The following is a 72,089-nucleotide window of genomic DNA, read 5'->3' on the forward strand; positions in this document are numbered from 1 at the left end:
GTTTGAAAAAGCAAAAAGCTTGCGCTCCCAGCCTAGAGCATGAATCAGAGCACGATTCGCGTCTAACACAAACTCACTGTTTTCACCGTCCTGTAACTCGGCACCTGAGAGGAGTAGACCGTGTTTGAAGAAGCAATAAGCTTTAGCTCCCAGCCTAGAGCATGAATCAGAGCACGATTCGCGTCTAACACAAACTCACTGTTTTCACCGTCCTGTAACTCGGCACCTGAGAGGTGTAGACCGTGTTTGAAAAAGCAATAAGCTTGCGCTCCCAGCCTAGAGCATGAATCAGAGCACGATTCGCGTCTAACACAAACTCACTGTTTTCACCGTCCTGTACCTCGGCACCTGAGAGGTGTAGACCGTGTTTGAAAAAGCAATAAGCTTGCGCTCCCAGCCTAGAGCATGAATCAGAGCACGATTCGCGTCTAACACAAACTCACTGTTTTCACCGTCCTGTAACTCGGCACCTGAGAGGAGTAGACCGTGTTTGAAAAACCAATAAGCTTTAGCTCCCAGCCTAGAGCATGAATCAGAGCACGATTCGCGTCTAACACAAACTCACTGTTTTCACCGTCCTGTAACTCGGCACCTGAGAGGTGTAGACCGTGTTTGAAAAAGCAATAAGCTTTAGCTCCCAGCCTAGAGCATGAATCAGAGCACGATTCGCGTCTAACACAAACTCACTGTTTTCACCGTCCTGTACCTCGGCACCTGAGAGGTGTAGACCGTGTTTGAAAAAGCAATAAGCTTGCGCTCCCAGCCTAGAGCATGAATCAGAGCACGATTCGCGTCTAACACAAACTCACTGTTTTCACCGTCCTGTAACTCGGCACCTGAGAGGTGTAGACCGTGTTTGAGAAAGCAATAAGCTTGCGCTCCCAGCCTAGAGCATGAATCAGAGCACGATTCGCGTCTAACACAAACTCACTGTTTTCACCGTCCTGTACCTCGGCACCTGAGAGGTGTAGACCGTGTTTGAAAAAGCAAAAAGCTTGCGCTCCCAGCCTAGAGCATGAATCAGAGCACGATTCGCGTCTAACACAAACTCACTGTTTTCACCGTCCTGTAACTCGGCACCTGAGAGGTGTAGACCGTGTTTGAGAAAGCAATAAGCTTGCGCTCCCAGCCTAGAGCATGAATCAGAGCACGATTCGCGTCTAACACAAACTCACTGTTTTCACCGTCCTGTACCTCGGCACCTGAGAGGTGTAGACCGTGTTTGAAAAAGCATTACGCTTGCGCTCCCAGCCTAGAGCAATAATACCAGCACGATTCGCGTCTAACACAAACTCACTGTTTTCACCGTCCTGTACCTCGGCACCTGAGAGGTGTAGACCGTGTTTGAAAAAGCAAAAAGCTTGCGCTCCCAGCCTAGAGCATGAATCAGAGCACGATTCGCTTCTAACACAAACTCACTGTTTTCACCGTCCTGTAACTCGGCACCTGAGAGATGTAGACCGTGTTTGAAAAAGCAATAAGCTTGCGCTCCCAGCCTAGAGCATGAATCATAGCACGATTCGCGTCTAACACAAACTCACTGTTTTCACCGTCCTGTAACTCGGCACCTGAGAGGTGTAGACCGTGTTTGAAAAAGCAATAAGCTTTAGCTCCCAGCCTAGAGCATGAATCAGAGCACGATTCGCCTCTAACACAAACTCACTGTTTTCACCGTCCTGTACCTCGGCACCTGAGAGGTGTAGACCGTGTTTGAAAAAGCATTACGCTTGCGCTCCCAGCCTAGAGCATGAATCAGAGCACGATTCGCGTCTAACACAAACTCACTGTTTTCACCGTCCTGTAACTCGGCACCTGAGAGATGTAGACCGTGTTTGAAAAAGCAATAAGCTTGCGCTCCCAGCCTAGAGCATGAATCAGAGCACGATTCGCGTCTAACACAAACTCACTGTTTTCACCGTCCTGTACCTCGGCACCTGAGAGGTGTAGACCGTGTTTGAAAAAGCAATAAGCTTGCGCTCCCAGCCTAGAGCATGAATCAGAGCACGATTCGCGTCTAACACAAACTCACTGTTTTCACCGTCCTGTACCTCGGCACCTGAGAGGTGTAGACCGTGTTTGAAAAAGCAATAAGCTTGCGCTCCCAGCCTAGAGCATGAATCAGAGCACGATTCGCGTCTAACACAAACTCACTGTTTTCACCGTCCTGTAACTCGGCACCTGAGAGATGTAGACCGTGTTTGAAAAAGCAATAAGCTTGCGCTCCCAGCCTAGAGCATGAATCAGAGCACGATTCGCGTCTAACACAAACTCACTGTTTTCACCGTCCTGTACCTCGGCACCTGAGAGGTGTAGACCGTGTTTGAAAAAGCATTACGCTTGCGCTCCCAGCCTAGAGCATGAATCAGAGCACGATTCGCGTCTAACACAAACTCACTGTTTTCACCGTTCTGTAACTCGGCACCAGAGAGATGTAGACCGTGTTTGAAAAAGCAAAAAGCTTGCGCTCCCAGCCTAGAGCATGAATCAGAGCACGATTCGCGTCTAACACAAACTCACTGTTTTCACCGTCCTGTAACTCGGCACCTGAGAGGAGTAGACCGTGTTTGAAGAAGCAATAAGCTTTAGCTCCCAGCCTAGAGCATGAATCAGAGCACGATTCGCGTCTAACACAAACTCACTGTTTTCACCGTCCTGTAACTCGGCACCTGAGAGGTGTAGACCGTGTTTGAAAAAGCATTACGCTTGCGCTCCCAGCCTAGAGCATGAATCAGAGCACGATTCGCGTCTAACACAAACTCACTGTTTTCACCGTCCTGTAACTCGGCACCTGAGAGGTGTAGACCGTGTTTGAAAAAGCAATAAGCTTGCGCTCCCAGCCTAGAGCATGAATCAGAGCACGATTCGCGTCTAACACAAACTCACTGTTTTCACCGTCCTGTACCTCGGCACCTGAGAGGTGTAGACCGTGTTTGAAAAAGCATTACGCTTGCGCTCCCAGCCTAGAGCATGAATCAGAGCACGATTCGCGTCTAACACAAACTCACTGTTTTCACCGTTCTGTAACTCTGAACCAGAGAGATGTAGACCGTGTTTGAAAAAGCAAAAAGCTTGCGCTCCCAGCCTAGAGCATGAATCAGAGCACGATTCGCGTCTAACACAAACTCACTGTTTTCACCGTCCTGTAACTCGGCACCTGAAAGATGTAGACCGTGTTTGAAAAAGCAATACGCTTGCGCTCCCAGCCTAGAGCATGAATCATAGCACGATTCGCGTCTAACACAAACTCACTGTATTCACCGTCCTGTACCTCGGCACCTGAGAGGTGTAGACCGTGTTTGAAAAAGCAATAAGCTTGCGCTCCCCGCCTAGAGCATGAATCAGAGCACGATTCGCGTCTAACACAAACTCACTGTTTTCACCGTCCTGTAACTCGGCACCTGAGAGGTGTAGACCGTGTTTGAATAAGCAATAAGCTTGCGCTCCCAGCCTAGAGCATGAATCAGAGCACGATTCGCGTCTAACACAAACTCACTGTTTTCACCGTCCTGTAACTCGGCACCTGAGAGGTGTAGACCGTGTTTGAAAAAGCAATAAGCTTGCGCTCCCAGCCTAGAGCATGAATCAGAGCACGATTCGCGTCTAACACAAACTCAGTTTTCACCGTCCTGTAACTCAGCACCTGAGAGGTGTAGACCGTGTTTGAAAAAGCAATAAGCTTGCGCTCCCAGCCTAGAGCATGAATCCCAGCACGATTCGCGTCTAACACAAACTCACTGTTTTCACCGTCCTGTAATTCGGCACCTGAGAGGTGTAGACCGTGTTTGAAAAAGTAATAAGCTTCCGCTCCCAGCCTAGAGCATGAATCAGAGCACGATTCGCGTCTAACACAAACTCGCTGTTTTCACCGTCCTGTAACTCGGCACCTGAGAGGTGTAGACCGTGTTTGAAAAAGCAATAAGCTTGAGCTCCCCGCCTAGAGCATGAATCAGAGCACGATTCGCGTCTAACACAAACTCACTGTTTTCACCGTCCTGTAACTCGGCACCTGAGAGGTGTAGACCGTGTTTGAAAAAGCAATAAGCTTGCGCTCCCCGCCTAGAGCATGAATCAGAGCACGATTCGCGTCTAACACAAACTCACTGTTTTCACCGTCCTGTAACTCGGCACCTGAGAGGTGTAGACCGTGTTTGAAAAAGCAATAAGCTTGCGCTCCCCGCCTAGAGCATGAATCAGAGCACGATTCGCGTCTAACACAAACTCACTGTTTTCACCGTCCTGTAACTCGGCACCTGAGAGGTGTAGACCGTGTTTGAATAAGCAATAAGCTTGCGCTCCCAGCCTAGAGCATGAATCAGAGCACGATTCGCGTCTAACACAAACTCACTGTTTTCACCGTCCTGTAACTCGGCACCTGAGAGGTGTAGACCGTGTTTGAGAAAGCAATAAGCTTGCGCTCCCAGCCTAGAGCATGAATCAGAGCACGATTCGCGTCTAACACAAACTCACTGTTTTCACCGTCCTGTACCTCGGCACCTGAGAGGTGTAGACCGTGTTTGAAAAAGCATTACGCTTGCGCTCCCAGCCTAGAGCATCAGTCCCAGCACGATTCGCGTCTAACACAAACTCACTGTTTTCACCGTCCTGTACCTCGGCACCTGAGAGGTGTAGACCGTGTTTGAAAAAGCAAAAAGCTTGCGCTCCCAGCCTAGAGCATGAATCAGAGCACGATTCGCGTCTAACACAAACTCACTGTTTTCACCGTCCTGTACCTCGGCACCTGAGAGGTGTAGACCGTGTTTGAAAAAGCAAAAAGCTTGCGCTCCCAGCCTAGAGCATGAATCAGAGCACGATTCGCGTCTAACACAAACTCACTGTTTTCACCGTCCTGTAACTCGGCACCTGAGAGATGTAGACCGTGTTTGAAAAAGCAATAAGCTTGCGCTCCCAGCCTAGAGCATGAATCATAGCACGATTCGCGTCTAACACAAACTCACTGTTTTCACCGTCCTGTAACTCGGCACCTGAGAGGTGTAGACCGTGTTTGAAAAAGCAATAAGCTTTAGCTCCCAGCCTAGAGCATGAATCAGAGCACGATTCGCCTCTAACACAAACTCACTGTTTTCACCGTCCTGTACCTCGGCACCTGAGAGGTGTAGACCGTGTTTGAAAAAGCATTACGCTTGCGCTCCCAGCCTAGAGCATGAATCAGAGCACGATTCGCGTCTAACACAAACTCACTGTTTTCACCGTCCTGTAACTCGGCACCTGAGAGGAGTAGACCGTGTTTGAAAAACCAATAAGCTTTAGCTCCCAGCCTAGAGCATGAATCAGAGCACGATTCGCGTCTAACACAAACTCACTGTTTTCACCGTTCTGTAACTCGGCACCAGAGAGATGTAGACCGTGTTTGAAAAAGCAAAAAGCTTGCGCTCCCAGCCTAGAGCATGAATCAGAGCACGATTCGCGTCTAACACAAACTCACTGTTTTCACCGTCCTGTAACTCGGCACCTGAGAGGAGTAGACCGTGTTTGAAGAAGCAATAAGCTTTAGCTCCCAGCCTAGAGCATGAATCAGAGCACGATTCGCGTCTAACACAAACTCACTGTTTTCACCGTCCTGTAACTCGGCACCTGAGAGGTGTAGACCGTGTTTGAAAAAGCAATAAGCTTGCGCTCCCAGCCTAGAGCATGAATCAGAGCACGATTCGCGTCTAACACAAACTCACTGTTTTCACCGTCCTGTACCTCGGCACCTGAGAGGTGTAGACCGTGTTTGAAAAAGCAATAAGCTTGCGCTCCCAGCCTAGAGCATGAATCAGAGCACGATTCGCGTCTAACACAAACTCACTGTTTTCACCGTCCTGTAACTCGGCACCTGAGAGGAGTAGACCGTGTTTGAAAAACCAATAAGCTTTAGCTCCCAGCCTAGAGCATGAATCAGAGCACGATTCGCGTCTAACACAAACTCACTGTTTTCACCGTCCTGTAACTCGGCACCTGAGAGGTGTAGACCGTGTTTGAAAAAGCAATAAGCTTTAGCTCCCAGCCTAGAGCATGAATCAGAGCACGATTCGCGTCTAACACAAACTCACTGTTTTCACCGTCCTGTACCTCGGCACCTGAGAGGTGTAGACCGTGTTTGAAAAAGCATTACGCTTGCGCTCCCAGCCTAGAGCATGAATCAGAGCACGATTCGCGTCTAACACAAACTCACTGTTTTCACCGTCCTGTAACTCGGCACCTGAGACGTGTACACCGTGTTTGAAGAAGCAATAAGCTTTAGCTCCCAGCCTAGAGCATGAGTCAGAGCACGATTCGCGTCTAACACAAACTCACTGTTTTCACCGTCCTGTAACTCGGCACCTGAGAGATGTAGACCGTGTTTGAAAAAACAATAAGCTTGATCTCCCAGCCTAGAGCATGAATCATAGCACGATTCGCGTCTAACACAAACTCACTGTTTTCACCGTCCTGTAACTCGGCACCTGAGAGGTGTAGACCGTGTTTGAAAAAGCAATAAGCTTGCGCTCCCAGCCTAGAGCATGAATCAGAGCACGATTCGCGTCTAACACAAACTCACTGTTTTCACCGTCCTGTACCTCGGCACCTGAGAGGTGTAGACCGTGTTTGAAAAAGCATTACGCTTGCGCTCCCAGCCTAGAGCATCAATCCCAGCACGATTCGCGTCTAACACAAACTCACTGTTTTCACCGTCCTGTACCTCGGCACCTGAGAGGTGTAGACCGTGTTTGAAAAAGCAAAAAGCTTGCGCTCCCAGCCTAGAGCATGAATCAGAGCACGATTCGCGTCTAACACAAACTCACTGTTTTCACCGTCCTGTACCTCGGCACCTGAGAGGTGTAGACCGTGTTTGAAAAAGCATTACGCTTGCGCTCCCAGCCTAGAGCATCAATCCCAGCACGATTCGCGTCTAACACAAACTCACTGTTTTCACCGTCCTGTACCTCGGCACCTGAGAGGTGTAGACCGTGTTTGAAAAAGCAAAAAGCTTGCGCTCCCAGCCTAGAGCATGAATCAGAGCACGATTCGCATCTAACACAAACTCACTGTTTTCACCGTCCTGTAACTCGGCACCTGAGAGGTGTAGACCGTGTTTGAAACAGCAATAAGCTTGCGCTCCCAGCCTAGAGCATGAATCAGAGCACGATTCGCGTCTAACACAAACTCACTGTTTTCACCGTCCTGTAACTCGGCACCTGAGAGATGTAGACCGTGTTTGAAAAAGCAATAAGCTTGCGCTCCCAGCCTAGAGCATGAATCAGAGCACGATTCGCGTCTAACACAAACTCACTGTTTTCACCGTCCTGTACCTCGGCACCTGAGAGGTGTAGACCGTGTTTGAAAAAGCATTACGCTTGCGCTCCCAGCCTAGAGCAATAATACCAGCACGATTCGCGTCTAACACAAACTCACTGTTTTCACCGTCCTGTACCTCGGCACCTGAGAGGTGTAGACCGTGTTTGAAAAAGCAAAAAGCTTGCGCTCCCAGCCTAGAGCATGAATCAGAGCACGATTCGCGTCTAACACAAACTCACTGTTTTCACCGTCCTGTAACTCGGCACCAGAGAGATGTAGACCGTGTTTGAAAAAGCATTACGCTTGCGCTCCCAGCCTAGAGCATGAATCAGAGCACGATTCGCGTCTAACACAAACTCACTGTTTTCACCGTCCTGTAACTCGGCACCTGAGAGGAGTAGACCGTGTTTGAAGAAGCAATAAGCTTTAGCTCCCAGCCTAGAGCATGAATCAGAGCACGATTCGCGTCTAACACAAACTCACTGTTTTCACCGTCCTGTAACTCGGCACCTGAGAGGTGTAGACCGTGTTTGAAAAAGCAATAAGCTTGCGCTCCCAGCCTAGAGCATGAATCAGAGCACGATTCGCGTCTAACACAAACTCACTGTTTTCACCGTCCTGTACCTCGGCACCTGAGAGGTGTAGACCGTGTTTGAAAAAGCAATAAGCTTGCGCTCCCAGCCTAGAGCATGAATCAGAGCACGATTCGCGTCTAACACAAACTCACTGTTTTCACCGTCCTGTAACTCGGCACCTGAGAGGAGTAGACCGTGTTTGAAAAACCAATAAGCTTTAGCTCCCAGCCTAGAGCATGAATCAGAGCACGATTCGCGTCTAACACAAACTCACTGTTTTCACCGTCCTGTAACTCGGCACCTGAGAGGTGTAGACCGTGTTTGAAAAAGCAATAAGCTTTAGCTCCCAGCCTAGAGCATGAATCAGAGCACGATTCGCGTCTAACACAAACTCACTGTTTTCACCGTCCTGTACCTCGGCACCTGAGAGGTGTAGACCGTGTTTGAAAAAGCAATAAGCTTGCGCTCCCAGCCTAGAGCATGAATCAGAGCACGATTCGCGTCTAACACAAACTCACTGTTTTCACCGTCCTGTAACTCGGCACCTGAGAGGTGTAGACCGTGTTTGAGAAAGCAATAAGCTTGCGCTCCCAGCCTAGAGCATGAATCAGAGCACGATTCGCGTCTAACACAAACTCACTGTTTTCACCGTCCTGTACCTCGGCACCTGAGAGGTGTAGACCGTGTTTGAAAAAGCAAAAAGCTTGCGCTCCCAGCCTAGAGCATGAATCAGAGCACGATTCGCGTCTAACACAAACTCACTGTTTTCACCGTCCTGTAACTCGGCACCTGAGAGGTGTAGACCGTGTTTGAGAAAGCAATAAGCTTGCGCTCCCAGCCTAGAGCATGAATCAGAGCACGATTCGCGTCTAACACAAACTCACTGTTTTCACCGTCCTGTACCTCGGCACCTGAGAGGTGTAGACCGTGTTTGAAAAAGCATTACGCTTGCGCTCCCAGCCTAGAGCAATAATACCAGCACGATTCGCGTCTAACACAAACTCACTGTTTTCACCGTCCTGTACCTCGGCACCTGAGAGGTGTAGACCGTGTTTGAAAAAGCAAAAAGCTTGCGCTCCCAGCCTAGAGCATGAATCAGAGCACGATTCGCTTCTAACACAAACTCACTGTTTTCACCGTCCTGTAACTCGGCACCTGAGAGATGTAGACCGTGTTTGAAAAAGCAATAAGCTTGCGCTCCCAGCCTAGAGCATGAATCATAGCACGATTCGCGTCTAACACAAACTCACTGTTTTCACCGTCCTGTAACTCGGCACCTGAGAGGTGTAGACCGTGTTTGAAAAAGCAATAAGCTTTAGCTCCCAGCCTAGAGCATGAATCAGAGCACGATTCGCCTCTAACACAAACTCACTGTTTTCACCGTCCTGTACCTCGGCACCTGAGAGGTGTAGACCGTGTTTGAAAAAGCATTACGCTTGCGCTCCCAGCCTAGAGCATGAATCAGAGCACGATTCGCGTCTAACACAAACTCACTGTTTTCACCGTCCTGTAACTCGGCACCTGAGAGATGTAGACCGTGTTTGAAAAAGCAATAAGCTTGCGCTCCCAGCCTAGAGCATGAATCAGAGCACGATTCGCGTCTAACACAAACTCACTGTTTTCACCGTCCTGTACCTCGGCACCTGAGAGGTGTAGACCGTGTTTGAAAAAGCAATAAGCTTGCGCTCCCAGCCTAGAGCATGAATCAGAGCACGATTCGCGTCTAACACAAACTCACTGTTTTCACCGTCCTGTACCTCGGCACCTGAGAGGTGTAGACCGTGTTTGAAAAAGCAATAAGCTTGCGCTCCCAGCCTAGAGCATGAATCAGAGCACGATTCGCGTCTAACACAAACTCACTGTTTTCACCGTCCTGTAACTCGGCACCTGAGAGATGTAGACCGTGTTTGAAAAAGCAATAAGCTTGCGCTCCCAGCCTAGAGCATGAATCAGAGCACGATTCGCGTCTAACACAAACTCACTGTTTTCACCGTCCTGTACCTCGGCACCTGAGAGGTGTAGACCGTGTTTGAAAAAGCATTACGCTTGCGCTCCCAGCCTAGAGCATGAATCAGAGCACGATTCGCGTCTAACACAAACTCACTGTTTTCACCGTTCTGTAACTCGGCACCAGAGAGATGTAGACCGTGTTTGAAAAAGCAAAAAGCTTGCGCTCCCAGCCTAGAGCATGAATCAGAGCACGATTCGCGTCTAACACAAACTCACTGTTTTCACCGTCCTGTAACTCGGCACCTGAGAGGAGTAGACCGTGTTTGAAGAAGCAATAAGCTTTAGCTCCCAGCCTAGAGCATGAATCAGAGCACGATTCGCGTCTAACACAAACTCACTGTTTTCACCGTCCTGTAACTCGGCACCTGAGAGGTGTAGACCGTGTTTGAAAAAGCATTACGCTTGCGCTCCCAGCCTAGAGCATGAATCAGAGCACGATTCGCGTCTAACACAAACTCACTGTTTTCACCGTCCTGTAACTCGGCACCTGAGAGGTGTAGACCGTGTTTGAAAAAGCAATAAGCTTGCGCTCCCAGCCTAGAGCATGAATCAGAGCACGATTCGCGTCTAACACAAACTCACTGTTTTCACCGTCCTGTACCTCGGCACCTGAGAGGTGTAGACCGTGTTTGAAAAAGCATTACGCTTGCGCTCCCAGCCTAGAGCATGAATCAGAGCACGATTCGCGTCTAACACAAACTCACTGTTTTCACCGTTCTGTAACTCTGAACCAGAGAGATGTAGACCGTGTTTGAAAAAGCAAAAAGCTTGCGCTCCCAGCCTAGAGCATGAATCAGAGCACGATTCGCGTCTAACACAAACTCACTGTTTTCACCGTCCTGTAACTCGGCACCTGAGAGGAGTAGACCGTGTTTGAAGAAGCAATAAGCTTTAGCTCCCAGCCTAGAGCATGAATCAGAGCACGATTCGCGTCTAACACAAACTCACTGTTTTCACCGTCCTGTAACTCGGCACCTGAGAGGTGTAGACCGTGTTTGAAAAAGCAATAAGCGTGCGCTCCCAGCCTAGAGCATGAATCAGAGCACGATTCGCGTCTAACACAAACTCACTGTTTTCACCGTCCTGTACCTCGGCACCTGAGAGGTGTAGACCGTGTTTGAAAAAGCAATAAGCTTGCGCTCCCAGCCTAGAGCATGAATCAGAGCACGATTCGCGTCTAACACAAACTCACTGTTTTCACCGTCCTGTAACTCGGCACCTGAGAGGAGTAGACCGTGTTTGAAAAACCAATAAGCTTTAGCTCCCAGCCTAGAGCATGAATCAGAGCACGATTCGCGTCTAACACAAACTCACTGTTTTCACCGTCCTGTAACTCGGCACCTGAGAGGTGTAGACCGTGTTTGAAAAAGCAATAAGCTTTAGCTCCCAGCCTAGAGCATGAATCAGAGCACGATTCGCGTCTAACACAAACTCACTGTTTTCACCGTCCTGTACCTCGGCACCTGAGAGGTGTAGACCGTGTTTGAAAAAGCAATAAGCTTGCGCTCCCAGCCTAGAGCATGAATCAGAGCACGATTCGCGTCTAACACAAACTCACTGTTTTCACCGTCCTGTAACTCGGCACCTGAGAGGTGTAGACCGTGTTTGAGAAAGCAATAAGCTTGCGCTCCCAGCCTAGAGCATGAATCAGAGCACGATTCGCGTCTAACACAAACTCACTGTTTTCACCGTCCTGTAACTCGGCACCTGAGAGATGTCGACCGTGTTTGAAAAAGCAATAAGCTTTAGCTCCCAGCCTAGAGCATGAATCATAGCACGATTCGCGTCTAACACAAACTCACTGTTTTCACCGTCCTGTAACTCGGCACCTGAAAGATGTAGACCGTGTTTGAAAAAGCAATACGCTTGCGCTCCCAGCCTAGAGCATGAATCATAGCACGATTCGCGTCTAACACAAACTCACTGTATTCACCGTCCTGTACCTCGGCACCTGAGAGGTGTAGACCGTGTTTGAAAAAGCAATAAGCTTGCGCTCCCCGCCTAGAGCATGAATCAGAGCACGATTCGCGTCTAACACAAACTCACTGTTTTCACCGTCCTGTAACTCGGCACCTGAGAGGTGTAGACCGTGTTTGAATAAGCAATAAGCTTGCGCTCCCAGCCTAGAGCATGAATCAGAGCACGATTCGCGTCTAACACAAACTCACTGTTTTCACCGTCCTGTAACTCGGCACCTGAGAGGTGTAGACCGTGTTTGAAAAAGCAATAAGCTTGCGCTCCCAGCCTAGAGCATGAATCAGAGCACGATTCGCGTCTAACACAAACTCAGTTTTCACCGTCCTGTAACTCAGCACCTGAGAGGTGTAGACCGTGTTTGAAAAAGCAATAAGCTTGCGCTCCCAGCCTAGAGCATGAATCCCAGCACGATTCGCGTCTAACACAAACTCACTGTTTTCACCGTCCTGTAATTCGGCACCTGAGAGGTGTAGACCGTGTTTGAAAAAGTAATAAGCTTCCGCTCCCAGCCTAGAGCATGAATCAGAGCACGATTCGCGTCTAACACAAACTCGCTGTTTTCACCGTCCTGTAACTCGGCACCTGAGAGGTGTAGACCGTGTTTGAAAAAGCAATAAGCTTGAGCTCCCCGCCTAGAGCATGAATCAGAGCACGATTCGCGTCTAACACAAACTCACTGTTTTCACCGTCCTGTAACTCGGCACCTGAGAGGTGTAGACCGTGTTTGAAAAAGCAATAAGCTTGCGCTCCCCGCCTAGAGCATGAATCAGAGCACGATTCGCGTCTAACACAAACTCACTGTTTTCACCGTCCTGTAACTCGGCACCTGAGAGGTGTAGACCGTGTTTGAAAAAGCAATAAGCTTGCGCTCCCCGCCTAGAGCATGAATCAGAGCACGATTCGCGTCTAACACAAACTCACTGTTTTCACCGTCCTGTAACTCGGCACCTGAGAGGTGTAGACCGTGTTTGAATAAGCAATAAGCTTGCGCTCCCAGCCTAGAGCATGAATCAGAGCACGATTCGCGTCTAACACAAACTCACTGTTTTCACCGTCCTGTAACTCGGCACCTGAGAGGTGTAGACCGTGTTTGAGAAAGCAATAAGCTTGCGCTCCCAGCCTAGAGCATGAATCAGAGCACGATTCGCGTCTAACACAAACTCACTGTTTTCACCGTCCTGTACCTCGGCACCTGAGAGGTGTAGACCGTGTTTGAAAAAGCATTACGCTTGCGCTCCCAGCCTAGAGCATCAGTCCCAGCACGATTCGCGTCTAACACAAACTCACTGTTTTCACCGTCCTGTACCTCGGCACCTGAGAGGTGTAGACCGTGTTTGAAAAAGCAAAAAGCTTGCGCTCCCAGCCTAGAGCATGAATCAGAGCACGATTCGCGTCTAACACAAACTCACTGTTTTCACCGTCCTGTACCTCGGCACCTGAGAGGTGTAGACCGTGTTTGAAAAAGCAAAAAGCTTGCGCTCCCAGCCTAGAGCATGAATCAGAGCACGATTCGCGTCTAACACAAACTCACTGTTTTCACCGTCCTGTAACTCGGCACCTGAGAGATGTAGACCGTGTTTGAAAAAGCAATAAGCTTGCGCTCCCAGCCTAGAGCATGAATCATAGCACGATTCGCGTCTAACACAAACTCACTGTTTTCACCGTCCTGTAACTCGGCACCTGAGAGGTGTAGACCGTGTTTGAAAAAGCAATAAGCTTTAGCTCCCAGCCTAGAGCATGAATCAGAGCACGATTCGCCTCTAACACAAACTCACTGTTTTCACCGTCCTGTACCTCGGCACCTGAGAGGTGTAGACCGTGTTTGAAAAAGCATTACGCTTGCGCTCCCAGCCTAGAGCATGAATCAGAGCACGATTCGCGTCTAACACAAACTCACTGTTTTCACCGTCCTGTAACTCGGCACCTGAGAGGAGTAGACCGTGTTTGAAAAACCAATAAGCTTTAGCTCCCAGCCTAGAGCATGAATCAGAGCACGATTCGCGTCTAACACAAACTCACTGTTTTCACCGTTCTGTAACTCGGCACCAGAGAGATGTAGACCGTGTTTGAAAAAGCAAAAAGCTTGCGCTCCCAGCCTAGAGCATGAATCAGAGCACGATTCGCGTCTAACACAAACTCACTGTTTTCACCGTCCTGTAACTCGGCACCTGAGAGGAGTAGACCGTGTTTGAAGAAGCAATAAGCTTTAGCTCCCAGCCTAGAGCATGAATCAGAGCACGATTCGCGTCTAACACAAACTCACTGTTTTCACCGTCCTGTAACTCGGCACCTGAGAGGTGTAGACCGTGTTTGAAAAAGCAATAAGCTTGCGCTCCCAGCCTAGAGCATGAATCAGAGCACGATTCGCGTCTAACACAAACTCACTGTTTTCACCGTCCTGTACCTCGGCACCTGAGAGGTGTAGACCGTGTTTGAAAAAGCAATAAGCTTGCGCTCCCAGCCTAGAGCATGAATCAGAGCACGATTCGCGTCTAACACAAACTCACTGTTTTCACCGTCCTGTAACTCGGCACCTGAGAGGAGTAGACCGTGTTTGAAAAACCAATAAGCTTTAGCTCCCAGCCTAGAGCATGAATCAGAGCACGATTCGCGTCTAACACAAACTCACTGTTTTCACCGTCCTGTAACTCGGCACCTGAGAGGTGTAGACCGTGTTTGAAAAAGCAATAAGCTTTAGCTCCCAGCCTAGAGCATGAATCAGAGCACGATTCGCGTCTAACACAAACTCACTGTTTTCACCGTCCTGTACCTCGGCACCTGAGAGGTGTAGACCGTGTTTGAAAAAGCATTACGCTTGCGCTCCCAGCCTAGAGCATGAATCAGAGCACGATTCGCGTCTAACACAAACTCACTGTTTTCACCGTCCTGTAACTCGGCACCTGAGACGTGTACACCGTGTTTGAAGAAGCAATAAGCTTTAGCTCCCAGCCTAGAGCATGAGTCAGAGCACGATTCGCGTCTAACACAAACTCACTGTTTTCACCGTCCTGTAACTCGGCACCTGAGAGATGTAGACCGTGTTTGAAAAAACAATAAGCTTGATCTCCCAGCCTAGAGCATGAATCATAGCACGATTCGCGTCTAACACAAACTCACTGTTTTCACCGTCCTGTAACTCGGCACCTGAGAGGTGTAGACCGTGTTTGAAAAAGCAATAAGCTTGCGCTCCCAGCCTAGAGCATGAATCAGAGCACGATTCGCGTCTAACACAAACTCACTGTTTTCACCGTCCTGTACCTCGGCACCTGAGAGGTGTAGACCGTGTTTGAAAAAGCATTACGCTTGCGCTCCCAGCCTAGAGCATCAATCCCAGCACGATTCGCGTCTAACACAAACTCACTGTTTTCACCGTCCTGTACCTCGGCACCTGAGAGGTGTAGACCGTGTTTGAAAAAGCAAAAAGCTTGCGCTCCCAGCCTAGAGCATGAATCAGAGCACGATTCGCGTCTAACACAAACTCACTGTTTTCACCGTCCTGTAACTCGGCACCTGAGAGGTGTAGACCGTGTTTGAAAAAGCAATAAGCTTTAGCTCCCAGCCTAGAGCATGAATCAGAGCACGATTCGCCTCTAACACAAACTCACTGTTTTCACCGTCCTGTACCTCGGCACCTGAGAGGTGTAGACCGTGTTTGAAAAAGCATTACGCTTGCGCTCCCAGCCTAGAGCATGAATCAGAGCACGATTCGCGTCTAACACAAACTCACTGTTTTCACCGTCCTGTAACTCGGCACCTGAGAGGAGTAGACCGTGTTTGAAAAACCAATAAGCTTTAGCTCCCAGCCTAGAGCATGAATCAGAGCACGATTCGCGTCTAACACAAACTCACTGTTTTCACCGTCCTGTAACTCGGCACCTGAGAGGAGTAGACCGTGTTTGAAAAACCAATAAGCTTTAGCTCCCAGCCTAGAGCATGAATCAGAGCACGATTCGCGTCTAACACAAACTCACTGTTTTCACCGTTCTGTAACTCGGCACCAGAGAGATGTAGACCGTGTTTGAAAAAGCAAAAAGCTTGCGCTCCCAGCCTAGAGCATGAATCAGAGCACGATTCGCGTCTAACACAAACTCACTGTTTTCACCGTCCTGTAACTCGGCACCTGAGAGGAGTAGACCGTGTTTGAAGAAGCAATAAGCTTTAGATCCCAGCCTAGAGCATGAATCAGAGCACGATTCGCGTCTAACACAAACTCACTGTTTTCACCGTCCTGTAACTCGGCACCTGAGAGGTGTAGACCGTGTTTGAAAAAGCAATAAGCTTGCGCTCCCAGCCTAGAGCATGAATCAGAGCACGATTCGCGTCTAACACAAACTCACTGTTTTCACCGTCCTGTACCTCGGCACCTGAGAGGTGTAGACCGTGTTTGAAAAAGCAATAAGCTTGCGCTCCCAGCCTAGAGCATGAATCAGAGCACGATTCGCGTCTAACACAAACTCACTGTTTTCACCGTCCTGTAACTCGGCACCTGAGAGGAGTAGACCGTGTTTGAAAAACCAATAAGCTTTAGCTCCCAGCCTAGAGCATGAATCAGAGCACGATTCGCGTCTAACACAAACTCACTGTTTTCACCGTCCTGTAACTCGGCACCTGAGAGGTGTAGACCGTGTTTGAAAAAGCATTACGCTTGCGCTCCCAGCCTAGAGCATGAATCAGAGCACGATTCGCGTCTAACACAAACTCACTGTTTTCACCGTCCTGTAACTCGGCACCTGAGAGGTGTACACCGTGTTTGAAGAAGCAATAAGCTTTAGCTCCCAGCCTAGAGCATGAGTCAGAGCACGATTCGCGTCTAACACAAACTCACTGTTTTCACCGTCCTGTAACTCGGCACCTGAGAGATGTAGACCGTGTTTGAAAAAACAATAAGCTTGATATCCCAGCCTAGAGCATGAATCATAGCACGATTCGCGTCTAACACAAACTCACTGTTTTCACCGTCCTGTAACTCGGCACCTGAGAGGTGTAGACCGTGTTTGAAAAAGCAATAAGCTTGCGCTCCCAGCCTAGAGCATGAATCAGAGCACGATTCGCGTCTAACACAAACTCACTGTTTTCACCGTCCTGTACCTCGGCACCTGAGAGGTGTAGACCGTGTTTGAAAAAGCATTACGCTTGCGCTCCCAGCCTAGAGCATCAATCCCAGCACGATTCGCGTCTAACACAAACTCACTGTTTTCACCGTCCTGTACCTCGGCACCTGAGAGGTGTAGACCGTGTTTGAAAAAGCAAAAAGCTTGCGCTCCCAGCCTAGAGCATGAATCAGAGCACGATTCGCGTCTAACACAAACTCACTGTTTTCACCGTCCTGTAACTCGGCACCTGAGAGATGTAGACCGTGTTTGAAAAAGCAATAAGCTTGCGCTCCCAGCCTAGAGCATGAATCAGAGCACGATTCGCGTCTAACACAAACTCACTGTTTTCACCGTCCTGTAACTCGGAACCTGAGAGGTGTAGACCGTGTTTGAAAAAGCAATAAGCTTTAGCTCCCAGCCTAGAGCATGAATCAGAGCACGATTCGCCTCTAACACAAACTCACTGTTTTCACCGTCCTGTACCTCGGCACCTGAGAGGTGTAGACCGTGTTTGAAAAAGCATTACGCTTGCGCTCCCAGCCTAGAGCATGAATCAGAGCACGATTCGCGTCTAACACAAACTCACTGTTTTCACCGTCCTGTAACTCGGCACCTGAGAGGAGTAGACCGTGTTTGAAAAACCAATAAGCTTTAGCTCCCAGCCTAGAGCATGAATCAGAGCACGATTCGCGTCTAACACAAACTCACTGTTTTCACCGTCCTGTAACTCGGCACCTGAGAGGAGTAGACCGTGTTTGAAAAACCAATAAGCTTTAGCTCCCAGCCTAGAGCATGAATCAGAGCACGATTCGCGTCTAACACAAACTCACTGTTTTCACCGTTCTGTAACTCGGCACCAGAGAGATGTAGACCGTGTTTGAAAAAGCAAAAAGCTTGCGCTCCCAGCCTAGAGCATGAATCAGAGCACGATTCGCGTCTAACACAAACTCACTGTTTTCACCGTCCTGTAACTCGGCACCTGAGAGGAGTAGACCGTGTTTGAAGAAGCAATAAGCTTTAGCTCCCAGCCTAGAGCATGAATCAGAGCACGATTCGCGTCTAACACAAACTCACTGTTTTCACCGTCCTGTAACTCGGCACCTGAGAGGTGTAGACCGTGTTTGAAAAAGCAATAAGCTTGCGCTCCCAGCCTAGAGCATGAATCAGAGCACGATTCGCGTCTAACACAAACTCACTGTTTTCACCGTCCTGTACCTCGGCACCTGAGAGGTGTAGACCGTGTTTGAAAAAGCAATAAGCTTGCGCTCCCAGCCTAGAGCATGAATCAGAGCACGATTCGCGTCTAACACAAACTCACTGTTTTCACCGTCCTGTAACTCGGCACCTGAGAGGTGTAGACCGTGTTTGAAAAAGCATTACGCTTGCGCTCCCAGCCTAGAGCATGAATCAGAGCACGATTCGCGTCTAACACAAACTCACTGTTTTCACCGTCCTGTAACTCGGCACCTGAGAGGTGTACACCGTGTTTGAAGAAGCAATAAGCTTTAGCTCCCAGCCTAGAGCATGAGTCAGAGCACGATTCGCGTCTAACACAAACTCACTGTTTTCACCGTCCTGTAACTCGGCACCTGAGAGATGTAGACCGTGTTTGAAAAAACAATAAGCTTGATATCCCAGCCTAGAGCATGAATCATAGCACGATTCGCGTCTAACACAAACTCACTGTTTTCACCGTCCTGTAACTCGGCACCTGAGAGGTGTAGACCGTGTTTGAAAAAGCAATAAGCTTGCGCTCCCAGCCTAGAGCATGAATCAGAGCACGATTCGCGTCTAACACAAACTCACTGTTTTCACCGTCCTGTACCTCGGCACCTGAGAGGTGTAGACCGTGTTTGAAAAAGCATTACGCTTGCGCTCCCAGCCTAGAGCATCAATCCCAGCACGATTCGCGTCTAACACAAACTCACTGTTTTCACCGTCCTGTACCTCGGCACCTGAGAGGTGTAGACCGTGTTTGAAAAAGCAAAAAGCTTGCGCTCCCAGCCTAGAGCATGAATCAGAGCACGATTCGCGTCTAACACAAACTCACTGTTTTCACCGTCCTGTAACTCGGCACCTGAGAGGTGTAGACCGTGTTTGAAACAGCAATAAGCTTGCGCTCCCAGCCTAGAGCATGAATCAGAGCACGATTCGCGTCTAACACAAACTCACTGTTTTCACCGTCCTGTAACTCGGCACCTGAGAGATGTAGACCGTGTTTGAAAAAGCAATAAGCTTGCGCTCCCAGCCTAGAGCATGAATCAGAGCACGATTCGCGTCTAACACAAACTCACTGTTTTCACCGTCCTGTACCTCGGCACCTGAGAGGTGTAGACCGTGTTTGAAAAAGCATTACGCTTGCGCTCCCAGCCTAGAGCAATAATACCAGCACGATTCGCGTCTAACACAAACTCACTGTTTTCACCGTCCTGTACCTCGGCACCTGAGAGGTGTAGACCGTGTTTGAAAAAGCAAAAAGCTTGCGCTCCCAGCCTAGAGCATGAATCAGAGCACGATTCGCGTCTAACACAAACTCACTGTTTTCACCGTCCTGTAACTCGGCACCAGAGAGATGTAGACCGTGTTTGAAAAAGCAAAAAGCTTGCGCTCCCAGCCTAGAGCATGAATCAGAGCACGATTCGCGTCTAACACAAACTCACTGTTTTCACCGTCCTGTAACTCGGCACCTGAGAGGAGTAGACCGTGTTTGAAGAAGCAATAAGCTTTAGCTCCCAGCCTAGAGCATGAATCAGAGCACGATTCGCGTCTAACACAAACTCACTGTTTTCACCGTCCTGTAACTCGGCACCTGAGAGGTGTAGACCGTGTTTGAAAAAGCAATAAGCTTGCGCTCCCAGCCTAGAGCATGAATCAGAGCACGATTCGCGTCTAACACAAACTCACTGTTTTCACCGTCCTGTACCTCGGCACCTGAGAGGTGTAGACCGTGTTTGAAAAAGCAATAAGCTTGCGCTCCCAGCCTAGAGCATGAATCAGAGCACGATTCGCGTCTAACACAAACTCACTGTTTTCACCGTCCTGTAACTCGGCACCTGAGAGGAGTAGACCGTGTTTGAAAAACCAATAAGCTTTAGCTCCCAGCCTAGAGCATGAATCAGAGCACGATTCGCGTCTAACACAAACTCACTGTTTTCACCGTCCTGTAACTCGGCACCTGAGAGGTGTAGACCGTGTTTGAAAAAGCAATAAGCTTTAGCTCCCAGCCTAGAGCATGAATCAGAGCACGATTCGCGTCTAACACAAACTCACTGTTTTCACCGTCCTGTACCTCGGCACCTGAGAGGTGTAGACCGTGTTTGAAAAAGCAATAAGCTTGCGCTCCCAGCCTAGAGCATGAATCAGAGCACGATTCGCGTCTAACACAAACTCACTGTTTTCACCGTCCTGTAACTCGGCACCTGAGAGGTGTAGACCGTGTTTGAGAAAGCAATAAGCTTGCGCTCCCAGCCTAGAGCATGAATCAGAGCACGATTCGCGTCTAACACAAACTCACTGTTTTCACCGTCCTGTACCTCGGCACCTGAGAGGTGTAGACCGTGTTTGAAAAAGCAAAAAGCTTGCGCTCCCAGCCTAGAGCATGAATCAGAGCACGATTCGCGTCTAACACAAACTCACTGTTTTCACCGTCCTGTAACTCGGCACCTGAGAGGTGTAGACCGTGTTTGAGAAAGCAATAAGCTTGCGCTCCCAGCCTAGAGCATGAATCAGAGCACGATTCGCGTCTAACACAAACTCACTGTTTTCACCGTCCTGTACCTCGGCACCTGAGAGGTGTAGACCGTGTTTGAAAAAGCATTACGCTTGCGCTCCCAGCCTAGAGCAATAATACCAGCACGATTCGCGTCTAACACAAACTCACTGTTTTCACCGTCCTGTACCTCGGCACCTGAGAGGTGTAGACCGTGTTTGAAAAAGCAAAAAGCTTGCGCTCCCAGCCTAGAGCATGAATCAGAGCACGATTCGCTTCTAACACAAACTCACTGTTTTCACCGTCCTGTAACTCGGCACCTGAGAGATGTAGACCGTGTTTGAAAAAGCAATAAGCTTGCGCTCCCAGCCTAGAGCATGAATCATAGCACGATTCGCGTCTAACACAAACTCACTGTTTTCACCGTCCTGTAACTCGGCACCTGAGAGGTGTAGACCGTGTTTGAAAAAGCAATAAGCTTTAGCTCCCAGCCTAGAGCATGAATCAGAGCACGATTCGCCTCTAACACAAACTCACTGTTTTCACCGTCCTGTACCTCGGCACCTGAGAGGTGTAGACCGTGTTTGAAAAAGCATTACGCTTGCGCTCCCAGCCTAGAGCATGAATCAGAGCACGATTCGCGTCTAACACAAACTCACTGTTTTCACCGTCCTGTAACTCGGCACCTGAGAGATGTAGACCGTGTTTGAAAAAGCAATAAGCTTGCGCTCCCAGCCTAGAGCATGAATCAGAGCACGATTCGCGTCTAACACAAACTCACTGTTTTCACCGTCCTGTACCTCGGCACCTGAGAGGTGTAGACCGTGTTTGAAAAAGCAATAAGCTTGCGCTCCCAGCCTAGAGCATGAATCAGAGCACGATTCGCGTCTAACACAAACTCACTGTTTTCACCGTCCTGTACCTCGGCACCTGAGAGGTGTAGACCGTGTTTGAAAAAGCAATAAGCTTGCGCTCCCAGCCTAGAGCATGAATCAGAGCACGATTCGCGTCTAACACAAACTCACTGTTTTCACCGTCCTGTAACTCGGCACCTGAGAGATGTAGACCGTGTTTGAAAAAGCAATAAGCTTGCGCTCCCAGCCTAGAGCATGAATCAGAGCACGATTCGCGTCTAACACAAACTCACTGTTTTCACCGTCCTGTACCTCGGCACCTGAGAGGTGTAGACCGTGTTTGAAAAAGCATTACGCTTGCGCTCCCAGCCTAGAGCATGAATCAGAGCACGATTCGCGTCTAACACAAACTCACTGTTTTCACCGTTCTGTAACTCGGCACCAGAGAGATGTAGACCGTGTTTGAAAAAGCAAAAAGCTTGCGCTCCCAGCCTAGAGCATGAATCAGAGCACGATTCGCGTCTAACACAAACTCACTGTTTTCACCGTCCTGTAACTCGGCACCTGAGAGGAGTAGACCGTGTTTGAAGAAGCAATAAGCTTTAGCTCCCAGCCTAGAGCATGAATCAGAGCACGATTCGCGTCTAACACAAACTCACTGTTTTCACCGTCCTGTAACTCGGCACCTGAGAGGTGTAGACCGTGTTTGAAAAAGCATTACGCTTGCGCTCCCAGCCTAGAGCATGAATCAGAGCACGATTCGCGTCTAACACAAACTCACTGTTTTCACCGTCCTGTAACTCGGCACCTGAGAGGTGTAGACCGTGTTTGAAAAAGCAATAAGCTTGCGCTCCCAGCCTAGAGCATGAATCAGAGCACGATTCGCGTCTAACACAAACTCACTGTTTTCACCGTCCTGTACCTCGGCACCTGAGAGGTGTAGACCGTGTTTGAAAAAGCATTACGCTTGCGCTCCCAGCCTAGAGCATGAATCAGAGCACGATTCGCGTCTAACACAAACTCACTGTTTTCACCGTTCTGTAACTCTGAACCAGAGAGATGTAGACCGTGTTTGAAAAAGCAAAAAGCTTGCGCTCCCAGCCTAGAGCATGAATCAGAGCACGATTCGCGTCTAACACAAACTCACTGTTTTCACCGTCCTGTAACTCGGCACCTGAAAGATGTAGACCGTGTTTGAAAAAGCAATACGCTTGCGCTCCCAGCCTAGAGCATGAATCATAGCACGATTCGCGTCTAACACAAACTCACTGTATTCACCGTCCTGTACCTCGGCACCTGAGAGGTGTAGACCGTGTTTGAAAAAGCAATAAGCTTGCGCTCCCCGCCTAGAGCATGAATCAGAGCACGATTCGCGTCTAACACAAACTCACTGTTTTCACCGTCCTGTAACTCGGCACCTGAGAGGTGTAGACCGTGTTTGAATAAGCAATAAGCTTGCGCTCCCAGCCTAGAGCATGAATCAGAGCACGATTCGCGTCTAACACAAACTCACTGTTTTCACCGTCCTGTAACTCGGCACCTGAGAGGTGTAGACCGTGTTTGAAAAAGCAATAAGCTTGCGCTCCCAGCCTAGAGCATGAATCAGAGCACGATTCGCGTCTAACACAAACTCAGTTTTCACCGTCCTGTAACTCAGCACCTGAGAGGTGTAGACCGTGTTTGAAAAAGCAATAAGCTTGCGCTCCCAGCCTAGAGCATGAATCCCAGCACGATTCGCGTCTAACACAAACTCACTGTTTTCACCGTCCTGTAATTCGGCACCTGAGAGGTGTAGACCGTGTTTGAAAAAGTAATAAGCTTCCGCTCCCAGCCTAGAGCATGAATCAGAGCACGATTCGCGTCTAACACAAACTCGCTGTTTTCACCGTCCTGTAACTCGGCACCTGAGAGGTGTAGACCGTGTTTGAAAAAGCAATAAGCTTGAGCTCCCCGCCTAGAGCATGAATCAGAGCACGATTCGCGTCTAACACAAACTCACTGTTTTCACCGTCCTGTAACTCGGCACCTGAGAGGTGTAGACCGTGTTTGAAAAAGCAATAAGCTTGCGCTCCCCGCCTAGAGCATGAATCAGAGCACGATTCGCGTCTAACACAAACTCACTGTTTTCACCGTCCTGTAACTCGGCACCTGAGAGGTGTAGACCGTGTTTGAAAAAGCAATAAGCTTGCGCTCCCCGCCTAGAGCATGAATCAGAGCACGATTCGCGTCTAACACAAACTCACTGTTTTCACCGTCCTGTAACTCGGCACCTGAGAGGTGTAGACCGTGTTTGAATAAGCAATAAGCTTGCGCTCCCAGCCTAGAGCATGAATCAGAGCACGATTCGCGTCTAACACAAACTCACTGTTTTCACCGTCCTGTAACTCGGCACCTGAGAGGTGTAGACCGTGTTTGAGAAAGCAATAAGCTTGCGCTCCCAGCCTAGAGCATGAATCAGAGCACGATTCGCGTCTAACACAAACTCACTGTTTTCACCGTCCTGTACCTCGGCACCTGAGAGGTGTAGACCGTGTTTGAAAAAGCATTACGCTTGCGCTCCCAGCCTAGAGCATCAGTCCCAGCACGATTCGCGTCTAACACAAACTCACTGTTTTCACCGTCCTGTACCTCGGCACCTGAGAGGTGTAGACCGTGTTTGAAAAAGCAAAAAGCTTGCGCTCCCAGCCTAGAGCATGAATCAGAGCACGATTCGCGTCTAACACAAACTCACTGTTTTCACCGTCCTGTACCTCGGCACCTGAGAGGTGTAGACCGTGTTTGAAAAAGCAAAAAGCTTGCGCTCCCAGCCTAGAGCATGAATCAGAGCACGATTCGCGTCTAACACAAACTCACTGTTTTCACCGTCCTGTAACTCGGCACCTGAGAGATGTAGACCGTGTTTGAAAAAGCAATAAGCTTGCGCTCCCAGCCTAGAGCATGAATCATAGCACGATTCGCGTCTAACACAAACTCACTGTTTTCACCGTCCTGTAACTCGGCACCTGAGAGGTGTAGACCGTGTTTGAAAAAGCAATAAGCTTTAGCTCCCAGCCTAGAGCATGAATCAGAGCACGATTCGCCTCTAACACAAACTCACTGTTTTCACCGTCCTGTACCTCGGCACCTGAGAGGTGTAGACCGTGTTTGAAAAAGCATTACGCTTGCGCTCCCAGCCTAGAGCATGAATCAGAGCACGATTCGCGTCTAACACAAACTCACTGTTTTCACCGTCCTGTAACTCGGCACCTGAGAGGAGTAGACCGTGTTTGAAAAACCAATAAGCTTTAGCTCCCAGCCTAGAGCATGAATCAGAGCACGATTCGCGTCTAACACAAACTCACTGTTTTCACCGTTCTGTAACTCGGCACCAGAGAGATGTAGACCGTGTTTGAAAAAGCAAAAAGCTTGCGCTCCCAGCCTAGAGCATGAATCAGAGCACGATTCGCGTCTAACACAAACTCACTGTTTTCACCGTCCTGTAACTCGGCACCTGAGAGGAGTAGACCGTGTTTGAAGAAGCAATAAGCTTTAGCTCCCAGCCTAGAGCATGAATCAGAGCACGATTCGCGTCTAACACAAACTCACTGTTTTCACCGTCCTGTAACTCGGCACCTGAGAGGTGTAGACCGTGTTTGAAAAAGCAATAAGCTTGCGCTCCCAGCCTAGAGCATGAATCAGAGCACGATTCGCGTCTAACACAAACTCACTGTTTTCACCGTCCTGTACCTCGGCACCTGAGAGGTGTAGACCGTGTTTGAAAAAGCAATAAGCTTGCGCTCCCAGCCTAGAGCATGAATCAGAGCACGATTCGCGTCTAACACAAACTCACTGTTTTCACCGTCCTGTAACTCGGCACCTGAGAGGAGTAGACCGTGTTTGAAAAACCAATAAGCTTTAGCTCCCAGCCTAGAGCATGAATCAGAGCACGATTCGCGTCTAACACAAACTCACTGTTTTCACCGTCCTGTAACTCGGCACCTGAGAGGTGTAGACCGTGTTTGAAAAAGCAATAAGCTTTAGCTCCCAGCCTAGAGCATGAATCAGAGCACGATTCGCGTCTAACACAAACTCACTGTTTTCACCGTCCTGTACCTCGGCACCTGAGAGGTGTAGACCGTGTTTGAAAAAGCATTACGCTTGCGCTCCCAGCCTAGAGCATGAATCAGAGCACGATTCGCGTCTAACACAAACTCACTGTTTTCACCGTCCTGTAACTCGGCACCTGAGACGTGTACACCGTGTTTGAAGAAGCAATAAGCTTTAGCTCCCAGCCTAGAGCATGAGTCAGAGCACGATTCGCGTCTAACACAAACTCACTGTTTTCACCGTCCTGTAACTCGGCACCTGAGAGATGTAGACCGTGTTTGAAAAAACAATAAGCTTGATCTCCCAGCCTAGAGCATGAATCATAGCACGATTCGCGTCTAACACAAACTCACTGTTTTCACCGTCCTGTAACTCGGCACCTGAGAGGTGTAGACCGTGTTTGAAAAAGCAATAAGCTTGCGCTCCCAGCCTAGAGCATGAATCAGAGCACGATTCGCGTCTAACACAAACTCACTGTTTTCACCGTCCTGTACCTCGGCACCTGAGAGGTGTAGACCGTGTTTGAAAAAGCATTACGCTTGCGCTCCCAGCCTAGAGCATCAATCCCAGCACGATTCGCGTCTAACACAAACTCACTGTTTTCACCGTCCTGTACCTCGGCACCTGAGAGGTGTAGACCGTGTTTGAAAAAGCAAAAAGCTTGCGCTCCCAGCCTAGAGCATGAATCAGAGCACGATTCGCGTCTAACACAAACTCACTGTTTTCACCGTCCTGTAACTCGGCACCTGAGAGGTGTAGACCGTGTTTGAAAAAGCAATAAGCTTTAGCTCCCAGCCTAGAGCATGAATCAGAGCACGATTCGCCTCTAACACAAACTCACTGTTTTCACCGTCCTGTACCTCGGCACCTGAGAGGTGTAGACCGTGTTTGAAAAAGCATTACGCTTGCGCTCCCAGCCTAGAGCATGAATCAGAGCACGATTCGCGTCTAACACAAACTCACTGTTTTCACCGTCCTGTAACTCGGCACCTGAGAGGAGTAGACCGTGTTTGAAAAACCAATAAGCTTTAGCTCCCAGCCTAGAGCATGAATCAGAGCACGATTCGCGTCTAACACAAACTCACTGTTTTCACCGTCCTGTAACTCGGCACCTGAGAGGAGTAGACCGTGTTTGAAAAACCAATAAGCTTTAGCTCCCAGCCTAGAGCATGAATCAGAGCACGATTCGCGTCTAACACAAACTCACTGTTTTCACCGTTCTGTAACTCGGCACCAGAGAGATGTAGACCGTGTTTGAAAAAGCAAAAAGCTTGCGCTCCCAGCCTAGAGCATGAATCAGAGCACGATTCGCGTCTAACACAAACTCACTGTTTTCACCGTCCTGTAACTCGGCACCTGAGAGGAGTAGACCGTGTTTGAAGAAGCAATAAGCTTTAGATCCCAGCCTAGAGCATGAATCAGAGCACGATTCGCGTCTAACACAAACTCACTGTTTTCACCGTCCTGTAACTCGGCACCTGAGAGGTGTAGACCGTGTTTGAAAAAGCAATAAGCTTGCGCTCCCAGCCTAGAGCATGAATCAGAGCACGATTCGCGTCTAACACAAACTCACTGTTTTCACCGTCCTGTACCTCGGCACCTGAGAGGTGTAGACCGTGTTTGAAAAAGCAATAAGCTTGCGCTCCCAGCCTAGAGCATGAATCAGAGCACGATTCGCGTCTAACACAAACTCACTGTTTTCACCGTCCTGTAACTCGGCACCTGAGAGGAGTAGACCGTGTTTGAAAAACCAATAAGCTTTAGCTCCCAGCCTAGAGCATGAATCAGAGCACGATTCGCGTCTAACACAAACTCACTGTTTTCACCGTCCTGTAACTCGGCACCTGAGAGGTGTAGACCGTGTTTGAAAAAGCATTACGCTTGCGCTCCCAGCCTAGAGCATGAATCAGAGCACGATTCGCGTCTAACACAAACTCACTGTTTTCACCGTCCTGTAACTCGGCACCTGAGAGGTGTACACCGTGTTTGAAGAAGCAATAAGCTTTAGCTCCCAGCCTAGAGCATGAGTCAGAGCACGATTCGCGTCTAACACAAACTCACTGTTTTCACCGTCCTGTAACTCGGCACCTGAGAGATGTAGACCGTGTTTGAAAAAACAATAAGCTTGATATCCCAGCCTAGAGCATGAATCATAGCACGATTCGCGTCTAACACAAACTCACTGTTTTCACCGTCCTGTAACTCGGCACCTGAGAGGTGTAGACCGTGTTTGAAAAAGCAATAAGCTTGCGCTCCCAGCCTAGAGCATGAATCAGAGCACGATTCGCGTCTAACACAAACTCACTGTTTTCACCGTCCTGTACCTCGGCACCTGAGAGGTGTAGACCGTGTTTGAAAAAGCATTACGCTTGCGCTCCCAGCCTAGAGCATCAATCCCAGCACGATTCGCGTCTAACACAAACTCACTGTTTTCACCGTCCTGTACCTCGGCACCTGAGAGGTGTAGACCGTGTTTGAAAAAGCAAAAAGCTTGCGCTCCCAGCCTAGAGCATGAATCAGAGCACGATTCGCGTCTAACACAAACTCACTGTTTTCACCGTCCTGTAACTCGGCACCTGAGAGATGTAGACCGTGTTTGAAAAAGCAATAAGCTTGCGCTCCCAGCCTAGAGCATGAATCAGAGCACGATTCGCGTCTAACACAAACTCACTGTTTTCACCGTCCTGTAACTCGGAACCTGAGAGGTGTAGACCGTGTTTGAAAAAGCAATAAGCTTTAGCTCCCAGCCTAGAGCATGAATCAGAGCACGATTCGCCTCTAACACAAACTCACTGTTTTCACCGTCCTGTACCTCGGCACCTGAGAGGTGTAGACCGTGTTTGAAAAAGCATTACGCTTGCGCTCCCAGCCTAGAGCATGAATCAGAGCACGATTCGCGTCTAACACAAACTCACTGTTTTCACCGTCCTGTAACTCGGCACCTGAGAGGAGTAGACCGTGTTTGAAAAACCAATAAGCTTTAGCTCCCAGCCTAGAGCATGAATCAGAGCACGATTCGCGTCTAACACAAACTCACTGTTTTCACCGTCCTGTAACTCGGCACCTGAGAGGAGTAGACCGTGTTTGAAAAACCAATAAGCTTTAGCTCCCAGCCTAGAGCATGAATCAGAGCACGATTCGCGTCTAACACAAACTCACTGTTTTCACCGTTCTGTAACTCGGCACCAGAGAGATGTAGACCGTGTTTGAAAAAGCAAAAAGCTTGCGCTCCCAGCCTAGAGCATGAATCAGAGCACGATTCGCGTCTAACACAAACTCACTGTTTTCACCGTCCTGTAACTCGGCACCTGAGAGGAGTAGACCGTGTTTGAAGAAGCAATAAGCTTTAGCTCCCAGCCTAGAGCATGAATCAGAGCACGATTCGCGTCTAACACAAACTCACTGTTTTCACCGTCCTGTAACTCGGCACCTGAGAGGTGTAGACCGTGTTTGAAAAAGCAATAAGCTTGCGCTCCCAGCCTAGAGCATGAATCAGAGCACGATTCGCGTCTAACACAAACTCACTGTTTTCACCGTCCTGTACCTCGGCACCTGAGAGGTGTAGACCGTGTTTGAAAAAGCAATAAGCTTGCGCTCCCAGCCTAGAGCATGAATCAGAGCACGATTCGCGTCTAACACAAACTCACTGTTTTCACCGTCCTGTAACTCGGCACCTGAGAGGAGTAGACCGTGTTTGAAAAACCAATAAGCTTTAGCTCCCAGCCTAGAGCATGAATCAGAGCACGATTCGCGTCTAACACAAACTCACTGTTTTCACCGTCCTGTAACTCGGCACCTGAGAGGTGTAGACCGTGTTTGAAAAAGCATTACGCTTGCGCTCCCAGCCTAGAGCATGAATCAGAGCACGATTCGCGTCTAACACAAACTCACTGTTTTCACCGTCCTGTAACTCGGCACCTGAGAGGTGTACACCGTGTTTGAAGAAGCAATAAGCTTTAGCTCCCAGCCTAGAGCATGAGTCAGAGCACGATTCGCGTCTAACACAAACTCACTGTTTTCACCGTCCTGTAACTCGGCACCTGAGAGATGTAGACCGTGTTTGAAAAAACAATAAGCTTGATATCCCAGCCTAGAGCATGAATCATAGCACGATTCGCGTCTAACACAAACTCACTGTTTTCACCGTCCTGTAACTCGGCACCTGAGAGGTGTAGACCGTGTTTGAAAAAGCAATAAGCTTGCGCTCCCAGCCTAGAGCATGAATCAGAGCACGATTCGCGTCTAACACAAACTCACTGTTTTCACCGTCCTGTACCTCGGCACCTGAGAGGTGTAGACCGTGTTTGAAAAAGCATTACGCTTGCGCTCCCAGCCTAGAGCATCAATCCCAGCACGATTCGCGTCTAACACAAACTCACTGTTTTCACCGTCCTGTACCTCGGCACCTGAGAGGTGTAGACCGTGTTTGAAAAAGCAAAAAGCTTGCGCTCCCAGCCTAGAGCATGAATCAGAGCACGATTCGCGTCTAACACAAACTCACTGTTTTCACCGTCCTGTAACTCGGCACCTGAGAGGTGTAGACCGTGTTTGAAACAGCAATAAGCTTGCGCTCCCAGCCTAGAGCATGAATCAGAGCACGATTCGCGTCTAACACAAACTCACTGTTTTCACCGTCCTGTAACTCGGCACCTGAGAGATGTAGACCGTGTTTGAAAAAGCAATAAGCTTGCGCTCCCAGCCTAGAGCATGAATCAGAGCACGATTCGCGTCTAACACAAACTCACTGTTTTCACCGTCCTGTACCTCGGCACCTGAGAGGTGTAGACCGTGTTTGAAAAAGCATTACGCTTGCGCTCCCAGCCTAGAGCAATAATACCAGCACGATTCGCGTCTAACACAAACTCACTGTTTTCACCGTCCTGTACCTCGGCACCTGAGAGGTGTAGACCGTGTTTGAAAAAGCAAAAAGCTTGCGCTCCCAGCCTAGAGCATGAATCAGAGCACGATTCGCGTCTAACACAAACTCACTGTTTTCACCGTCCTGTAACTCGGCACCAGAGAGATGTAGACCGTGTTTGAAAAAGCAAAAAGCTTGCGCTCCCAGCCTAGAGCATGAATCAGAGCACGATTCGCGTCTAACACAAACTCACTGTTTTCACCGTCCTGTAACTCGGCACCTGAGAGGAGTAGACCGTGTTTGAAGAAGCAATAAGCTTTAGCTCCCAGCCTAGAGCATGAATCAGAGCACGATTCGCGTCTAACACAAACTCACTGTTTTCACCGTCCTGTAACTCGGCACCTGAGAGGTGTAGACCGTGTTTGAAAAAGCAATAAGCTTGCGCTCCCAGCCTAGAGCATGAATCAGAGCACGATTCGCGTCTAACACAAACTCACTGTTTTCACCGTCCTGTACCTCGGCACCTGAGAGGTGTAGACCGTGTTTGAAAAAGCAATAAGCTTGCGCTCCCAGCCTAGAGCATGAATCAGAGCACGATTCGCGTCTAACACAAACTCACTGTTTTCACCGTCCTGTAACTCGGCACCTGAGAGGAGTAGACCGTGTTTGAAAAACCAATAAGCTTTAGCTCCCAGCCTAGAGCATGAATCAGAGCACGATTCGCGTCTAACACAAACTCACTGTTTTCACCGTCCTGTAACTCGGCACCTGAGAGGTGTAGACCGTGTTTGAAAAAGCAATAAGCTTTAGCTCCCAGCCTAGAGCATGAATCAGAGCACGATTCGCGTCTAACACAAACTCACTGTTTTCACCGTCCTGTACCTCGGCACCTGAGAGGTGTAGACCGTGTTTGAAAAAGCAATAAGCTTGCGCTCCCAGCCTAGAGCATGAATCAGAGCACGATTCGCGTCTAACACAAACTCACTGTTTTCACCGTCCTGTAACTCGGCACCTGAGAGGTGTAGACCGTGTTTGAGAAAGCAATAAGCTTGCGCTCCCAGCCTAGAGCATGAATCAGAGCACGATTCGCGTCTAACACAAACTCACTGTTTTCACCGTCCTGTACCTCGGCACCTGAGAGGTGTAGACCGTGTTTGAAAAAGCAAAAAGCTTGCGCTCCCAGCCTAGAGCATGAATCAGAGCACGATTCGCGTCTAACACAAACTCACTGTTTTCACCGTCCTGTAACTCGGCACCTGAGAGGTGTAGACCGTGTTTGAGAAAGCAATAAGCTTGCGCTCCCAGCCTAGAGCATGAATCAGAGCACGATTCGCGTCTAACACAAACTCACTGTTTTCACCGTCCTGTACCTCGGCACCTGAGAGGTGTAGACCGTGTTTGAAAAAGCATTACGCTTGCGCTCCCAGCCTAGAGCAATAATACCAGCACGATTCGCGTCTAACACAAACTCACTGTTTTCACCGTCCTGTACCTCGGCACCTGAGAGGTGTAGACCGTGTTTGAAAAAGCAAAAAGCTTGCGCTCCCAGCCTAGAGCATGAATCAGAGCACGATTCGCTTCTAACACAAACTCACTGTTTTCACCGTCCTGTAACTCGGCACCTGAGAGATGTAGACCGTGTTTGAAAAAGCAATAAGCTTGCGCTCCCAGCCTAGAGCATGAATCATAGCACGATTCGCGTCTAACACAAACTCACTGTTTTCACCGTCCTGTAACTCGGCACCTGAGAGGTGTAGACCGTGTTTGAAAAAGCAATAAGCTTTAGCTCCCAGCCTAGAGCATGAATCAGAGCACGATTCGCCTCTAACACAAACTCACTGTTTTCACCGTCCTGTACCTCGGCACCTGAGAGGTGTAGACCGTGTTTGAAAAAGCATTACGCTTGCGCTCCCAGCCTAGAGCATGAATCAGAGCACGATTCGCGTCTAACACAAACTCACTGTTTTCACCGTCCTGTAACTCGGCACCTGAGAGATGTAGACCGTGTTTGAAAAAGCAATAAGCTTGCGCTCCCAGCCTAGAGCATGAATCAGAGCACGATTCGCGTCTAACACAAACTCACTGTTTTCACCGTCCTGTACCTCGGCACCTGAGAGGTGTAGACCGTGTTTGAAAAAGCAATAAGCTTGCGCTCCCAGCCTAGAGCATGAATCAGAGCACGATTCGCGTCTAACACAAACTCACTGTTTTCACCGTCCTGTACCTCGGCACCTGAGAGGTGTAGACCGTGTTTGAAAAAGCAATAAGCTTGCGCTCCCAGCCTAGAGCATGAATCAGAGCACGATTCGCGTCTAACACAAACTCACTGTTTTCACCGTCCTGTAACTCGGCACCTGAGAGATGTAGACCGTGTTTGAAAAAGCAATAAGCTTGCGCTCCCAGCCTAGAGCATGAATCAGAGCACGATTCGCGTCTAACACAAACTCACTGTTTTCACCGTCCTGTACCTCGGCACCTGAGAGGTGTAGACCGTGTTTGAAAAAGCATTACGCTTGCGCTCCCAGCCTAGAGCATGAATCAGAGCACGATTCGCGTCTAACACAAACTCACTGTTTTCACCGTTCTGTAACTCGGCACCAGAGAGATGTAGACCGTGTTTGAAAAAGCAAAAAGCTTGCGCTCCCAGCCTAGAGCATGAATCAGAGCACGATTCGCGTCTAACACAAACTCACTGTTTTCACCGTCCTGTAACTCGGCACCTGAGAGGAGTAGACCGTGTTTGAAGAAGCAATAAGCTTTAGCTCCCAGCCTAGAGCATGAATCAGAGCACGATTCGCGTCTAACACAAACTCACTGTTTTCACCGTCCTGTAACTCGGCACCTGAGAGGTGTAGACCGTGTTTGAAAAAGCATTACGCTTGCGCTCCCAGCCTAGAGCATGAATCAGAGCACGATTCGCGTCTAACACAAACTCACTGTTTTCACCGTCCTGTAACTCGGCACCTGAGAGGTGTAGACCGTGTTTGAAAAAGCAATAAGCTTGCGCTCCCAGCCTAGAGCATGAATCAGAGCACGATTCGCGTCTAACACAAACTCACTGTTTTCACCGTCCTGTACCTCGGCACCTGAGAGGTGTAGACCGTGTTTGAAAAAGCATTACGCTTGCGCTCCCAGCCTAGAGCATGAATCAGAGCACGATTCGCGTCTAACACAAACTCACTGTTTTCACCGTTCTGTAACTCTGAACCAGAGAGATGTAGACCGTGTTTGAAAAAGCAAAAAGCTTGCGCTCCCAGCCTAGAGCATGAATCAGAGCACGATTCGCGTCTAACACAAACTCACTGTTTTCACCGTCCTGTAACTCGGCACCTGAGAGGAGTAGACCGTGTTTGAAGAAGCAATAAGCTTTAGCTCCCAGCCTAGAGCATGAATCAGAGCACGATTCGCGTCTAACACAAACTCACTGTTTTCACCGTCCTGTAACTCGGCACCTGAGAGGTGTAGACCGTGTTTGAAAAAGCAATAAGCGTGCGCTCCCAGCCTAGAGCATGAATCAGAGCACGATTCGCGTCTAACACAAACTCACTGTTTTCACCGTCCTGTACCTCGGCACCTGAGAGGTGTAGACCGTGTTTGAAAAAGCAATAAGCTTGCGCTCCCAGCCTAGAGCATGAATCAGAGCACGATTCGCGTCTAACACAAACTCACTGTTTTCACCGTCCTGTAACTCGGCACCTGAGAGGAGTAGACCGTGTTTGAAAAACCAATAAGCTTGCGCTCCCAGCCTAGAGCATGAATCAGAGCACGATTCGCGTCTAACACAAACTCACTGTTTTCACCGTCCTGTAACTCGGCACCTGAGAGGTGTAGACCGTGTTTGAGAAAGCAATAAGCTTGCGCTCCCAGCCTAGAGCATGAATCAGAGCACGATTCGCGTCTAACACAAACTCACTGTTTTCACCGTCCTGTACCTCGGCACCTGAGAGGTGTAGACCGTGTTTGAAAAAGCAAAAAGCTTGCGCTCCCAGCCTAGAGCATGAATCAGAGCACGATTCGCGTCTAACACAAACTCACTGTTTTCACCGTCCTGTAACTCGGCACCTGAGAGGTGTAGACCGTGTTTGAGAAAGCAATAAGCTTGCGCTCCCAGCCTAGAGCATGAATCAGAGCACGATTCGCGTCTAACACAAACTCACTGTTTTCACCGTCCTGTACCTCGGCACCTGAGAGGTGTAGACCGTGTTTGAAAAAGCATTACGCTTGCGCTCCCAGCCTAGAGCAATAATACCAGCACGATTCGCGTCTAACACAAACTCACTGTTTTCACCGTCCTGTACCTCGGCACCTGAGAGGTGTAGACCGTGTTTGAAAAAGCAAAAAGCTTGCGCTCCCAGCCTAGAGCATGAATCAGAGCACGATTCGCTTCTAACACAAACTCACTGTTTTCACCGTCCTGTAACTCGGCACCTGAGAGATGTAGACCGTGTTTGAAAAAGCAATAAGCTTGCGCTCCCAGCCTAGAGCATGAATCATAGCACGATTCGCGTCTAACACAAACTCACTGTTTTCACCGTCCTGTAACTCGGCACCTGAGAGGTGTAGACCGTGTTTGAAAAAGCAATAAGCTTTAGCTCCCAGCCTAGAGCATGAATCAGAGCACGATTCGCCTCTAACACAAACTCACTGTTTTCACCGTCCTGTACCTCGGCACCTGAGAGGTGTAGACCGTGTTTGAAAAAGCATTACGCTTGCGCTCCCAGCCTAGAGCATGAATCAGAGCACGATTCGCGTCTAACACAAACTCACTGTTTTCACCGTCCTGTAACTCGGCACCTGAGAGATGTAGACCGTGTTTGAAAAAGCAATAAGCTTGCGCTCCCAGCCTAGAGCATGAATCAGAGCACGATTCGCGTCTAACACAAACTCACTGTTTTCACCGTCCTGTACCTCGGCACCTGAGAGGTGTAGACCGTGTTTGAAAAAGCAATAAGCTTGCGCTCCCAGCCTAGAGCATGAATCAGAGCACGATTCGCGTCTAACACAAACTCACTGTTTTCACCGTCCTGTACCTCGGCACCTGAGAGGTGTAGACCGTGTTTGAAAAAGCAATAAGCTTGCGCTCCCAGCCTAGAGCATGAATCAGAGCACGATTCGCGTCTAACACAAACTCACTGTTTTCACCGTCCTGTAACTCGGCACCTGAGAGATGTAGACCGTGTTTGAAAAAGCAATAAGCTTGCGCTCCCAGCCTAGAGCATGAATCAGAGCACGATTCGCGTCTAACACAAACTCACTGTTTTCACCGTCCTGTACCTCGGCACCTGAGAGGTGTAGACCGTGTTTGAAAAAGCATTACGCTTGCGCTCCCAGCCTAGAGCATGAATCAGAGCACGATTCGCGTCTAACACAAACTCACTGTTTTCACCGTTCTGTAACTCGGCACCAGAGAGATGTAGACCGTGTTTGAAAAAGCAAAAAGCTTGCGCTCCCAGCCTAGAGCATGAATCAGAGCACGATTCGCGTCTAACACAAACTCACTGTTTTCACCGTCCTGTAACTCGGCACCTGAGAGGAGTAGACCGTGTTTGAAGAAGCAATAAGCTTTAGCTCCCAGCCTAGAGCATGAATCAGAGCACGATTCGCGTCTAACACAAACTCACTGTTTTCACCGTCCTGTAACTCGGCACCTGAGAGGTGTAGACCGTGTTTGAAAAAGCATTACGCTTGCGCTCCCAGCCTAGAGCATGAATCAGAGCACGATTCGCGTCTAACACAAACTCACTGTTTTCACCGTCCTGTAACTCGGCACCTGAGAGGTGTAGACCGTGTTTGAAAAAGCAATAAGCTTGCGCTCCCAGCCTAGAGCATGAATCAGAGCACGATTCGCGTCTAACACAAACTCACTGTTTTCACCGTCCTGTACCTCGGCACCTGAGAGGTGTAGACCGTGTTTGAAAAAGCATTACGCTTGCGCTCCCAGCCTAGAGCATGAATCAGAGCACGATTCGCGTCTAACACAAACTCACTGTTTTCACCGTTCTGTAACTCTGAACCAGAGAGATGTAGACCGTGTTTGAAAAAGCAAAAAGCTTGCGCTCCCAGCCTAGAGCATGAATCAGAGCACGATTCGCGTCTAACACAAACTCACTGTTTTCACCGTCCTGTAACTCGGCACCTGAGAGGAGTAGACCGTGTTTGAAGAAGCAATAAGCTTTAGCTCCCAGCCTAGAGCATGAATCAGAGCACGATTCGCGTCTAACACAAACTCACTGTTTTCACCGTCCTGTAACTCGGCACCTGAGAGGTGTAGACCGTGTTTGAAAAAGCAATAAGCGTGCGCTCCCAGCCTAGAGCATGAATCAGAGCACGATTCGCGTCTAACACAAACTCACTGTTTTCACCGTCCTGTACCTCGGCACCTGAGAGGTGTAGACCGTGTTTGAAAAAGCAATAAGCTTGCGCTCCCAGCCTAGAGCATGAATCAGAGCACGATTCGCGTCTAACACAAACTCACTGTTTTCACCGTCCTGTAACTCGGCACCTGAGAGGAGTAGACCGTGTTTGAAAAACCAATAAGCTTTAGCTCCCAGCCTAGAGCATGAATCAGAGCACGATTCGCGTCTAACACAAACTCACTGTTTTCACCGTCCTGTAACTCGGCACCTGAGAGGTGTAGACCGTGTTTGAAAAAGCAATAAGCTTTAGCTCCCAGCCTAGAGCATGAATCAGAGCACGATTCGCGTCTAACACAAACTCACTGTTTTCACCGTCCTGTACCTCGGCACCTGAGAGGTGTAGACCGTGTTTGAAAAAGCAATAAGCTTGCGCTCCCAGCCTAGAGCATGAATCAGAGCACGATTCGCGTCTAACACAAACTCACTGTTTTCACCGTCCTGTAACTCGGCACCTGAGAGGTGTAGACCGTGTTTGAGAAAGCAATAAGCTTGCGCTCCCAGCCTAGAGCATGAATCAGAGCACGATTCGCGTCTAACACAAACTCACTGTTTTCACCGTCCTGTAACTCGGCACCTGAGAGATGTCGACCGTGTTTGAAAAAGCAATAAGCTTTAGCTCCCAGCCTAGAGCATGAATCATAGCACGATTCGCGTCTAACACAAACTCACTGTTTTCACCGTCCTGTAACTCGGCACCTGAAAGATGTAGACCGTGTTTGAAAAAGCAATACGCTTGCGCTCCCAGCCTAGAGCATGAATCATAGCACGATTCGCGTCTAACACAAACTCACTGTATTCACCGTCCTGTAACTCGGCACCTGAGAGGTGTAGACCGTGTTTGAATAAGCAATAAGCTTGCGCTCCCAGCCTAGAGCATGAATCAGAGCACGATTCGCGTCTAACACAAACTCACTGTTTTCACCGTCCTGTACCTCGGCACCTGAGAGGTGTAGACCGTGTTTGAAAAAGCAATAAGCTTTAGCTCCCAGCCTAGAGCATGAATCAGAGCACGATTCGCGTCTAACACAAACTCACTGTTTTCACCGTCCTGTACCTCGGCACCTGAGAGGTGTAGACCGTGTTTGAAAAAGCAATAAGCTTGCGCTCCCAGCCTAGAGCATGAATCAGAGCACGATTCGCGTCTAACACAAACTCACTGTTTTCACCGTCCTGTAACTCGGCACCTGAGAGGTGTAGACCGTGTTTGAGAAAGCAATAAGCTTGCGCTCCCAGCCTAGAGCATGAATCAGAGCACGATTCGCGTCTAACACAAACTCACTGTTTTCACCGTCCTGTAACTCGGCACCTGAGAGATGTCGACCGTGTTTGAAAAAGCAATAAGCTTTAGCTCCCAGCCTAGAGCATGAATCATAGCACGATTCGCGTCTAACACAAACTCACTGTTTTCACCGTCCTGTAACTCGGCACCTGAGAGGTGTAGACCGTGTTTGAAAAAGCAATAAGCTTGCGCTCCCCGCCTAGAGCATGAATCAGAGCACGATTCGCGTCTAACACAAACTCACTGTTTTCACCGTCCTGTAACTCGGCACCTGAGAGGTGTAGACCGTGTTTGAAAAAGCAATAAGCTTGCGCTCCCAGCCTAGAGCATGAATCAGAGCACGATTCGCGTCTAACACAAACTCACTGTTTTCACCGTCCTGTAACTCGGCACCTGAGAGGTGTAGACCGTGTTTGAAAAAGCAATAAGCTTGCGCTCCCAGCCTAGAGCATGAATCAGAGCACGATTCGCGTCTAACACAAACTCAGTTTTCACCGTCCTGTAACTCAGCACCTGAGAGGTGTAGACCGTGTTTGAAAAAGCAATAAGCTTGCGCTCCCAGCCTAGAGCATGAATCCCAGCACGATTCGCGTCTAACACAAACTCACTGTTTTCACCGTCCTGTAATTCGGCACCTGAGAGGTGTAGACCGTGTTTGAAAAAGTAATAAGCTTCCGCTCCCAGCCTAGAGCATGAATCAGAGCACGATTCGCGTCTAACACAAACTCGCTGTTTTCACCGTCCTGTAACTCGGCACCTGAGAGGTGTAGACCGTGTTTGAAAAAGCAATAAGCTTGAGCTCCCCGCCTAGAGCATGAATCAGAGCACGATTCGCGTCTAACACAAACTCACTGTTTTCACCGTCCTGTAACTCGGCACCTGAGAGGTGTAGACCGTGTTTGAAAAAGCAATAAGCTTGCGCTCCCCGCCTAGAGCATGAATCAGAGCACGATTCGCGTCTAACACAAACTCACTGTTTTCACCGTCCTGTAACTCGGCACCTGAGAGGTGTAGACCGTGTTTGAAAAAGCAATAAGCTTGCGCTCCCCGCCTAGAGCATGAATCAGAGCACGATTCGCGTCTAACACAAACTCACTGTTTTCACCGTCCTGTAACTCGGCACCTGAGAGGTGTAGACCGTGTTTGAATAAGCAATAAGCTTGCGCTCCCAGCCTAGAGCATGAATCAGAGCACGATTCGCGTCTAACACAAACTCACTGTTTTCACCGTCCTGTAACTCGGCACCTGAGAGGTGTAGACCGTGTTTGAGAAAGCAATAAGCTTGCGCTCCCAGCCTAGAGCATGAATCAGAGCACGATTCGCGTCTAACACAAACTCACTGTTTTCACCGTCCTGTACCTCGGCACCTGAGAGGTGTAGACCGTGTTTGAAAAAGCATTACGCTTGCGCTCCCAGCCTAGAGCATCAGTCCCAGCACGATTCGCGTCTAACACAAACTCACTGTTTTCACCGTCCTGTACCTCGGCACCTGAGAGGTGTAGACCGTGTTTGAAAAAGCAAAAAGCTTGCGCTCCCAGCCTAGAGCATGAATCAGAGCACGATTCGCGTCTAACACAAACTCACTGTTTTCACCGTCCTGTACCTCGGCACCTGAGAGGTGTAGACCGTGTTTGAAAAAGCAAAAAGCTTGCGCTCCCAGCCTAGAGCATGAATCAGAGCACGATTCGCGTCTAACACAAACTCACTGTTTTCACCGTCCTGTAACTCGGCACCTGAGAGATGTAGACCGTGTTTGAAAAAGCAATAAGCTTGCGCTCCCAGCCTAGAGCATGAATCATAGCACGATTCGCGTCTAACACAAACTCACTGTTTTCACCGTCCTGTAACTCGGCACCTGAGAGGTGTAGACCGTGTTTGAAAAAGCAATAAGCTTTAGCTCCCAGCCTAGAGCATGAATCAGAGCACGATTCGCCTCTAACACAAACTCACTGTTTTCACCGTCCTGTACCTCGGCACCTGAGAGGTGTAGACCGTGTTTGAAAAAGCATTACGCTTGCGCTCCCAGCCTAGAGCATGAATCAGAGCACGATTCGCGTCTAACACAAACTCACTGTTTTCACCGTCCTGTAACTCGGCACCTGAGAGGAGTAGACCGTGTTTGAAAAACCAATAAGCTTTAGCTCCCAGCCTAGAGCATGAATCAGAGCACGATTCGCGTCTAACACAAACTCACTGTTTTCACCGTTCTGTAACTCGGCACCAGAGAGATGTAGACCGTGTTTGAAAAAGCAAAAAGCTTGCGCTCCCAGCCTAGAGCATGAATCAGAGCACGATTCGCGTCTAACACAAACTCACTGTTTTCACCGTCCTGTAACTCGGCACCTGAGAGGAGTAGACCGTGTTTGAAGAAGCAATAAGCTTTAGCTCCCAGCCTAGAGCATGAATCAGAGCACGATTCGCGTCTAACACAAACTCACTGTTTTCACCGTCCTGTAACTCGGCACCTGAGAGGTGTAGACCGTGTTTGAAAAAGCAATAAGCTTGCGCTCCCAGCCTAGAGCATGAATCAGAGCACGATTCGCGTCTAACACAAACTCACTGTTTTCACCGTCCTGTACCTCGGCACCTGAGAGGTGTAGACCGTGTTTGAAAAAGCAATAAGCTTGCGCTCCCAGCCTAGAGCATGAATCAGAGCACGATTCGCGTCTAACACAAACTCACTGTTTTCACCGTCCTGTAACTCGGCACCTGAGAGGAGTAGACCGTGTTTGAAAAACCAATAAGCTTTAGCTCCCAGCCTAGAGCATGAATCAGAGCACGATTCGCGTCTAACACAAACTCACTGTTTTCACCGTCCTGTAACTCGGCACCTGAGAGGTGTAGACCGTGTTTGAAAAAGCAATAAGCTTTAGCTCCCAGCCTAGAGCATGAATCAGAGCACGATTCGCGTCTAACACAAACTCACTGTTTTCACCGTCCTGTACCTCGGCACCTGAGAGGTGTAGACCGTGTTTGAAAAAGCATTACGCTTGCGCTCCCAGCCTAGAGCATGAATCAGAGCACGATTCGCGTCTAACACAAACTCACTGTTTTCACCGTCCTGTAACTCGGCACCTGAGACGTGTACACCGTGTTTGAAGAAGCAATAAGCTTTAGCTCCCAGCCTAGAGCATGAGTCAGAGCACGATTCGCGTCTAACACAAACTCACTGTTTTCACCGTCCTGTAACTCGGCACCTGAGAGATGTAGACCGTGTTTGAAAAAACAATAAGCTTGATCTCCCAGCCTAGAGCATGAATCATAGCACGATTCGCGTCTAACACAAACTCACTGTTTTCACCGTCCTGTAACTCGGCACCTGAGAGGTGTAGACCGTGTTTGAAAAAGCAATAAGCTTGCGCTCCCAGCCTAGAGCATGAATCAGAGCACGATTCGCGTCTAACACAAACTCACTGTTTTCACCGTCCTGTACCTCGGCACCTGAGAGGTGTAGACCGTGTTTGAAAAAGCATTACGCTTGCGCTCCCAGCCTAGAGCATCAATCCCAGCACGATTCGCGTCTAACACAAACTCACTGTTTTCACCGTCCTGTACCTCGGCACCTGAGAGGTGTAGACCGTGTTTGAAAAAGCAAAAAGCTTGCGCTCCCAGCCTAGAGCATGAATCAGAGCACGATTCGCGTCTAACACAAACTCACTGTTTTCACCGTCCTGTAACTCGGCACCTGAGAGGTGTAGACCGTGTTTGAAAAAGCAATAAGCTTTAGCTCCCAGCCTAGAGCATGAATCAGAGCACGATTCGCCTCTAACACAAACTCACTGTTTTCACCGTCCTGTACCTCGGCACCTGAGAGGTGTAGACCGTGTTTGAAAAAGCATTACGCTTGCGCTCCCAGCCTAGAGCATGAATCAGAGCACGATTCGCGTCTAACACAAACTCACTGTTTTCACCGTCCTGTAACTCGGCACCTGAGAGGAGTAGACCGTGTTTGAAAAACCAATAAGCTTTAGCTCCCAGCCTAGAGCATGAATCAGAGCACGATTCGCGTCTAACACAAACTCACTGTTTTCACCGTCCTGTAACTCGGCACCTGAGAGGAGTAGACCGTGTTTGAAAAACCAATAAGCTTTAGCTCCCAGCCTAGAGCATGAATCAGAGCACGATTCGCGTCTAACACAAACTCACTGTTTTCACCGTTCTGTAACTCGGCACCAGAGAGATGTAGACCGTGTTTGAAAAAGCAAAAAGCTTGCGCTCCCAGCCTAGAGCATGAATCAGAGCACGATTCGCGTCTAACACAAACTCACTGTTTTCACCGTCCTGTACCTCGGCACCTGAGAGGTGTAGACCGTGTTTGAAAAAGCAATAAGCTTGCGCTCCCAGCCTAGAGCATGAATCAGAGCACGATTCGCGTCTAACACAAACTCACTGTTTTCACCGTCCTGTAACTCGGCACCTGAGAGGAGTAGACCGTGTTTGAAAAACCAATAAGCTTTAGCTCCCAGCCTAGAGCATGAATCAGAGCACGATTCGCGTCTAACACAAACTCACTGTTTTCACCGTCCTGTAACTCGGCACCTGAGAGGTGTAGACCGTGTTTGAAAAAGCATTACGCTTGCGCTCCCAGCCTAGAGCATGAATCAGAGCACGATTCGCGTCTAACACAAACTCACTGTTTTCACCGTCCTGTAACTCGGCACCTGAGAGGTGTACACCGTGTTTGAAGAAGCAATAAGCTTTAGCTCCCAGCCTAGAGCATGAGTCAGAGCACGATTCGCGTCTAACACAAACTCACTGTTTTCACCGTCCTGTAACTCGGCACCTGAGAGATGTAGACCGTGTTTGAAAAAACAATAAGCTTGATATCCCAGCCTAGAGCATGAATCATAGCACGATTCGCGTCTAACACAAACTCACTGTTTTCACCGTCCTGTAACTCGGCACCTGAGAGGTGTAGACCGTGTTTGAAAAAGCAATAAGCTTGCGCTCCCAGCCTAGAGCATGAATCAGAGCACGATTCGCGTCTAACACAAACTCACTGTTTTCACCGTCCTGTAACTCGGCACCAGAGAGATGTAGACCGTGTTTGAAAAAGCAAAAAGCTTGCGCTCCCAGCCTAGAGCATGAATCAGAGCACGATTCGCGTCTAACACAAACTCACTGTTTTCACCGTCCTGTAACTCGGCACCTGAGAGGAGTAGACCGTGTTTGAAGAAGCAATAAGCTTTAGCTCCCAGCCTAGAGCATGAATCAGAGCACGATTCGCGTCTAACACAAACTCACTGTTTTCACCGTCCTGTAACTCGGCACCTGAGAGGTGTAGACCGTGTTTGAAAAAGCAATAAGCTTGCGCTCCCAGCCTAGAGCATGAATCAGAGCACGATTCGCGTCTAACACAAACTCACTGTTTTCACCGTCCTGTACCTCGGCACCTGAGAGGTGTAGACCGTGTTTGAAAAAGCAATAAGCTTGCGCTCCCAGCCTAGAGCATGAATCAGAGCACGATTCGCGTCTAACACAAACTCACTGTTTTCACCGTCCTGTAACTCGGCACCTGAGAGGAGTAGACCGTGTTTGAAAAACCAATAAGCTTTAGCTCCCAGCCTAGAGCATGAATCAGAGCACGATTCGCGTCTAACACAAACTCACTGTTTTCACCGTCCTGTAACTCGGCACCTGAGAGGTGTAGACCGTGTTTGAAAAAGCAATAAGCTTTAGCTCCCAGCCTAGAGCATGAATCAGAGCACGATTCGCGTCTAACACAAACTCACTGTTTTCACCGTCCTGTACCTCGGCACCTGAGAGGTGTAGACCGTGTTTGAAAAAGCATTACGCTTGCGCTCCCAGCCTAGAGCATGAATCAGAGCACGATTCGCGTCTAACACAAACTCACTGTTTTCACCGTCCTGTAACTCGGCACCTGAGACGTGTACACCGTGTTTGAAGAAGCAATAAGCTTTAGCTCCCAGCCTAGAGCATGAGTCAGAGCACGATTCGCGTCTAACACAAACTCACTGTTTTCACCGTCCTGTAACTCGGCACCTGAGAGATGTAGACCGTGTTTGAAAAAACAATAAGCTTGATCTCCCAGCCTAGAGCATGAATCATAGCACGATTCGCGTCTAACACAAACTCACTGTTTTCACCGTCCTGTAACTCGGCACCTGAGAGGTGTAGACCGTGTTTGAAAAAGCAATAAGCTTGCGCTCCCAGCCTAGAGCATGAATCAGAGCACGATTCGCGTCTAACACAAACTCACTGTTTTCACCGTCCTGTACCTCGGCACCTGAGAGGTGTAGACCGTGTTTGAAAAAGCATTACGCTTGCGCTCCCAGCCTAGAGCATCAATCCCAGCACGATTCGCGTCTAACACAAACTCACTGTTTTCACCGTCCTGTACCTCGGCACCTGAGAGGTGTAGACCGTGTTTGAAAAAGCAAAAAGCTTGCGCTCCCAGCCTAGAGCATGAATCAGAGCACGATTCGCGTCTAACACAAACTCACTGTTTTCACCGTCCTGTAACTCGGCACCTGAGAGGTGTAGACCGTGTTTGAAAAAGCAATAAGCTTTAGCTCCCAGCCTAGAGCATGAATCAGAGCACGATTCGCCTCTAACACAAACTCACTGTTTTCACCGTCCTGTACCTCGGCACCTGAGAGGTGTAGACCGTGTTTGAAAAAGCATTACGCTTGCGCTCCCAGCCTAGAGCATGAATCAGAGCACGATTCGCGTCTAACACAAACTCACTGTTTTCACCGTCCTGTAACTCGGCACCTGAGAGGAGTAGACCGTGTTTGAAAAACCAATAAGCTTTAGCTCCCAGCCTAGAGCATGAATCAGAGCACGATTCGCGTCTAACACAAACTCACTGTTTTCACCGTCCTGTAACTCGGCACCTGAGAGGAGTAGACCGTGTTTGAAAAACCAATAAGCTTTAGCTCCCAGCCTAGAGCATGAATCAGAGCACGATTCGCGTCTAACACAAACTCACTGTTTTCACCGTTCTGTAACTCGGCACCAGAGAGATGTAGACCGTGTTTGAAAAAGCAAAAAGCTTGCGCTCCCAGCCTAGAGCATGAATCAGAGCACGATTCGCGTCTAACACAAACTCACTGTTTTCACCGTCCTGTACCTCGGCACCTGAGAGGTGTAGACCGTGTTTGAAAAAGCAATAAGCTTGCGCTCCCAGCCTAGAGCATGAATCAGAGCACGATTCGCGTCTAACACAAACTCACTGTTTTCACCGTCCTGTAACTCGGCACCTGAGAGGAGTAGACCGTGTTTGAAAAACCAATAAGCTTTAGCTCCCAGCCTAGAGCATGAATCAGAGCACGATTCGCGTCTAACACAAACTCACTGTTTTCACCGTCCTGTAACTCGGCACCTGAGAGGTGTAGACCGTGTTTGAAAAAGCATTACGCTTGCGCTCCCAGCCTAGAGCATGAATCAGAGCACGATTCGCGTCTAACACAAACTCACTGTTTTCACCGTCCTGTAACTCGGCACCTGAGAGGTGTACACCGTGTTTGAAGAAGCAATAAGCTTTAGCTCCCAGCCTAGAGCATGAGTCAGAGCACGATTCGCGTCTAACACAAACTCACTGTTTTCACCGTCCTGTAACTCGGCACCTGAGAGATGTAGACCGTGTTTGAAAAAACAATAAGCTTGATATCCCAGCCTAGAGCATGAATCATAGCACGATTCGCGTCTAACACAAACTCACTGTTTTCACCGTCCTGTAACTCGGCACCTGAGAGGTGTAGACCGTGTTTGAAAAAGCAATAAGCTTGCGCTCCCAGCCTAGAGCATGAATCAGAGCACGATTCGCGTCTAACACAAACTCACTGTTTTCACCGTCCTGTACCTCGGCACCTGAGAGGTGTAGACCGTGTTTGAAAAAGCATTACGCTTGCGCTCCCAGCCTAGAGCATCAATCCCAGCACGATTCGCGTCTAACACAAACTCACTGTTTTCACCGTCCTGTACCTCGGCACCTGAGAGGTGTAGACCGTGTTTGAAAAAGCAAAAAGCTTGCGCTCCCAGCCTAGAGCATGAATCAGAGCACGATTCGCGTCTAACACAAACTCACTGTTTTCACCGTCCTGTAACTCGGCACCTGAGAGGTGTAGACCGTGTTTGAAACAGCAATAAGCTTGCGCTCCCAGCCTAGAGCATGAATCAGAGCACGATTCGCGTCTAACACAAACTCACTGTTTTCACCGTCCTGCAACTCGGCACCTGAGAGGTGTAGACCGTGTTTGAAAAAGCAATAAGCTTTAGCTCCCAGCCTAGAGCATGAATCAGAGCACGATTCGCGTCTAACACAAACTCACTGTTTTCACCGTCCTGTACCTCGGCACCTGAGAGGTGTAGACCGTGTTTGAAAAAGCATTACGCTTGCGCTCCCAGCCTAGAGCATGAATCAGAGCACGATTCGCGTCTAACACAAACTCACTGTTTTCACCGTCCTGTAACTCGGCACCTGAGAGGAGTAGACCGTGTTTGAAAAACCAATAAGCTTTAGCTCCCAGCCTAGAGCATGAATCAGAGCACGATTCGCGTCTAACACAAACTCACTGTTTTCACCGTTCTGTAACTCGGCACCAGAGAGATGTAGACCGTGTTTGAAAAAGCAAAAAGCTTGCGCTCCCAGCCTAGAGCATGAATCAGAGCACGATTCGCGTCTAACACAAACTCACTGTTTTCACCGTCCTGTAACTCGGCACCTGAGAGGAGTAGACCGTGTTTGAAGAAGCAATAAGCTTTAGCTCCCAGCCTAGAGCATGAATCAGAGCACGATTCGCGTCTAACACAAACTCACTGTTTTCACCGTCCTGTAACTCGGCACCTGAGAGGTGTAGACCGTGTTTGAAAAAGCAATAAGCTTGCGCTCCCAGCCTAGAGCATGAATCAGAGCACGATTCGCGTCTAACACAAACTCACTGTTTTCACCGTCCTGTACCTCGGCACCTGAGAGGTGTAGACCGTGTTTGAAAAAGCAATAAGCTTGCGCTCCCAGCCTAGAGCATGAATCAGAGCACGATTCGCGTCTAACACAAACTCACTGTTTTCACCGTCCTGTAACTCGGCACCTGAGAGGAGTAGACCGTGTTTGAAAAACCAATAAGCTTTAGCTCCCAGCCTAGAGCATGAATCAGAGCACGATTCGCGTCTAACACAAACTCACTGTTTTCACCGTCCTGTAACTCGGCACCTGAGAGGTGTAGACCGTGTTTGAAAAAGCAATAAGCTTTAGCTCCCAGCCTAGAGCATGAATCAGAGCACGATTCGCGTCTAACACAAACTCACTGTTTTCACCGTCCTGTACCTCGGCACCTGAGAGGTGTAGACCGTGTTTGAAAAAGCAATAAGCTTGCGCTCCCAGCCTAGAGCATGAATCAGAGCACGATTCGCGTCTAACACAAACTCACTGTTTTCACCGTCCTGTAACTCGGCACCTGAGAGGTGTAAACCGTGTTTGAGAAAGCAATAAGCTTGCGCTCCCAGCCTAGAGCATGAATCAGAGCACGATTCGCGTCTAACACAAACTCACTGTTTTCACCGTCCTGTAACTCGGCACCTGAGAGATGTCGACCGTGTTTGAAAAAGCAATAAGCTTTAGCTCCCAGCCTAGAGCATGAATCATAGCACGATTCGCGTCTAACACAAACTCACTGTTTTCACCGTCCTGTAACTCGGCACCTGAAAGATGTAGACCGTGTTTGAAAAAGCAATACGCTTGCGCTCCCAGCCTAGAGCATGAATCATAGCACGATTCGCGTCTAACACAAACTCACTGTATTCACCGTCCTGTACCTCGGCACCTGAGAGGTGTAGACCGTGTTTGAAAAAGCATTACGCTTGCGCTCCCAGCCTAGAGCATCAATACCAGCACGATTCGCGTCTAACACAAACTCACTGTTTTCACCGTCCTGTACCTCGGCACCTGAGAGGTGTAGACCGTGTTTGAAAAAGCAAAAAGCTTGCGCTCCCAGCCTAGAGCATGAATCAGAGCACGATTCGCGTCTAACACAAACTCACTGTTTTCACCGTCCTGTAACTCGGCACCTGAGAGATGTAGACCGTGTTTGAAAAAGCAATAAGCTTGCGCTCCCAGCCTAGAGCATGAATCAGAGCACGATTCGCGTCTAACACAAACTCACTGTTTTCACCGTCCTGTACCTCGGCACCTGAGAGGTGTAGACCGTGTTTGAAAAAGCATTACGCTTGCGCTCCCAGCCTAGAGCATGAATCAGAGCACGATTCGCGTCTAACACAAACTCACTGTTTTCACCGTTCTGTAACTCGGCACCAGAGAGATGTAGACCGTGTTTGAAAAAGCAAAAAGCTTGCGCTCCCAGCCTAGAGCATGAATCAGAGCACGATTCGCGTCTAACACAAACTCACTGTTTTCACCGTCCTGTAACTCGGCACCTGAGAGGAGTAGACCGTGTTTGAAGAAGCAATAAGCTTTAGCTCCCAGCCTAGAGCATGAATCAGAGCACGATTCGCGTCTAACACAAACTCACTGTTTTCACCGTCCTGTAACTCGGCACCTGAGAGGTGTAGACCGTGTTTGAAAAAGCATTACGCTTGCGCTCCCAGCCTAGAGCATGAATCAGAGCACGATTCGCGTCTAACACAAACTCACTGTTTTCACCGTCCTGTAACTCGGCACCTGAGAGGTGTAGACCGTGTTTGAAAAAGCAATAAGCTTGCGCTCCCAGCCTAGAGCATGAATCAGAGCACGATTCGCGTCTAACACAAACTCACTGTTTTCACCGTCCTGTACCTCGGCACCTGAGAGGTGTAGACCGTGTTTGAAAAAGCATTACGCTTGCGCTCCCAGCCTAGAGCATGAATCAGAGCACGATTCGCGTCTAACACAAACTCACTGTTTTCACCGTTCTGTAACTCTGAACCAGAGAGATGTAGACCGTGTTTGAAAAAGCAAAAAGCTTGCGCTCCCAGCCTAGAGCATGAATCAGAGCACGATTCGCGTCTAACACAAACTCACTGTTTTCACCGTCCTGTAACTCGGCACCTGAGAGGAGTAGACCGTGTTTGAAGAAGCAATAAGCTTTAGCTCCCAGCCTAGAGCATGAATCAGAGCACGATTCGCGTCTAACACAAACTCACTGTTTTCACCGTCCTGTAACTCGGCACCTGAGAGGTGTAGACCGTGTTTGAAAAAGCAATAAGCGTGCGCTCCCAGCCTAGAGCATGAATCAGAGCACGATTCGCGTCTAACACAAACTCACTGTTTTCACCGTCCTGTACCTCGGCACCTGAGAGGTGTAGACCGTGTTTGAAAAAGCAATAAGCTTGCGCTCCCAGCCTAGAGCATGAATCAGAGCACGATTCGCGTCTAACACAAACTCACTGTTTTCACCGTCCTGTAACTCGGCACCTGAGAGGAGTAGACCGTGTTTGAAAAACCAATAAGCTTTAGCTCCCAGCCTAGAGCATGAATCAGAGCACGATTCGCGTCTAACACAAACTCACTGTTTTCACCGTCCTGTAACTCGGCACCTGAGAGGTGTAGACCGTGTTTGAAAAAGCAATAAGCTTTAGCTCCCAGCCTAGAGCATGAATCAGAGCACGATTCGCGTCTAACACAAACTCACTGTTTTCACCGTCCTGTACCTCGGCACCTGAGAGGTGTAGACCGTGTTTGAAAAAGCAATAAGCTTGCGCTCCCAGCCTAGAGCATGAATCAGAGCACGATTCGCGTCTAACACAAACTCACTGTTTTCACCGTCCTGTAACTCGGCACCTGAGAGATGTCGACCGTGTTTGAAAAAGCAATAAGCTTTAGCTCCCAGCCTAGAGCATGAATCATAGCACGATTCGCGTCTAACACAAACTCACTGTTTTCACCGTCCTGTAACTCGGCACCTGAAAGATGTAGACCGTGTTTGAAAAAGCAATACGCTTGCGCTCCCAGCCTAGAGCATGAATCATAGCACGATTCGCGTCTAACACAAACTCACTGTATTCACCGTCCTGTACCTCGGCACCTGAGAGGTGTAGACCGTGTTTGAAAAAGCAATAAGCTTGCGCTCCCCGCCTAGAGCATGAATCAGAGCACGATTCGCGTCTAACACAAACTCACTGTTTTCACCGTCCTGTAACTCGGCACCTGAGAGGTGTAGACCGTGTTTGAATAAGCAATAAGCTTGCGCTCCCAGCCTAGAGCATGAATCAGAGCACGATTCGCGTCTAACACAAACTCACTGTTTTCACCGTCCTGTAACTCGGCACCTGAGAGGTGTAGACCGTGTTTGAAAAAGCAATAAGCTTGCGCTCCCAGCCTAGAGCATGAATCAGAGCACGATTCGCGTCTAACACAAACTCAGTTTTCACCGTCCTGTAACTCAGCACCTGAGAGGTGTAGACCGTGTTTGAAAAAGCAATAAGCTTGCGCTCCCAGCCTAGAGCATGAATCCCAGCACGATTCGCGTCTAACACAAACTCACTGTTTTCACCGTCCTGTAATTCGGCACCTGAGAGGTGTAGACCGTGTTTGAAAAAGTAATAAGCTTCCGCTCCCAGCCTAGAGCATGAATCAGAGCACGATTCGCGTCTAACACAAACTCGCTGTTTTCACCGTCCTGTAACTCGGCACCTGAGAGGTGTAGACCGTGTTTGAAAAAGCAATAAGCTTGAGCTCCCCGCCTAGAGCATGAATCAGAGCACGATTCGCGTCTAACACAAACTCACTGTTTTCACCGTCCTGTAACTCGGCACCTGAGAGGTGTAGACCGTGTTTGAAAAAGCAATAAGCTTGCGCTCCCCGCCTAGAGCATGAATCAGAGCACGATTCGCGTCTAACACAAACTCACTGTTTTCACCGTCCTGTAACTCGGCACCTGAGAGGTGTAGACCGTGTTTGAAAAAGCAATAAGCTTGCGCTCCCCGCCTAGAGCATGAATCAGAGCACGATTCGCGTCTAACACAAACTCACTGTTTTCACCGTCCTGTAACTCGGCACCTGAGAGGTGTAGACCGTGTTTGAATAAGCAATAAGCTTGCGCTCCCAGCCTAGAGCATGAATCAGAGCACGATTCGCGTCTAACACAAACTCACTGTTTTCACCGTCCTGTAACTCGGCACCTGAGAGGTGTAGACCGTGTTTGAGAAAGCAATAAGCTTGCGCTCCCAGCCTAGAGCATGAATCAGAGCACGATTCGCGTCTAACACAAACTCACTGTTTTCACCGTCCTGTACCTCGGCACCTGAGAGGTGTAGACCGTGTTTGAAAAAGCATTACGCTTGCGCTCCCAGCCTAGAGCATCAGTCCCAGCACGATTCGCGTCTAACACAAACTCACTGTTTTCACCGTCCTGTACCTCGGCACCTGAGAGGTGTAGACCGTGTTTGAAAAAGCAAAAAGCTTGCGCTCCCAGCCTAGAGCATGAATCAGAGCACGATTCGCGTCTAACACAAACTCACTGTTTTCACCGTCCTGTAACTCGGCACCTGAGAGGTGTAGACCGTGTTTGAGAAAGCAATAAGCTTGCGCTCCCAGCCTAGAGCATGAATCAGAGCACGATTCGCGTCTAACACAAACTCACTGTTTTCACCGTCCTGTACCTCGGCACCTGAGAGGTGTAGACCGTGTTTGAAAAAGCATTACGCTTGCGCTCCCAGCCTAGAGCAATAATACCAGCACGATTCGCGTCTAACACAAACTCACTGTTTTCACCGTCCTGTACCTCGGCACCTGAGAGGTGTAGACCGTGTTTGAAAAAGCAAAAAGCTTGCGCTCCAAGCCTAGAGCATGAATCAGAGCACGATTCGCGTCTAACACAAACTCACTGTTTTCACCGTCCTGTAACTCGGCACCTGAGAGATGTAGACCGTGTTTGAAAAAGCAATAAGCTTGCGCTCCCAGCCTAGAGCATGAATCATAGCACGATTCGCGTCTAACACAAACTCACTGTTTTCACCGTCCTGTAACTCGGCACCTGAGAGGTGTAGACCGTGTTTGAAAAAGCAATAAGCTTTAGCTCCCAGCCTAGAGCATGAATCAGAGCACGATTCGCCTCTAACACAAACTCACTGTTTTCACCGTCCTGTACCTCGGCACCTGAGAGGTGTAGACCGTGTTTGAAAAAGCATTACGCTTGCGCTCCCAGCCTAGAGCATGAATCAGAGCACGATTCGCGTCTAACACAAACTCACTGTTTTCACCGTCCTGTAACTCGGCACCTGAGAGGAGTAGACCGTGTTTGAAAAACCAATAAGCTTTAGCTCCCAGCCTAGAGCATGAATCAGAGCACGATTCGCGTCTAACACAAACTCACTGTTTTCACCGTTCTGTAACTCGGCACCAGAGAGATGTAGACCGTGTTTGAAAAAGCAAAAAGCTTGCGCTCCCAGCCTAGAGCATGAATCAGAGCACGATTCGCGTCTAACACAAACTCACTGTTTTCACCGTCCTGTAACTCGGCACCTGAGAGGAGTAGACCGTGTTTGAAGAAGCAATAAGCTTTAGCTCCCAGCCTAGAGCATGAATCAGAGCACGATTCGCGTCTAACACAAACTCACTGTTTTCACCGTCCTGTAACTCGGCACCTGAGAGGTGTAGACCGTGTTTGAAAAAGCAATAAGCTTGCGCTCCCAGCCTAGAGCATGAATCAGAGCACGATTCGCGTCTAACACAAACTCACTGTTTTCACCGTCCTGTACCTCGGCACCTGAGAGGTGTAGACCGTGTTTGAAAAAGCAATAAGCTTGCGCTCCCAGCCTAGAGCATGAATCAGAGCACGATTCGCGTCTAACACAAACTCACTGTTTTCACCGTCCTGTAACTCGGCACCTGAGAGGAGTAGACCGTGTTTGAAAAACCAATAAGCTTTAGCTCCCAGCCTAGAGCATGAATCAGAGCACGATTCGCGTCTAACACAAACTCACTGTTTTCACCGTCCTGTAACTCGGCACCTGAGAGGTGTAGACCGTGTTTGAAAAAGCAATAAGCTTTAGCTCCCAGCCTAGAGCATGAATCAGAGCACGATTCGCGTCTAACACAAACTCACTGTTTTCACCGTCCTGTACCTCGGCACCTGAGAGGTGTAGACCGTGTTTGAAAAAGCATTACGCTTGCGCTCCCAGCCTAGAGCATGAATCAGAGCACGATTCGCGTCTAACACAAACTCACTGTTTTCACCGTCCTGTAACTCGGCACCTGAGAGGTGTACACCGTGTTTGAAGAAGCAATAAGCTTTAGCTCCCAGCCTAGAGCATGAGTCAGAGCACGATTCGCGTCTAACACAAACTCACTGTTTTCACCGTCCTGTAACTCGGCACCTGAGAGATGTAGACCGTGTTTGAAAAAACAATAAGCTTGATCTCCCAGCCTAGAGCATGAATCATAGCACGATTCGCGTCTAACACAAACTCACTGTTTTCACCGTCCTGTAACTCGGCACCTGAGAGGTGTAGACCGTGTTTGAAAAAGCAATAAGCTTGCGCTCCCAGCCTAGAGCATGAATCAGAGCACGATTCGCGTCTAACACAAACTCACTGTTTTCACCGTCCTGTACCTCGGCACCTGAGAGGTGTAGACCGTGTTTGAAAAAGCATTACGCTTGCGCTCCCAGCCTAGAGCATCAATCCCAGCACGATTCGCGTCTAACACAAACTCACTGTTTTCACCGTCCTGTACCTCGGCACCTGAGAGGTGTAGACCGTGTTTGAAAAAGCAAAAAGCTTGCGCTCCCAGCCTAGAGCATGAATCAGAGCACGATTCGCGTCTAACACAAACTCACTGTTTTCACCGTCCTGTAACTCGGCACCTGAGAGATGTAGACCGTGTTTGAAAAAGCAATAAGCTTGCGCTCCCAGCCTAGAGCATGAATCAGAGCACGATTCGCGTCTAACACAAACTCAATGTTTTCACCGTCCTGTAACTCGGCACCTGAGAGGTGTAGACCGTGTTTGAAAAAGCAATAAGCTTTAGCTCCCAGCCTAGAGCATGAATCAGAGCACGATTCGCCTCTAACACAAACTCACTGTTTTCACCGTCCTGTACCTCGGCACCTGAGAGGTGTAGACCGTGTTTGAAAAAGCATTACGCTTGCGCTCCCAGCCTAGAGCATGAATCAGAGCACGATTCGCGTCTAACACAAACTCACTGTTTTCACCGTCCTGTAACTCGGCACCTGAGAGGAGTAGACCGTGTTTGAAAAACCAATAAGCTTTAGCTCCCAGCCTAGAGCATGAATCAGAGCACGATTCGCGTCTAACACAAACTCACTGTTTTCACCGTCCTGTAACTCGGCACCTGAGAGGAGTAGACCGTGTTTGAAAAACCAATAAGCTTTAGCTCCCAGCCTAGAGCATGAATCAGAGCACGATTCGCGTCTAACACAAACTCACTGTTTTCACCGTTCTGTAACTCGGCACCAGAGAGATGTAGACCGTGTTTGAAAAAGCAAAAAGCTTGCGCTCCCAGCCTAGAGCATGAATCAGAGCACGATTCGCGTCTAACACAAACTCACTGTTTTCACCGTCCTGTAACTCGGCACCTGAGAGGAGTAGACCGTGTTTGAAGAAGCAATAAGCTTTAGCTCCCAGCCTAGAGCATGAATCAGAGCACGATTCGCGTCTAACACAAACTCACTGTTTTCACCGTCCTGTAACTCGGCACCTGAGAGGTGTAGACCGTGTTTGAAAAAGCAATAAGCTTGCGCTCCCAGCCTAGAGCATGAATCAGAGCACGATTCGCGTCTAACACAAACTCACTGTTTTCACCGTCCTGTACCTCGGCACCTGAGAGGTGTAGACCGTGTTTGAAAAAGCAATAAGCTTGCGCTCCCAGCCTAGAGCATGAATCAGAGCACGATTCGCGTCTAACACAAACTCACTGTTTTCACCGTCCTGTAACTCGGCACCTGAGAGGAGTAGACCGTGTTTGAAAAACCAATAAGCTTTAGCTCCCAGCCTAGAGCATGAATCAGAGCACGATTCGCGTCTAACACAAACTCACTGTTTTCACCGTCCTGTAACTCGGCACCTGAGAGGTGTAGACCGTGTTTGAAAAAGCATTACGCTTGCGCTCCCAGCCTAGAGCATGAATCAGAGCACGATTCGCGTCTAACACAAACTCACTGTTTTCACCGTCCTGTAACTCGGCACCTGAGAGGTGTACACCGTGTTTGAAGAAGCAATAAGCTTTAGCTCCCAGCCTAGAGCATGAGTCAGAGCACGATTCGCGTCTAACACAAACTCACTGTTTTCACCGTCCTGTAACTCGGCACCTGAGAGGTGTAGACCGTGTTTGAAAAAGCAATAAGCTTGCGCTCCCAGCCTAGAGCATGAATCAGAGCACGATTCGCGTCTAACACAAACTCACTGTTTTCACCGTCCTGTACCTCGGCACCTGAGAGGTGTAGACCGTGTTTGAAAAAGCATTACGCTTGCGCTCCCAGCCTAGAGCATCAATCCCAGCACGATTCGCGTCTAACACAAACTCACTGTTTTCACCGTCCTGTACCTCGGCACCTGAGAGGTGTAGACCGTGTTTGAAAAAGCAAAAAGCTTGCGCTCCCAGCCTAGAGCATGAATCAGAGCACGATTCGCGTCTAACACAAACTCACTGTTTTCACCGTCCTGTAACTCGGCACCTGAGAGGTGTAGACCGTGTTTGAAACAGCAATAAGCTTGCGCTCCCAGCCTAGAGCATGAATCAGAGCACGATTCGCGTCTAACACAAACTCACTGTTTTCACCGTCCTGCAACTCGGCACCTGAGAGGTGTAGACCGTGTTTGAAAAAGCAATAAGCTTTAGCTCCCAGCCTAGAGCATGAATCAGAGCACGATTCGCGTCTAACACAAACTCACTGTTTTCACCTTCCTGTACCTCGGCACCTGAGAGGTGTAGACCGTGTTTGAAAAAGCATTACGCTTGCGCTCCCAGCCTAGAGCATGAATCCAAGCACGATTCGCGTCTAACACAAACTCACTGTTTTCACCGTCCTGTAACTCGGCACCTGAGAGGTGTAGACCGTGTTTGAAAAAGCATTGCGCTTGCGCTCCAAGCCTAGAGCATCAATACCAGCACGATTCGCGTCTAACACAAACTCACTGTTTTCACCGTCCTGTACCTCGGCACCTGAGAGGTGTAGACCGTGTTTGAAAAAGCAAAAAGCTTGCGCTCCCAGCCCAGAGCATGAATCAGAGCACGATTCGCGTCTAACACAAACTCACTGTTTTCACCGTCCTGTAACTCGGCACCTGAGAGATGTAGACCGTGTTTGAAAAAGCAATAAGCTTGCGCTCCCAGCCTAGAGCATGAATCAGAGCACGATTCGCGTCTAACACAAACTCACTGTTTTCACCGTCCTGTACCTCGGCACCTGAGAGGTGTAGACCGTGTTTGAAAAAGCATTACGCTTGCGCTCCCAGCCTAGAGCAATAATACCAGCACGATTCGCGTCTAACACAAACTCACTGTTTTCACCGTCCTGTACCTCGGCACCTGAGAGGTGTAGACCGTGTTTGAAAAAGCAAAAAGCTTGCGCTCCCAGCCTAGAGCATGAATCAGAGCACGATTCGCGTCTAACACAAACTCACTGTTTTCACCGTCCTGTAACTCGGCACCTGAGAGGTGTAGACCGTGTTTGAGAAAGCAATAAGCTTGCGCTCCCAGCCTAGAGCATGAATCAGAGCACGATTCGCGTCTAACACAAACTCACTGTTTTCACCGTCCTGTACCTCGGCACCTGAGAGGTGTAGACCGTGTTTGAAAAAGCATTACGCTTGCGCTCCCAGCCTAGAGCAATAATACCAGCACGATTCGCGTCTAACACAAACTCACTGTTTTCACCGTCCTGTACCTCGGCACCTGAGAGGTGTAGACCGTGTTTGAAAAAGCAAAAAGCTTGCGCTCCCAGCCTAGAGCATGAATCAGAGCACGATTCGCGTCTAACACAAACTCACTGTTTTCACCGTCCTGTAACTCGGCACCTGAGAGATGTAGACCGTGTTTGAAAAAGCAATAAGCTTGCGCTCCCAGCCTAGAGCATGAATCATAGCACGATTCGCGTCTAACACAAACTCACTGTTTTCACCGTCCTGTAACTCGGCACCTGAGAGGTGTAGACCGTGTTTGAAAAAGCAATAAGCTTTAGCTCCCAGCCTAGAGCATGAATCAGAGCACGATTCGCCTCTAACACAAACTCACTGTTTTCACCGTCCTGTACCTCGGCACCTGAGAGGTGTAGACCGTGTTTGAAAAAGCATTACGCTTGCGCTCCCAGCCTAGAGCATGAATCAGAGCACGATTCGCGTCTAACACAAACTCACTGTTTTCACCGTCCTGTAACTCGGCACCTGAGAGGAGTAGACCGTGTTTGAAAAACCAATAAGCTTTAGCTCCCAGCCTAGAGCATGAATCAGAGCACGATTCGCGTCTAACACAAACTCACTGTTTTCACCGTCCTGTAACTCGGCACCTGAGAGGAGTAGACCGTGTTTGAAAAACCAATAAGCTTTAGCTCCCAGCCTAGAGCATGAATCAGAGCACGATTCGCGTCTAACACAAACTCACTGTTTTCACCGTTCTGTAACTCGGCACCAGAGAGATGTAGACCGTGTTTGAAAAAGCAAAAAGCTTGCGCTCCCAGCCTAGAGCATGAATCAGAGCACGATTCGCGTCTAACACAAACTCACTGTTTTCACCGTCCTGTAACTCGGCACCTGAGAGGAGTAGACCGTGTTTGAAGAAGCAATAAGCTTTAGCTCCCAGCCTAGAGCATGAATCAGAGCACGATTCGCGTCTAACACAAACTCACTGTTTTCACCGTCCTGTAACTCGGCACCTGAGAGGTGTACACCGTGTTTGAAGAAGCAATAAGCTTTAGCTCCCAGCCTAGAGCATGAGTCAGAGCACGATTCGCGTCTAACACAAACTCACTGTTTTCACCGTCCTGTACCTCGGCACCTGAGAGGTGTAGACCGTGTTTGAAAAAGCATTACGCTTGCGCTCCCAGCCTAGAGCATCAATCCCAGCACGATTCGCGTCTAACACAAACTCACTGTTTTCACCGTCCTGTACCTCGGCACCTGAGAGGTGTAGACCGTGTTTGAAAAAGCAAAAAGCTTGCGCTCCCAGCCTAGAGCATGAATCAGAGCACGATTCGCGTCTAACACAAACTCACTGTTTTCACCGTCCTGTAACTCGGCACCTGAGAGGTGTAGACCGTGTTTGAAACAGCAATAAGCTTGCGCTCCCAGCCTAGAGCATGAATCAGAGCACGATTCGCGTCTAACACAAACTCACTGTTTTCACCGTCCTGCAACTCGGCACCTGAGAGGTGTAGACCGTGTTTGAAAAAGCAATAAGCTTTAGCTCCCAGCCTAGAGCATGAATCAGAGCACGATTCGCGTCTAACACAAACTCACTGTTTTCACCTTCCTGTACCTCGGCACCTGAGAGGTGTAGACCGTGTTTGAAAAAGCATTACGCTTGGGCTCCCAGCCTAGAGCATGAATCCAAGCACGATTCGCGTCTAACACAAACTCACTGTTTTCACCGTCCTGTAACTCGGCACCTGAGAGGTGTAGACCGTGTTTGAAAAAGCATTGCGCTTGCGCTCCAAGCCTAGAGCATCAATACCAGCACGATTCGCGTCTAACACAAACTCACTGTTTTCACCGTCCTGTACCTCGGCACCTGAGAGGTGTAGACCGTGTTTGAAAAAGCAAAAAGCTTGCGCTCCCAGCCCAGAGCATGAATCAGAGCACGATTCGCGTCTAACACAAACTCACTGTTTTCACCGTCCTGTAACTCGGCACCTGAGAGATGTAGACCGTGTTTGAAAAAGCAATAAGCTTGCGCTCCCAGCCTAGAGCATGAATCAGAGCACGATTCGCGTCTAACACAAACTCACTGTTTTCACCGTCCTGTACCTCGGCACCTGAGAGGTGTAGACCGTGTTTGAAAAAGCATTACGCTTGCGCTCCCAGCCTAGAGCAATAATACCAGCACGATTCGCGTCTAACACAAACTCACTGTTTTCACCGTCCTGTACCTCGGCACCTGAGAGGTGTAGACCGTGTTTGAAAAAGCAAAAAGCTTGCGCTCCCAGCCTAGAGCATGAATCAGAGCACGATTCGCGTCTAACACAAACTCACTGTTTTCACCGTCCTGTAACTCGGCACCTGAGAGGTGTAGACCGTGTTTGAGAAAGCAATAAGCTTGCGCTCCCAGCCTAGAGCATGAATCAGAGCACGATTCGCGTCTAACACAAACTCACTGTTTTCACCGTCCTGTACCTCGGCACCTGAGAGGTGTAGACCGTGTTTGAAAAAGCATTACGCTTGCGCTCCCAGCCTAGAGCAATAATACCAGCACGATTCGCGTCTAACACAAACTCACTGTTTTCACCGTCCTGTACCTCGGCACCTGAGAGGTGTAGACCGTGTTTGAAAAAGCAAAAAGCTTGCGCTCCCAGCCTAGAGCATGAATCAGAGCACGATTCGCGTCTAACACAAACTCACTGTTTTCACCGTCCTGTAACTCGGCACCTGAGAGATGTAGACCGTGTTTGAAAAAGCAATAAGCTTGCGCTCCCAGCCTAGAGCATGAATCATAGCACGATTCGCGTCTAACACAAACTCACTGTTTTCACCGTCCTGTAACTCGGCACCTGAGAGGTGTAGACCGTGTTTGAAAAAGCAATAAGCTTTAGCTCCCAGCCTAGAGCATGAATCAGAGCACGATTCGCCTCTAACACAAACTCACTGTTTTCACCGTCCTGTACCTCGGCACCTGAGAGGTGTAGACCGTGTTTGAAAAAGCATTACGCTTGCGCTCCCAGCCTAGAGCATGAATCAGAGCACGATTCGCGTCTAACACAAACTCACTGTTTTCACCGTCCTGTAACTCGGCACCTGAGAGGAGTAGACCGTGTTTGAAAAACCAATAAGCTTTAGCTCCCAGCCTAGAGCATGAATCAGAGCACGATTCGCGTCTAACACAAACTCACTGTTTTCACCGTTCTGTAACTCGGCACCAGAGAGATGTAGACCGTGTTTGAAAAAGCAAAAAGCTTGCGCTCCCAGCCTAGAGCATGAATCAGAGCACGATTCGCGTCTAACACAAACTCACTGTTTTCACCGTCCTGTAACTCGGCACCTGAGAGGAGTAGACCGTGTTTGAAGAAGCAATAAGCTTTAGCTCCCAGCCTAGAGCATGAATCAGAGCACGATTCGCGTCTAACACAAACTCACTGTTTTCACCGTCCTGTAACTCGGCACCTGAGAGGTGTAGACCGTGTTTGCAAAAGCAATAAGCTTGCGCTCCCAGCCTAGAGCATGAATCAGAGCACGATTCGCGTCTAACACAAACTCACTGTTTTCACCGTCCTGTACCTCGGCACCTGATAGGTGTAGACCGTGTTTGAAAAAGCAATAAGCTTGCGCTCCCAGCCTAGAGCATGAATCAGAGCACGATTCGCGTCTAACACAAACTCACTGTTTTCACCGTCCTGTAACTCGGCACCTGAGAGGAGTAGACCGTGTTTGAAAAACCAATAAGCTTTAGCTCCCAGCCTAGAGCATGAATCAGAGCACGATTCGCGTCTAACACAAACTCACTGTTTTCACCGTCCTGTAACTCGGCACCTGAGAGGTGTAGACCGTGTTTGAAAAAGCAATAAGCTTTAGCTCCCAGCCTAGAGCATGAATCAGAGCACGATTCGCGTCTAACACAAACTCAATGTTTTCACCGTCCTGTACCTCGGCACCTGAGAGGTGTAGACCGTGTTTGAAAAAGCAATAAGCTTGCGCTCCCAGCCTAGAGCATGAATCAGAGCACGATTCGCGTCTAACACAAACTCACTGTTTTCACCGTCCTGTAACTCGGCACCTGAGAGGTGTAGACCGTGTTTGAGAAAGCAATAAGCTTGCGCTCCCAGCCTAGAGCATGAATCAGAGCACGATTCGCGTCTAACACAAACTCACTGTTTTCACCGTCCTGTACCTCGGCACCTGAGAGGTGTAGACCGTGTTTGAAAAAGCAAAAAGCTTGCGCTCCCAGCCTAGAGCATGAATCAGAGCACGATTCGCGTCTAACACAAACTCACTGTTTTCACCGTCCTGTAACTCGGCACCTGAGAGGTGTAGACCGTGTTTGAGAAAGCAATAAGCTTGCGCTCCCAGCCTAGAGCATGAATCAGAGCACGATTCGCGTCTAACACAAACTCACTGTTTTCACCGTCCTGTACCTCGGCACCTGAGAGGTGTAGACCGTGTTTGAAAAAGCATTACGCTTGCGCTCCCAGCCTAGAGCAATAATACCAGCACGATTCGCGTCTAACACAAACTCACTGTTTTCACCGTCCTGTACCTCGGCACCTGAGAGGTGTAGACCGTGTTTGAAAAAGCAAAAAGCTTGCGCTCCCAGCCTAGAGCATGAATCAGAGCACGATTCGCGTCTAACACAAACTCACTGTTTTCACCGTCCTGTAACTCGGCACCTGAGAGATGTAGACCGTGTTTGAAAAAGCAATAAGCTTGCGCTCCCAGCCTAGAGCATGAATCATAGCACGATTCGCGTCTAACACAAACTCACTGTTTTCACCGTCCTGTAACTCGGCACCTGAGAGGTGTAGACCGTGTTTGAAAAAGCAATAAGCTTTAGCTCCCAGCCTAGAGCATGAATCAGAGCACGATTCGCCTCTAACACAAACTCACTGTTTTCACCGTCCTGTACCTCGGCACCTGAGAGGTGTAGACCGTGTTTGAAAAAGCATTACGCTTGCGCTCCCAGCCTAGAGCATGAATCAGAGCACGATTCGCGTCTAACACAAACTCACTGTTTTCACCGTCCTGTAACTCGGCACCTGAGAGGAGTAGACCGTGTTTGAAAAACCAATAAGCTTTAGCTCCCAGCCTAGAGCATGAATCAGAGCACGATTCGCGTCTAACACAAACTCACTGTTTTCACCGTTCTGTAACTCGGCACCAGAGAGATGTAGACCGTGTTTGAAAAAGCAAAAAGCTTGCGCTCCCAGCCTAGAGCATGAATCAGAGCACGATTCGCGTCTAACACAAACTCACTGTTTTCACCGTCCTGTAACTCGGCACCTGAGAGGAGTAGACCGTGTTTGAAGAAGCAATAAGCTTTAGCTCCCAGCCTAGAGCATGAATCAGAGCACGATTCGCGTCTAACACAAACTCACTGTTTTCACCGTCCTGTAACTCGGCACCTGAGAGGTGTAGACCGTGTTTGAAAAAGCAATAAGCTTGCGCTCCCAGCCTAGAGCATGAATCAGAGCACGATTCGCGTCTAACACAAACTCACTGTTTTCACCGTCCTGTACCTCGGCACCTGAGAGGTGTAGACCGTGTTTGAAAAAGCAATAAGCTTGCGCTCCCAGCCTAGAGCATGAATCAGAGCACGATTCGCGTCTAACACAAACTCACTGTTTTCACCGTCCTGTAACTCGGCACCTGAGAGGAGTAGACCGTGTTTGAAAAACCAATAAGCTTTAGCTCCCAGCCTAGAGCATGAATCAGAGCACGATTCGCGTCTAACACAAACTCACTGTTTTCACCGTCCTGTAACTCGGCACCTGAGAGGTGTAGACCGTGTTTGAAAAAGCAATAAGCTTTAGCTCCCAGCCTAGAGCATGAATCAGAGCACGATTCGCGTCTAACACAAACTCACTGTTTTCACCGTCCTGTACCTCGGCACCTGAGAGGTGTAGACCGTGTTTGAAAAAGCAATAAGCTTGCGCTCCCAGCCTAGAGCATGAATCAGAGCACGATTCGCGTCTAACACAAACTCACTGTTTTCACCGTCCTGTAACTCGGCACCTGAGAGGTGTAAACCGTGTTTGAGAAAGCAATAAGCTTGCGCTCCCAGCCTAGAGCATGAATCAGAGCACGATTCGCGTCTAACACAAACTCACTGTTTTCACCGTCCTGTAACTCGGCACCTGAGAGATGTGGACCGTGTTTGAAAAAGCAATAAGCTTTAGCTCCCAGCCTAGAGCATGAATCATAGCACGATTCGCGTCTAACACAAACTCACTGTTTTCACCGTCCTGTAACTCGGCACCTGAAAGATGTAGACCGTGTTTGAAAAAGCAATACGCTTGCGCTCCCAGCCTAGAGCATGAATCATAGCACGATTCGCGTCTAACACAAACTCACTGTATTCACCGTCCTGTACCTCGGCACCTGAGAGGTGTAGACCGTGTTTGAAAAAGCATTACGCTTGCGCTCCCAGCCTAGAGCATCAATACCAGCACGATTCGCGTCTAACACAAACTCACTGTTTTCACCGTCCTGTACCTCGGCACCTGAGAGGTGTAGACCGTGTTTGAAAAAGCAAAAAGCTTGCGCTCCCAGCCTAGAGCATGAATCAGAGCACGATTCGCGTCTAACACAAACTCACTGTTTTCACCGTCCTGTAACTCGGCACCTGAGAGATGTAGACCGTGTTTGAAAAAGCAATAAGCTTGCGCTCCCAGCCTAGAGCATGAATCAGAGCACGATTCGCGTCTAACACAAACTCACTGTTTTCACCGTCCTGTACCTCGGCACCTGAGAGGTGTAGACCGTGTTTGAAAAAGCATTACGCTTGCGCTCCCAGCCTAGAGCATGAATCAGAGCACGATTCGCGTCTAACACAAACTCACTGTTTTCACCGTTCTGTAACTCGGCACCAGAGAGATGTAGACCGTGTTTGAAAAAGCAAAAAGCTTGCGCTCCCAGCCTAGAGCATGAATCAGAGCACGATTCGCGTCTAACACAAACTCACTGTTTTCACCGTCCTGTAACTCGGCACCTGAGAGGTGTAGACCGTGTTTGAAAAAGCATTACGCTTGCGCTCCCAGCCTAGAGCATGAATCAGAGCACGATTCGCGTCTAACACAAACTCACTGTTTTCACCGTCCTGTAACTCGGCACCTGAGAGGTGTAGACCGTGTTTGAAAAAGCAATAAGCTTGCGCTCCCAGCCTAGAGCATGAATCAGAGCACGATTCGCGTCTAACACAAACTCACTGTTTTCACCGTCCTGTAACTCAGCACCTGAGAGGTGTAGACCGTGTTTGAAAAAGCAATAAGCTTGCGCTCCCAGCCTAGAGCATGAATCCCAGCACGATTCGCGTCTAACACAAACTCACTGTTTTCACCGTCCTGTAATTCGGCACCTGAGAGGTGTAGACCGTGTTTGAAAAAGTAATAAGCTTCCGCTCCCAGCCTAGAGCATGAATCAGAGCACGATTCGCGTCTAACACAAACTCGCTGTTTTCACCGTCCTGTAACTCGGCACCTGAGAGGTGTAGACCGTGTTTGAAAAAGCAATAAGCTTGAGCTCCCCGCCTAGAGCATGAATCAGAGCACGATTCGCGTCTAACACAAACTCACTGTTTTCACCGTCCTGTAACTCGGCACCTGAGAGGTGTAGACCGTGTTTGAAAAAGCAATAAGCTTGCGCTCCCCGCCTAGAGCATGAATCAGAGCACGATTCGCGTCTAACACAAACTCACTGTTTTCACCGTCCTGTAACTCGGCACCTGAGAGGTGTAGACCGTGTTTGAAAAAGCAATAAGCTTGCGCTCCCCGCCTAGAGCATGAATCAGAGCACGATTCGCGTCTAACACAAACTCACTGTTTTCACCGTCCTGTACCTCGGCACCTGAGAGGTGTAGACCGTGTTTGAAAAAGCAATAAGCTTGCGCTCCCAGCCTAGAGCATGAATCAGAGCACGATTCGCGTCTAACACAAACTCACTGTTTTCACCGTCCTGTAACTCGGCACCTGAGAGGTGTAGACCGTGTTTGAAAAAGCAATAAGCTTTAGCTCCCAGCCTAGAGCATGAATCAGAGCACGATTCGCGTCTAACACAAACTCACTGTTTTCACCGTCCTGTAACTCGGCACCTGAGAGGAGTAGACCGTGTTTGAAAAACCAATAAGCTTTAGCTCCCAGCCTAGAGCATGAATCAGAGCACGATTCGCGTCTAACACAAACTCACTGTTTTCACCGTCCTGTACCTCGGCACCTGAGAGGTGTAGACCGTGTTTGAAAAAGCATTACGCTTGCGCTCCCAGCCTAGAGCATGAATCCCAGCACGATTCGCGTCTAACACAAACTCACTGTTTTCACCGTCCTGTAACTCGGCACCTGAGAGGAGTAGACCGTGTTTGAAAAAGCAATAAGCTTTAGCTCTCAGCCTAGAGCATGAATCAGAGCACGATTCGCGTCTAACACAAACTCACTGTTTTCACCGTCCTGTAACTCGGCACCTGAGAGATGTAGACCGTGTTTGAAAAAGCAATAAGCTTGCGCTCCCAGCCTAGAGCATGAATCAGAGCACGATTCGCGTCTAACACAAACTCACTGTTTTCACCGTCCTGTAACTCGGCACCTGAGAGGTGTAGACCGTGTTTGAAAAAGCAATAAGCTTTAGCTCCCAGCCTAGAGCATGAATCAGAGCACGATTCGCGTCTAACACAAACTCACTGTTTTCACCGTCCTGTAACTCGGCACCTGAGAGGAGTAGACCGTGTTTGAAAAAGCAATAAGCTTTAGCTCCCAGCCTAGAGCACGAATCAGAGCACGATTCGCGTCTAACACAAACTTACTGTTTTCACCGTCCTGTAACTCGGCACCTGAGAGATGTAGACCGTGTTTGAAAAAGCAATAAGCTTGCGCTCCCAGCCTAGAGCATGAATCAGAGCACGATTCGCGTCTAACACAAACTCACTGTTTTCACCGTCCTGTAACTCGGAACCTGAGAGGTGTAGACCGTGTTTGAAAAAGCAATAAGCTTTAGCTCCCAGCCTAGAGCATGAATCAGAGCATGATTCGCTTCTAACACAAACTCACTGTTTTCACCGTCCTGTACCTCGGCACCTGAGAGGTGTAGACCGTGTTTGAAAAAGCATTACGCTTGCGCTCCCAGCCTAGAGCATGAATCCCAGCACGATTCGCGTCTAACACAAACTCACTGTTTTCACCGTCCTGTAACTCGGCACCTGAGAGATGTAGACCGTGTTTGAAAAAGCAATAAGCTTGCGCTCCCAGCCTAGAGCATGAATCAGAGCACGATTCGCGTCTAACACAAACTCACTGTTTTCACCGTCCTGTAACTCGGCACCTGAGAGGTGTAGACCGTGTTTGAAAAAGCAATAAGCTTTAGCTCCCAGCCTAAAGCATGAATCAGAGCACGATTCGCGTCTAACACAAACTCAGTTTTCACCGTCCTGTAACTCGGCACCTGAGAGGTGTAGACCGTGTTTGAAAAAGCAATAAGCTTGCGCTCCCAGCCTAGAGCATGAATCAGAGCACGATTCGCGTCTAACACAAACTCACTGTTTTCACCGTCCTGTACCTCGGCACCTGAGAGGTGTAGACCGTGTTTGAAAAAGCATTACGCTTGCGCTCCCAGCCTAGAGCATGAATCCAAGCACGATTCGCGTCTAACACAAACTCACTGTTTTCACCGTCCTATAACTCGGCACCTGAGAGGTGTAGACCGTGTTTGAAAAAGCAATAAGCTTGCGCTCCCAGCCTAGAGCATGAATCAGAGCACGATTCGCGTCTAACACAAACTCACTGTTTTCACCGTCCTGTAACTCGGCACCTGAGAGGTGTAGACCGTGTTTGAAAAAGCAATAAGCTTGCGCTCCCAGCCTAGAGCATGAATCAGAGCACGATTCGCGTCTAACACAAACTCAGTTTTCACCGTCCTGTAACTCAGCACCTGAGAGGTGTAGACCGTGTTTGAAAAAGCAATAAGCTTGCGCTCCCAGCCTAGAGCATGAATCCCAGCACGATTCGCGTCTAACACAAACTCACTGTTTTCACCGTCCTGTAATTCGGCACCTGAGAGGTGTAGACCGTGTTTGAAAAAGTAATAAGCTTCCGCTCCCAGCCTAGAGCATGAATCAGAGCACGATTCGCGTCTAACACAAACTCGCTGTTTTCACCGTCCTGTAACTCGGCACCTGAGAGGTGTAGACCGTGTTTGAAAAAGCAATAAGCTTGAGCTCCCCGCCTAGAGCATGAATCAGAGCACGATTCGCGTCTAACACAAACTCACTGTTTTCACCGTCCTGTAACTCGGCACCTGAGAGGTGTAGACCGTGTTTGAAAAAGCAATAAGCTTGCGCTCCCCGCCTAGAGCATGAATCAGAGCACGATTCGCGTCTAACACAAACTCACTGTTTTCACCGTCCTGTAACTCGGCACCTGAGAGGTGTAGACCGTGTTTGAAAAAGCAATAAGCTTGCGCTCCCCGCCTAGAGCATGAATCAGAGCACGATTCGCGTCTAACACAAACTCACTGTTTTCACCGTCCTGTAACTCGGCACCTGAGAGGTGTAGACCGTGTTTGAATAAGCAATAAGCTTGCGCTCCCAGCCTAGAGCATGAATCAGAGCACGATTCGCGTCTAACACAAACTCACTGTTTTCACCGTCCTGTAACTCGGCACCTGAGAGGTGTAGACCGTGTTTGAAAAAGCAATAAGCTTGCGCTCCCAGCCTAGAGCATGAATCAGAGCACGATTCGCGTCTAACACAAACTCAGTTTTCACCGTCCTGTAACTCAGCACCTGAGAGGTGTAGACCGTGTTTGAAAAAGCAATAAGCTTGCGCTCCCAGCCTAGAGCATGAATCCCAGCACGATTCGCGTCTAACACAAACTCACTGTTTTCACCGTCCTGTAATTCGGCACCTGAGAGGTGTAGACCGTGTTTGAAAAAGTAATAAGCTTCCGCTCCCAGCCTAGAGCATGAATCAGAGCACGATTCGCGTCTAACACAAACTCGCTGTTTTCACCGTCCTGTAACTCGGCACCTGAGAGGTGTAGACCGTGTTTGAAAAAGCAATAAGCTTGAGCTCCCCGCCTAGAGCATGAATCAGAGCACGATTCGCGTCTAACACAAACTCACTGTTTTCACCGTCCTGTAACTCGGCACCTGAGAGGTGTAGACCGTGTTTGAAAAAGCAATAAGCTTGCGCTCCCCGCCTAGAGCATGAATCAGAGCACGATTCGCGTCTAACACAAACTCACTGTTTTCACCGTCCTGTAACTCGGCACCTGAGAGGTGTAGACCGTGTTTGAAAAAGCAATAAGCTTGCGCTCCCCGCCTAGAGCATGAATCAGAGCACGATTCGCGTCTAACACAAACTCACTGTTTTCACCGTCCTGTAACTCGGCACCTGAGAGGTGTAGACCGTGTTTGAATAAGCAATAAGCTTGCGCTCCCAGCCTAGAGCATGAATCAGAGCACGATTCGCGTCTAACACAAACTCACTGTTTTCACCGTCCTGTAACTCGGCACCTGAGAGGTGTAGACCGTGTTTGAGAAAGCAATAAGCTTGCGCTCCCAGCCTAGAGCATGAATCAGAGCACGATTCGCGTCTAACACAAACTCACTGTTTTCACCGTCCTGTACCTCGGCACCTGAGAGGTGTAGACCGTGTTTGAAAAAGCATTACGCTTGCGCTCCCAGCCTAGAGCATCAGTCCCAGCACGATTCGCGTCTAACACAAACTCACTGTTTTCACCGTCCTGTACCTCGGCACCTGAGAGGTGTAGACCGTGTTTGAAAAAGCAAAAAGCTTGCGCTCCCAGCCTAGAGCATGAATCAGAGCACGATTCGCGTCTAACACAAACTCACTGTTTTCACCGTCCTGTAACTCGGCACCTGAGAGGTGTAGACCGTGTTTGAGAAAGCAATAAGCTTGCGCTCCCAGCCTAGAGCATGAATCAGAGCACGATTCGCGTCTAACACAAACTCACTGTTTTCACCGTCCTGTACCTCGGCACCTGAGAGGTGTAGACCGTGTTTGAAAAAGCATTACGCTTGCGCTCCCAGCCTAGAGCAATAATACCAGCACGATTCGCGTCTAACACAAACTCACTGTTTTCACCGTCCTGTACCTCGGCACCTGAGAGGTGTAGACCGTGTTTGAAAAAGCAAAAAGCTTGCGCTCCCAGCCTAGAGCATGAATCAGAGCACGATTCGCGTCTAACACAAACTCACTGTTTTCACCGTCCTGTAACTCGGCACCTGAGAGATGTAGACCGTGTTTGAAAAAGCAATAAGCTTGCGCTCCCAGCCTAGAGCATGAATCATAGCACGATTCGCGTCTAACACAAACTCACTGTTTTCACCGTCCTGTAACTCGGCACCTGAGAGGTGTAGACCGTGTTTGAAAAAGCAATAAGCTTGCGCTCCCAGCCTAGAGCATGAATCATAGCACGATTCGCGTCTAACACAAACTCACTGTTTTCACCGTCCTGTAACTCGGCACCTGAGAGGTGTAGACCGTGTTTGAAAAAGCAATAAGCTTTAGCTCCCAGCCTAGAGCATGAATCAGAGCACGATTCGCCTCTAACACAAACTCACTGTTTTCACCGTCCTGTACCTCGGCACCTGAGAGGTGTAGACCGTGTTTGAAAAAGCATTACGCTTGCGCTCCCAGCCTAGAGCATGAATCAGAGCACGATTCGCGTCTAACACAAACTCACTGTTTTCACCGTCCTGTAACTCGGCACCTGAGAGGAGTAGACCGTGTTTGAAAAACCAATAAGCTTTAGCTCCCAGCCTAGAGCATGAATCAGAGCACGATTCGCGTCTAACACAAACTCACTGTTTTCACCGTCCTGTAACTCGGCACCTGAGAGGTGTAGACCGTGTTTGAAAAAGCAATAAGCTTTAGCTCCCAGCCTAGAGCATGAATCAGAGCACGATTCGCGTCTAACACAAACTCACTGTTTTCACCGTCCTGTACCTCGGCACCTGAGAGGTGTAGACCGTGTTTGAAAAAGCATTACGCTTGCGCTCCCAGCCTAGAGCATGAATCAGAGCACGATTCGCGTCTAACACAAACTCACTGTTTTCACCGTCCTGTAACTCGGCACCTGAGAGGTGTACACCGTGTTTGAAGAAGCAATAAGCTTTAGCTCCCAGCCTAGAGCATGAGTCAGAGCACGATTCGCGTCTAACACAAACTCACTGTTTTCACCGTCCTGTAACTCGGCACCTGAGAGATGTAGACCGTGTTTGAAAAAACAATAAGCTTGATCTCCCAGCCTAGAGCATGAATCATAGCACGATTCGCGTCTAACACAAACTCACTGTTTTCACCGTCCTGTAACTCGGCACCTGAGAGGTGTAGACCGTGTTTGAAAAAGCAATAAGCTTGCGCTCCCAGCCTAGAGCATGAATCAGAGCACGATTCGCGTCTAACACAAACTCACTGTTTTCACCGTCCTGTACCTCGGCACCTGAGAGGTGTAGACCGTGTTTGAAAAAGCATTACGCTTGCGCTCCCAGCCTAGAGCATCAATCCCAGCACGATTCGCGTCTAACACAAACTCACTGTTTTCACCGTCCTGTACCTCGGCACCTGAGAGGTGTAGACCGTGTTTGAAAAAGCAAAAAGCTTGCGCTCCCAGCCTAGAGCATGAATCAGAGCACGATTCGCGTCTAACACAAACTCACTGTTTTCACCGTCCTGTAACTCGGCACCTGAGAGATGTAGACCGTGTTTGAAAAAGCAATAAGCTTGCGCTCCCAGCCTAGAGCATGAATCAGAGCACGATTCGCGTCTAACACAAACTCACTGTTTTCACCGTCCTGTAACTCGGAACCTGAGAGGTGTAGACCGTGTTTGAAAAAGCAATAAGCTTTAGCTCCCAGCCTAGAGCATGAATCAGAGCACGATTCGCCTCTAACACAAACTCACTGTTTTCACCGTCCTGTACCTCGGCACCTGAGAGGTGTAGACCGTGTTTGAAAAAGCATTACGCTTGCGCTCCCAGCCTAGAGCATGAATCAGAGCACGATTCGCGTCTAACACAAACTCACTGTTTTCACCGTCCTGTAACTCGGCACCTGAGAGGAGTAGACCGTGTTTGAAAAACCAATAAGCTTTAGCTCCCAGCCTAGAGCATGAATCAGAGCACGATTCGCGTCTAACACAAACTCACTGTTTTCACCGTCCTGTAACTCGGCACCTGAGAGGAGTAGACCGTGTTTGAAAAACCAATAAGCTTTAGCTCCCAGCCTAGAGCATGAATCAGAGCACGATTCGCGTCTAACACAAACTCACTGTTTTCACCGTTCTGTAACTCGGCACCAGAGAGATGTAGACCGTGTTTGAAAAAGCAAAAAGCTTGCGCTCCCAGCCTAGAGCATGAATCAGAGCACGATTCGCGTCTAACACAAACTCACTGTTTTCACCGTCCTGTAACTCGGCACCTGAGAGGAGTAGACCGTGTTTGAAGAAGCAATAAGCTTTAGCTCCCAGCCTAGAGCATGAATCAGAGCACGATTCGCGTCTAACACAAACTCACTGTTTTCAACGTCCTGTAACTCGGCACCTGAGAGGTGTAGACCGTGTTTGAAAAAGCAATAAGCTTGCGCTCCCAGCCTAGAGCATGAATCAGAGCACGATTCGCGTCTAACACAAACTCACTGTTTTCACCGTCCTGTACCTCGGCACCTGAGAGGTGTAGACCGTGTTTGAAAAAGCAATAAGCTTGCGCTCCCAGCCTAGAGCATGAATCAGAGCACGATTCGCGTCTAACACAAACTCACTGTTTTCACCGTCCTGTAACTCGGCACCTGAGAGGAGTAGACCGTGTTTGAAAAACCAATAAGCTTTAGCTCCCAGCCTAGAGCATGAATCAGAGCACGATTCGCGTCTAACACAAACTCACTGTTTTCACCGTCCTGTAACTCGGCACCTGAGAGGTGTAGACCGTGTTTGAAAAAGCATTACGCTTGCGCTCCCAGCCTAGAGCATGAATCAGAGCACGATTCGCGTCTAACACAAACTCACTGTTTTCACCGTCCTGTAACTCGGCACCTGAGAGGTGTACACCGTGTTTGAAGAAGCAATAAGCTTTAGCTCCCAGCCTAGAGCATGAGTCAGAGCACGATTCGCGTCTAACACAAACTCACTGTTTTCACCGTCCTGTAACTCGGCACCTGAGAGATGTAGACCGTGTT

The sequence above is a fragment of the Eleutherodactylus coqui genome, unplaced genomic scaffold (assembly GCF_035609145.1).
Source record: "Eleutherodactylus coqui strain aEleCoq1 unplaced genomic scaffold, aEleCoq1.hap1 HAP1_SCAFFOLD_65, whole genome shotgun sequence".
NCBI lineage: Eukaryota > Metazoa > Chordata > Amphibia > Anura > Eleutherodactylidae > Eleutherodactylus > Eleutherodactylus coqui.